Source organism: Acomys minous (assembly GCF_964271855.1).
Source record: "Acomys minous genome assembly, chromosome: 4".
NCBI lineage: Eukaryota > Metazoa > Chordata > Mammalia > Rodentia > Muridae > Acomys > Acomys minous.
In genome coordinates, this window is record NC_140486.1 from 63,877,627 (window position 1) to 63,949,715 (window position 72,089).

Consider the following 72,089-nt stretch of genomic DNA (forward strand, 5'->3'; position numbering starts at 1 on the left):
GACTCACTTTGTAGGCCAGGCTGGCCGCGAACTCACAGCAATACACCTGCCTCTGTCTCCCAAATTCTGGGATTAAAGACATGCACCACCATGCCTGGCCTGTTTTGCTTATTAAAATTGTTTTGCATTTATTTGTTCAGTGTGTGTGTGTGTGTGTGTGTGTGTGTGTGTGTGTGTGTGTGGTGCATGTGTCAAGACACAGATCTGGAGGTCAGAGGGCATGTGTGTGGAAGTCAGAGGATACCATGTGAACTCCTGGGAGCTCACTGGGGTCACCAGGCTCAGAAGCCAGTGCCTTTGCTCTCTGAGCCATCTTGCCAGCTCTTTGTTAGCCCTTCCCCTGCCTGCTTATACAATGATGCGTCTATTGAGGTATATTTTTAAAAATAATTTTCTTCTTCTTTGACATCAGACATAGCTCTTCAGCTGTTTCTACTGTGCATCCCTGTCACACAGCCTGGCTATAGCATGGGCACCTCAGATGACCGTGATGATGCTATAGCGCTGTCCCCCACCCAGCAGACTGATGGACAAGGATTTCTCTGTCTTGTTTCCACCTCTCCAGAGCAAGTCTGCTCACTTATCACATGCTTGTCACAGTGAATGGTGGCCTTGTCACTTGGCTACCCAAGCCACATCAGAGGTATCACCCTCAATTTCCCATTTTCTAGATTTCCCATATTCTCTGTGGTTGTAGTCACAATTAGTAGTATTTCCCATGTGACTCATGGTAATTTCACCCAGCTCAACTGCCCTACCCATTGCTCTGTCTCAAGACTGTAAGGGCTGGAGAGATGGCTCAGAGGTTAAGAGCACTAGCTGCTCTTCCAAAGGTCCTGAGTTCAATTCTCAGCAACCACTTGATGGCTCACAACCATCTATAATAAGATCTGGTGCCCTCTTCTGGCCTGCAGGGGTTACATGCAGGCAGAACCATGAACACATTTAAAAAAAAAAAAGACTGTAAGAGCAATTTGATACTCATAGTGGGCTCAGCCATAGTCCCAGGTTCATACAGGGTGTTCAATAAACATGTTTTGGACCAAACCTACATACTGGAAGGAATTAATTATAAATGAAAAACCAGTATTATGGACGAACATATTTTGACTATTCATTGTAAATGAATTCATAGGTCTAGTCAGAAAATGCTAGTCTGTGATATGTGTTTCTTTGTGTGCGCATGTGTGTGTGAATGTACTCACACGCATATACATGTGATTTGTGTATGTGTGTTCCCTTAGCAACCCTGCAGCCAAACAAAGATAGCAGGTATGAGTCAGGCTGTGGAGCATCCTGGCTGATGGTTGAGAGATTTATGTATCCAGTATATATATGGGGCTGAGTGTGACTGGGAGGGGACGGATAGTCCAGGAGCCAACTGAGACCAGAGTTCATCACCCTGAAGGTAGAGAAATTAGACAGAACTGCCCTTCCCCTCAATCCTGGTGAAGGAGCCAGCTCCAGTGCCCTGACGGCCCAGGCATGAGTCTCAGACATTGATAGCTGGATCTCTAGTTTGTTGGGCCAGCAACCAAACCCTGCTCAGGGAGTGAGAGGAAAACACTGATAGGCTGTGGGAGGAGCCTCTAGTGGCGGGCTGGGCCTTTCTGAATTAGAGTCACGGTGGTAATAAATAGTCCTGGCACCCTGGAGGCAGACACAGCCCTGAGCACAGCTGAAGACACCACTGTTTGAGAAGAGTGATACAGCCTACCCCAGTGAGTCATTGTCTATACGCCACAGGCCCATGCAAGTTCTTCTGTGTGAGTCAGGGCACTAACTATGACCTGTGACTGCTGGTACAGAGTCCCTGAGCCTAACTATGTAAGGAAATCAGTAACATTGGTCATGAGGCAGAGACGAGCTAGCAAAAGATGCAAAAGTAGCAAAGAGGGCCTTGAGCAGTGTGTGGGGGTGGAGTGGGGTGGGGGTGGGGGGGGGGGAAGAGTTTACCCTTGGGGAAAAGTGGAGTTTCCAAAGCGATCCAAATGTGGCCATGCTGTTTTGAGGTGAATACCTAACAGGCCCGGGAGAGCCCGGCAAGGTGTTGGCGCCCTCCCAGTCTGGCACGCCCTCCCACTGAGTCACGCTTGGAAGCATTTGGCTGAAGGCTTCCTTGACGCCCAGTGAGTGCTATGGGGAGGTGGCTTGTTGATCCATCGTCCGAGATCTGCATAAGACTCTGCCACCTCAACTTACCTCTGTGCTCCACCTCAGAGCTTTTGTCCTCAGTGTCTCCCCCCACCCCCTGCGCTTTGTCCTCAGTGTCATTCCCCGCCTCCCGGCCCCCCTGCCCCCCATGCTCACCGCCCCTTGCAAAAACAAAAACAAAACAAAACAAAACAAAACAAAACAAAACAGTGCAGAGTTAGTTTATTTCTTTACTCTTTACTTTCTTTGTTCTCATATCTTTCCAATACAGTCCTTCTCTGACCCATGGCTTTAAAGTTGCCCCTGCCCCCGCCCCCCCCCCCCCCCACTTCCCCATGTCATGTCTCTCTTTGGTACATTACATCCCAATAGACTGTGTTTCTCTTACTACATTGTCCAGAAGGCAAATTCTCTATGGGCTGGGGTGTTTCTCTGTGAAACGCTATGTGTCCAGTTTTTCTTGGAAAAGCACAAGGCCGAAAAACCCTGTGAGTATGGACAAGGGATGTGAGGAGAGGAGAGGAGGTTTCTAGGAGAGTGGGGGGGGGGGTAGGGGGTGGGGGTGGGGGAGGGGTGAGAGTGTGGGGGGGGCGAGTGAAGGGGAGGCATCGAGAGTAATGAGAACCATTGTACACACACATGGAAATGTCAAATAAATTTAATAAAACATTAAACAGGCCAGCCATTCAGTAAATATTAGTTATATGTGCGAATGAAGAAGTGAAGAAGCTTTCAAAATTAAAATTATTTTTCGAAGGTGCTTGCATGTGCGTGCGTGCGTGTGTTGTATGTGTGTTTGTAAAATAAGGACAAAATGGGAAAGAGAGGGAGGGCATCAGTTTCCTGGAGCTTATGGAGTAACTCTCCAAATGAGGGAAGGGTTGTGCTTGAACCTAGTTCACTTTGCATTAAATTCTCTGACTTTTCATTATTTTTCCAAGGGTGCCACAGTGCTGGGAAGCTTAGAGGCCACCAGAGAGCATCTCTCTGTCCACCTGAGTGTCACAGTTAATCATCATCTTCCACTTGGTATAGGCATGGAAACACACCTCTGAGTATGTATTTGAGTGTTCCCAGAAAGATCTAACTGAGGAGGGAAGCCTCACTCCAAGTGTGGGCAGCCCCTTTCCACAGGCTGAGTCCCGGACTGACTGATAAATAGGAAGGGAGCCGACCACCAACCTTGTTTCTCTGCTTCCTGACCAGGGACACAGTCTGCCTAGCTGTCTCACTCCCACTCCTGGCTCAGGACCCTCCCACCAGGATAGACCATGTTCTTATACTATGAGCCAAAGTAAATGCACCTTTGGGTGCTTTTATCAGGTATTTCCTCAGAGCAAAGAGAAAAGTGACTGATAGCCAGGAGGACTGAATGAGAAAACAGGAACAATCTGGAAACAGCCCCTTCCCTCCGGGGCTAAGCAGAATAGACTTTCATTACAGGAATTCAATACTAGGATGGTTGATTTTATCCAGTCATGGGGAATCTGGGGCTTTCATTTTGCCCTGGGATTGTTTATGGGAATTGTTAGAAAGATAAAGGCACCAGCCGTGGTCAGGAACGAGAGGAGGGCGTCCTTGGCTGCTGACAGAAGCCTGGAATCTGTCTTCAATGTGACAGGGAGTACAGGGTTTCATGGGAAGCTAACTGCAGTGTTTACAGAACGTATCAATCAGAAACCACTACTGACCGAAGGTGACTAATGGGCCTGTAGAAACACAGAAAGAAACCAGCAGGGGACAGAAAGGAAACTTCTTGGCTATTTCATTCACTTGCACACAGACAAGTAGCATTCTTCAATAGAACAAAAACCAAAGCAATCAGTCACCAACTATACAAATGCTAAGAAATGAGAACAGTAGCACAGACATGCAGAATCTCAAAAGCACTCCACCAAAGGACTTGAAAAAGAATACTTATTTTAATCCACATTAAAGGCAGTTTAGATATATGACTATGATCATTTTAGCATTTTAATGCCATCTGAGTTGATACAACTCAGATGTTTGTGAGTGATTGACTTGGCTAAGATGTCCGGAGTGCAGCTAAGTTTGTGTAATGCTTTTTCTGGGAGCCTGACAAAACTAGAGTGTGTGGCTCATGTGGCCAGGTTTGAGTCTAGATGCTGAAAACAAAGATGTCACTGGCTTGCATTCCTTGGTGGAGGGAGGAAGTGGATTCCACTAGGAAGTGAGCGAGGAGTCTCCGTGTGAGCCTGTCCTTGGGAGGGCAAGAGCTTCTGCAGGGAAGATGGTAGAAACCATTGCTATGGAGGTCAGATATGCATGAGCTGTCCTGACAGAAATGATGTTCTTGAATTCCAGTGAGATACTGTGGATGGCAAACTATCTCAGTGCAGCAAGCCTATGCTTGTGGAAAAGTAGCTGAGAACCGCAGAGGAGGGCAATGGTAGTTTAGTCAGTCCACTTCTATAGTAAACGCACAGGGAATGGAGGACATCAGGACTTGTTTAGCATCTCAGGAGACTGTGTAGAAACGTGCTTTATTTGCACTGTTACAGTTTTTATTTTGGTGAACTAGTTTGGTTTTCATCACCTCTAGTTTTCTTTTTCTCAAGGTAGAGATTTTATTAAAAAGAAAATATATTCAAATATAAAGCAATCAGTGGGGAAAAAACTGATACAGGTCCTGGTGATGTAAGTCAGTTGGTTAGACTGTTTGCCTAATACGCATAGAGGCCCCAGAACCACACAAGCTCTGGGTCTTGGTGCATGACTATAATCTCAGCGCTTCTGAGGCGGAGTCAGGAGGACCAGATGCTCAAGGGCATCAAACCAGATCCTCACAATAATCCTTACTAGTTTGTGTGAGGTGAGGGTATTGTGGTTGTTTTTCAATACAAACCATAATGTTTATTACAGACACGAGCGTATGCCTTGAAAGGGGACCTGTCATTTAGCTGGGTAATGGTCAGCTCATTTTCTGCATACTTTTCAACTTCACCCCCTACCACACTGTCTCTCCTAAGTTCTGCTGAAGCCGTTTGGAGTGAGTCACACCAGTCTTACACAAAATTAGTTACAGTAGAGCTAAGCCTGTCAACAAAAACCTCTTGTGAAGAATTTTTCCAATGGTTACATAGAAGGAAGAAAGGCCGCCATTGTTTTCTTCTTCTTAACATTGGATTAGAACCTGTCATCTAAATTAGTTGCTTAATTGGATGTCAAGTGAATAGGTTAAGCAGAGCGGTATTCCAGGGAAGCATCGGAGTTGAACAGACTCAAATCCACCTGAAACTGTGTGGGAAGGACTTCTGCAGTTGCCAAGAGCAACAAGGCGAGTTTCCATTGGCTAGTGTTGTGAAACAGTCACCCGGCTCAGAGTTTTCGGTAGATGCCATCTGGAGAAAAACAAAACAAAATAGACTGTGGATCAAATGGTATCAAAGGTTTGAAATTCTGTAGGCAGTCATATGCCTAACTTAGAGCTCATTTTAAGTACTGAAAATCCAGACGTAACATTTTCTAAGTGCTTGCTATGCTCCAAATCTATTTTGCAACTACAAGGACCGGATGAGGCAGAGGTGGTTACCAGCCCCATAGCAATAGTCCAGGAGGTTAAGCAGCTTGTGAGGCTGTGAGTTCTACTAGTTGTCTCCAGAGCCTCAACTGGTGTTAATGAGAAACTCAGAACACACGTGGACAGAAACAGAATGAAACTTAAAAAAAAAGTTTAACTCTTGTTAATCATTAAAACATAGTTATTTCTGATTGATTAGTAGATGGAATAAGACTTCAAGCTTTTATTTCTTCCCATAGCAATTTGACGTTCTGAAAAATCGAGTGGGTTTTCTCTGCATAGCAGCTCCTTATTTCCTATCTGTAATAACGTCTCCGGGCTTGCTTTTACGGTGGAGAGATCTTTGGCTAGCCAAAATTGGCAAAGGTGGTCCCTGCAGGCATTGGCATGTTGGAGAAGCCCTGGGTGAGCTCTGCCTGGCAGCGTAGGTCTGCGGTTGCCTTGATAACACATCCATTGTTAGTTTGCTTCACTGAGAGACTACTCGAAGGCCAGCATAAAAGAGCGCACTTCCAGGGAACTAAGATTGTCTGCCTACAAAAGACAGCAAGGATTCTTGTTGGTTTGTTTGATTTTGCTTTTGAAGACAACTTAGGGGCTGAAAAAAAAACCACCCTGTCCTTAGAAGCACTTGCTGCTCTTATGGAAGACCCCAGGTCAGTTCCCAGCATCCACACTGGGAGCTCATGATTACCTGCAACCCTGGCTCCAAGGAATTGGCCATCCTCTCTGGGTTTCTGGAGGTATAGCACTCATGTGCATATATGCACACACAGACATGTAATTAAAATAAAAATAAAATCCTAAAAATCACTTAGATGTCAGCCTGTAGCCATGAAGTAGCTTCTGGGGATAAATCTGGAAGAGTTTATGGAAGTGAAGAAGAGAAGAGATGCAGGAAGGAATGTATTTCAGAACCTAATAGATTGAAGTTGATTACAATTTTGAAGGCACTCGGGGATGTCTTCCTTGTTAAGAATAAAGTCTTGCCAAACACAGACTCTTGATTATAACTATCTAAATGAAGTTCTGTGGAAAATATAGTTTATTCTTATTTTTCATTAGCAAAACTAGAAAGCATACACCTTGAATGCAGTTGGTGGGGGCGCACACTGAATAATACTGTCTGGCCCATGGATTTGACGGTGAAAAGACTTGTTTCATCTTTTCCAAGATATCAGGTTATCTGTGGCAGAGGGGTGCGTGTGCACTCACGCGTGCATGTATGTGTGTGTGTTATAAGCCTGTGTTGTGCCATGGAGGTTGGATCACGTGAATCATCCTTCAGTTCAAGTCAGTTAAACATGAAACAATAAGACAAAAGTTGATCTTGTGCTTTGCATTTTTATGATTTTTATTTTTTTACCCATTTCTTGTTTTTTTGTGTGTGTGTCTGTTCAGTTTTAGCTTAGGAATAAGAGTGGAAACCATAGGATCATGCCATTTAAGTAAATTTAATATTATTTAGTTTAAAAATACTTTATAGTTAAGAAAGGGTTTTGAAGTCCCCTTTGATAAATGCTTGAGACTTCTGTAGACTCATTCCACGTTGATGTTTTGTTTATGTTATTCTGTATTTGGTCAGTTACTTTTCTCACTGCTGTGACCAAATACAACAGGTATATAACCCCCCTCCAGTTTGAAAGTACAGTTCATCACTGTGGCAAGTCACGGCAGCAGGAGCTGGAGGCAGATGGCATGTCACATCTTTAATGAGCACTGCTCTTAGCTCTCTCTTTTTCACTTTTTTCAGTGTGGGGTCCCAGCCTATTCAAGGTGTGTTTTTCTTCCTTAGTTCAGACTTTGTGGAAATACCCTCAGATATGTTTCCATGGTGATTCTCAGTCCAATCAGGTTGGCAAGGAGAATGAGCTGTGTATTCACAGTGTATTTACCTAGAGCTCATTTTTACTGAGTTGAGAAAGATGAATTCAGTGCACTGTAAAATCATAAATATTGTGAGGTGTGAGACTGAGCATATGATGATCTCATGTATTTGGTCAGAATAAAAGTAAAATGGAGGTGACTTCAAGGAGTAAGGCAAATATAGCTGTTAAAATGTGCTATTTCTCAGGGGTCAGGGAAGGACTCTTTTTTAATATAACATTTTTTGTTAATTCTTTGAAAATGTCATATAATGGATTTTGATGGAAAGGGCTCTTTTGTTTGTTTGTTTGTTTGTTTGTTTTTGAAACAGGGTTTCTCTGTGTAGTCTTGGTTGTCCTGGACTCACTTTGTAGACCAGGCTGGCCTCGAACTCACAGCGATCTGCCTGCCTCTGCCTCCTGAGTGCTGGGATTAAAGGTGTGCGCCACCACGTCCAGCTTTTTTTTTTTTTTTTAAAGATTTGTTTATTACACTTACAATGTTCTGCCTGCATGTGTGCCTGCAAACCAGAAGAGGGCACCAGATCTCATTATAGATGGTTGTGAGCCACCATGTAGTTGCTGAGAATTGAACTCAGGACCTTTGGAAGAGCAGCAAGTGCTCTTAACCACTGAGCCATCTTTCCAGCCGCTGAAAGGGCTCTTTTGAGGATATCATCTTTGCACAGAGCACATTTTATGGAACCTCTGCATGTACTTTGTCACTTGCTCTCTACCTGATTCTTTTTTATTTTTTCCCGAGACAGGGTCCCTCTGTGTAGCCTTGGCTGTCCTGGACTTGCTTTGTAGACCAGGCTGGCCTCGAACTCACAGCGATCCGCCTGCCTCTGCCTCCCGAGGGCTGGGATTAAAGGCATGTGCCACCACGCCTGGCCCTAGATGATTCTTATAGGCTTACTGGAAAAGACTCCGTAACTTCCAAGTACCTTGTTTCGGTACTTATGACATCTGTCCTCAGAAACTGTAATAAGTTGAGCTTAAAGACTTGGTTCCACTATTAAAATGCCCCATGTGCCCTACCTGACTGCCTATCTGTCTAGTTTCTATTAATTTATCTATTTATCCATCATTTATTTATCTATTATCTATCAATCATCTCCTATCATTTTTCTGTTCTATCTATCTATCTATCTATCTATCTATCTATCTATGTATCTGTGCTTATATTATATTATGCATGTGTGTGTGTTTGGTATAGAGTCTTGCTATGTAGCCCAGACTGGCTTCAAAATCATGCTATTCCCTGGCCTCAGTCTTCCGAGTGCTGAGATTCTGATGTAAGCCATTATGCCCCATACTTTAAAACACTTTTTTTTTTCAGTATTGGCAACTGACCCTAGGGTCTCTTCCAGGCTAAGCCTCTCTGGGGCAGGATATTTGATCCCATTGTGAACCCTGAGATTGCCAAGTATAAAACCTTGTTTTTTTGTTTGGTGTGGTTCAGCCCTAATACACTATTAGTCCAAGAACTTTCTGTTTATTGTAAAAAGGTGATTATGGTATGGTTCAGTCAGCCCTAGCACACAGCTTTGATCCAAGAACTTTCTGTCCAAAGGACTTAATAAAGTTAAGAGGCAGAGCAAGTACCCAGCTGATGAGAATTAAAGAGCAGGAAGGACTTTGAACAGAAGGGGTTTAAGACAGTGTGGATAAGAAGGCTTGTGAGATTTTGAGCTTTGAGCTAGTAAGATCTTTGGCTTTTAGTTTTTTGGTGTTTCCTCCTGGACTGTCAGCTCTGCTAGCAAGCTTTTGGCTTTTGGCTTTTGGCTTTCTGTTTTTTTTTTTCTGGGATGTAAGCTGAGTAGGAAGGTCAGCTTGATACTTTCTCTGCCTCTTTGAGCTAGCAGATTTTCACCTCAGCATCTGGCTCATGAGTATTTACTGGTAAAACCAAATGTTTGGGATTTTTTTTCTTTTTCTTTTTCTTGTTATTATTACTTAAATAAAAAAAAATTATTCACCTTACATCCATTGTAGCCTCCTCCCTTGTCTCTTCCCAGTCCCACTCTCCCTCCCCTTTTCCCCCTCCCACCTTCATCTAGTCCTCAGAAAGGGGGAGCCCTTCTCCCCTAATATCTGACCCCAGTCTATCAAGTCTCACCAGGACTGCCTGCAACTTCTTCCTCTGAGGATTGGCATGGCTGCCTCACCAGGCAGAAGTGATTAATGAGTGAGCAACAGGGTCCATGTCAGAGGCAACCCTTGCTCCCCATATCATGGGGCTCACATGGAGACGGTGCCGCGCATCAACTACATCTGAGCAGAGGAGCTAGGTTCTTTCCGTGCATGGTCCTTGGTTGTTGCAACAGTCTCTGCAGGTTTCCCTGGGATCAGATTTGTTGGCTCTGTTGTTATCCTTGTGGAACTCCTGTCCCCTTCAGTCCTTCTATCCCTCAGCTCTTCCCTAAGTCACCCTGCAGTCTGCCCCAAAGTTTGGTTGTGAGTCTCAGCATCTGCATCGATCCTCTGCGGAGTGGAGTCTTTCAGAGGACCTCTACGGTAGGCGCCCGTCCTGTTCCCTCTCTTCAAGCACTTCCGGTGTCTATTCTATTTGTCTTTCTAAACGAGCGTTAAGCATCCTCCCTAGGGTCCTCCTTGTTATTTAGCTTTTTTGGGTCTGTGGATTGTAGCATGGTTATCCTGTGTTATACGGCTAATATCCGCTTGTAAATGAATATATACCATGCATATCTTTCTGGAGTAGCTATGATTACAGCACTGTGTCAGCCGACCCTGATGCTTTTATCTCTATGTCTATGTTTCCAGTAATTTTTTTTTTTTACTATTGTCATGATTTTCTCTACAATGTTTGTAAATTTTCAGGTGTTGCTCAAGTCTTAGGGTGGACAGTGCACTGCATATTCTGTGCAGTGGTTGCTAAACGAAGGCAACTAGAGATACACTCTTACATGCGTCCTAGTTTGTTGGGTAACCTGGGAGAGATTGCTCTTCCAAGTCTCTGTACCTAGGACTATATATAGTTCAAGGGTCCCTGCAAGACTTTAATTAGAGTATGGGGCTCCTAGTCACACTGCAACACTGAGCAGTGTCAGCTCCTGTTCTGGAAACTGCAACCACCGGCGTTTCTACCAGTGATGTTGTCTTGATTTTTAACCATATCACCATTATATCTATATTTCTTTGTCTTATATTTGTAGCAAGATGTTTTTAAGAGGAAGAATGTAAAGACACATACAAGCCTGGGCATGGCTGACATATTGGCTGTGGACAAACCCCGCCCACTGTGAGCCAGGCAGAGCAGCAGGAGCCTCGGATGTAGGCCCCGCCCACTGTGAGCAGCAGGAGCCTCGGAAATAGGCCCCGCCCACTGTGAGCCAGGGAGAGCAGCAGGAGCCTCGGATGTAGGGAGGGAAATCTGTGACTCTGGCACCTGGAGTTTAATGATTGCTAGTTTTCTTTATTTATCAGTTGCCCCTCTTCTATAAAACCATCGCAGACTGTGTTTCTTAATAAATGTTAAGCCATGTAAGTCCTGATTCAGAATTCCTCTTTGTAGACTGGGCAGAGACAGTGAAAACAAAACAAAACAAAACAAAATAAAAACCCCAGACTGACCACCAGTAAGGAGTTTACTCGTATTTATTTCCTAATTGTTGACTTCAGTGAAGGTAGACAGTTGCACATGCGCCTTTCACACTCTGACTTTGTCTTTAGGCCCCCAAATTAAAACTAACTAATTTTGCCTTTTGCATGTGTGTATGTATGTGTGTTGTATGTTTTCTGTCTCTCTGTGTGTATATATGGTATGTTCTCTCTCTCTCTCTTTCTCTCTCTCTCTCTCTCTCTCTCTCTCTCTCTCTCTCTCTCTCTCTCTCTCTCTCTTTCTCTCTCTGTATTTATGTGCAGTGATGTCAGGGGTTACATGCGCAGGTGTGTGTGTGTGTGTGTGTGTTGTATGTTTTCTGTTTCTCTGTGTGTATATGTGGTATGTTTTCTCTCTCTCTCTCTCTCTCTCTCTCTCTCTCTCTCTCTCTGTATGTATGTGCAGTGATGTCAGGAGTTACATGCGCAGGTGTGTGTGTGTGTGTGTGTGTGTGTGTGGACTAGAAGTCAAATGCAGATATGGTTTCTCAGGTCCGTCCACACTGTTTAAGACAGGGTCTGAGTTTAAGACCTCTGCGCTCACTGATATGGGTAGGCTACCTGGCCATTGAGCCCAGGGACCTGCTTGGACCAGCTTCTCCACTGGCTGGGGTTATTATGTGGGCTTCGGAGACGGAAGGTTTTGGGGATCAAGTATGGCCAACACTTTATCAACTGAACCATCTCCCCATCTCCAGTTTTGCTGTTTTTATTGTTTTGAACTTCCTATGAATTGAATGTAGTAATAGCTGTGTAATGTACCTAGATGACTTTCACTTTTCTGGCACTGAGTCTGAATGCTCAGGGCAGGTCATCCGTCTTCTTCAGGAGACTTCATCTAGTACTCATCTTTGTCCAGTGTTTTCCTCTCCATCATCTTTATCTAAGCCTCATTGTCCTGATTTACAGGGGAGGAAGGGTGGCAAGACCAGCCAGAAGCAAGATCAATGTCTTGAGACCTCTTAGAAGAGGACACAATCGGATGGCATTTATATGGTGACAAAGCTACCATGAGGACAGATGGCTCTTAGCAGTGTCACGGTACAGATTGCTGTCACAAGACATGAACACTGTCACCTCTTTACTCCAGCTTCTCCTTCCAAACCATGGTAGAATGCTGGGCTGTTGCCTGTGGGGTTACACTTATCGTCCAGACATACTGGGCATGATTGAAAGCACCCAGTTTCTAGAATATGTCTGCTTTGCTTTGTACCACATCCACCCAAAGCAATCCTGAACCCTCATACACTTCCTCGTTGCCTGGGAGAATGAGGAAGAGGTTCTTTCAAGAAACAAAGGTAAAATACTGTTAGAAGTTTCCTATACACTTTTACAGGACATTTATTGTTTGTTTTCCTTTTTTGAGACAGGGTTTCTCTGTGTAGTCTTGGTTGTCTTGAACTTGCTTTGTAGTCCAGGCTGGCCTTGAACTCATAGAGATCTACCTGCTTCTGCCTCTTGAGTGCTGGAATTACAGGTATGTGCCATGGCTCCCAGCTTACAGGATATTTCTTAATAACCATTAGGTAAAGTCTCACTTTCACAGAGTGATTAAGGCCTATTGTAACAATTGTTACACTATTTGGTCTCCCCCCTTTCTTTCTGGGGGGGGGCAAGCACGCACCATAGTGTGTGAGTGGAGAGCAGAGGAAAACTTTGAGGAGTTGGTTCTCTCCTTCCACCATGTAGGTCCCTCCTGCCAATCTCAGGTCGTGAGGATTGGCAGCCAGCACTTTCACTCAGCCATGCCACCAGCTCTGCTACGTGCTTTAGTATGTACTCTGTAAAATGTGTAATATGTGAAGACAAAGGACACTTATGTTTTCTGCTTAAAACAATTTTTATTTTTAATAAAAAAAAATACAGACACATTGCTACAAACAAAGAGGACTTCTAGGCCATTCCGTAGAGCAATACATTTTCAAACTTAAAAACACATTTAGTTTTTTTTTTTATCTATATAAGCTTTACCACTGTGACCTGGTTTCCCCTGCATTTTAATAATGCCGCCAAAACATCCAATTTTTGAGATAATCTTTCTAAACTCTTGTTTGAGACAAGGTCTCACGTAGGAACTCTCAGTGTGTGGCTGAGGGTCCATTTGAACTTCTGATCTTTTCGCTTCTATCTCCCAAGTGCTGTGGTTATATTAGGCTGTGCCACCTGCCTGGGTTCACATTCGCATTTCTTAAGTTGGATTTTAAGGGCTAAAGTTAAAGTGCTTTGGGAAACTTGAGTCTTCTACCTTTGCACATCAAATAAGGGTTGTTTTTATTGTTCATCTGACACTCACAAAAAAACAGAAGCTTGGACCAGTGTCTGAACTCTGGGTCAGAGCACGTTGCTGGGCAGAAGTCAGGGGCGGGCTGCTCCACAGGCCCGTCTCACTCTAGCACAGGCCTACTGAAAGCCTTGTGTTGGAAACATGGCTGCTGAAGCTTCCTAGCATATCTGTCCTAATACCTACCTCTCTGGTACTTGCCAAGGCTGGCAAAGGGACAGCACTAGGGACAGTGGCTTTGGGTGCTTGCTTCCATCTCTGTATCTTTAGGCTGTGTTTACTGTTACGAAATTGGGAAACAATTTTAAGCTTTTATTATTAAAAAAAATCTGTTGTATGTGGTGGCTCATGGCTATAATCTCAGCACTCAGGAGGCTATAAGGAGAAACACAAGTTCAAGGCTAGCATAGTCATACATAGCAGGTTCCAGGACAGCATCAGCTGCAGCGAGACCCTGCCTCCAAAAACCAAACCCAAACTAGCAAACCAATAAACAAAAAGCCAATATCAACAATAAACAAACAAACAAAAAACAGAAAGGAAAATTAAAAGAGTTACTTTTCATACAACTAGGAACAATTGACCTAGACAACAGCCTTGGAGAGATTGGGCTAGGACAATAATGTCAAGAAGCAGGTGAGGTAGGGTGCTCTTTGTGGGTTGGGGTGTGTGTATCATGAGTAATCAGAAGTGGCTAGGACAACTACATTACTGCTAGGGCAACTCTCATAAACTATGGTCTAAACCATTGGATCTCAACCAAGGGGTTGTGACCCCTTTGTGGAGGGGGGGGGATCCAATGACTCTCTCACAGGGGGTCCAGATCAGGTGTCATGCATATCAGATATTTACATTATAATGCGTAAAAGGAGCAAAATTACAGCTATGAAGGTGACAACAAAAATAACTTTACGGTTGGGGTCATCACAACACAAGGAACTGCATTAAAGGGTGGTGGCATTAGGAAGGCTGAGAACCACTGTTCTAAACGTTTGCTACAGCTGGTCAGTTCCTCTTTTTACTTGAAAATTATTTCTCTGTTTTCCTAACATGATCCACATCCACCCATTTTGCTGCGTGTTATTTTAGCTTACGGCCCTTTTTGCTTAGAAGCAGAGCCATGCTTTCTACTCCCACAAGCCGTGCTAGACATTGTCCATGAACCTCACCGCACATCCTCTGTGGGTCATTTCTACTCACTGGCACTTACAAAATAAAGACTGACACAGGATTAGTTTCCAGGGAGTGTCTACGAGGAAGTTCACTGTATTTTTCTTGGGCTAGATCAAAATATACACAAAATATTATTTACACTGTACTAAGCTTTCTTCCATGTGCTATGATATTTGTGTCTCAAAACTATCTTATTGTGAATATACACAGAGCATAGAGACAGCAAGTTAAGCCTGCTCACTCACAGCCCTGTGCTTCAGCCAAAGATGTGATTTGAGTTCCCTCACTAAGAAGACAGAACCCTGGCTGCAGCTGGTACCTTTGTTCCAAGCTGCCCTGAAAGTTTCATCAAGCACCTCGACGTTCCCATCGTTATTAATAATACTCTCATATCCTTAATGACATCAGAATAGGTGACCGAAGCAGGAACTTGAACTCCAAGAAAGAAGCCAGTCAACCAACCCATACCGAATTTTAAGGCGACAGCGTCTTCCCTTGGCATTGATAATACAATAAAAAAATGTAAAGATGCTTAGGAAATCTTCCTGTCTAATATCTTAGATCAGGTTTTTGGAAACCCACAGGGTTTATTCCCGCTTGAAAAAAGTCAGAGAGTTAGAAATGACAACATACCCAGCTTTGGTATATGAATCAGAATATTTGAACTATAATCATGATCAGAGATTATCCACTAGGAGCCAATTTGTCCAACACCTCAAGCTTTGCTAGATTTAAAAAAAGATATTTAGGTACAAATATGCAAATCTGCCTGGCATGTTTTTCCAGTTTGCTTCCGTCATAGATGGGAACAGGATTCTTTTGTATAGAGCATACTGTATGAGCCTCGCAGCTCTGTGGGAGCCACTATGCTGCCGGAGGCACTTGGAAGGGGGCAAATGACCCTTTCTGTTACAGTGACGTTCTGGGTGAGACGTGGGTCAAAGGTCACAGTGGTGGGCTGCACTAAAGAACCTGAACCAGAGTAAGTTTCTGTAAGCAAGTAGTTACCAAGCTGTAGAGGGTCAGGGATAGCAATAGCAGGGTGGACAGAGCCAGAGGTAGACAAAACAGAAGTATCTTGACTGCCAGGCAAAGTCTGGAACCTGACAGAACCTGCCTGAGGGGCTTCCGTGGAGCGAGCACAGGTGTCAGCCCCTGGACCACTGTCTTTAGGGCCCGGTTTTGCTGGCGTGGCTTCCTCATCAGTACCGAGACATATCTGTGCAAGCTTTTTAAATTTGGGGCCAAGGGAGTCCAAGAAGCTGTCATCTAGGTCGTCAGCAATAAAGCTGCAGGAGCTGAGGGCGGGTGAGCAGGGGGCAGCATCCTCGTCTTCGTCATCATAGATCAGTAAACAATCATTGATCTCCCGCTCATCGTCTTCCTCGGCATAGGCGAGTGCTTTCTAAAGACGGAGAAGGAGAAGAAATGGACCTTATAAGTACCACCGGATCCTAGTCATAAAAATCCAAGGCTGGAATAAGAGCGCTCACGCGAGGTAGTCCACACGAGTGGTGCAAATGGTCTTCATCTTATTTGGTTGTTTTCCCCTCTGGATAGCTAAACTGTTTTCATTTATTTATTTTTATTGATAGTATGTTTTTAGTTAGTGTTCTGTATTATGACGTTTTCATACATATATAACCTTGATCTTTGCTCATATTTAGACCCGCCTTACTCTTTCCTGCTCTCCCGTTTTCCTCCGGCTAGCTCTTTCCCTTTCGCCAAATAGTCTTTCCTCAGCTTTCATGTCCTATATATGAATATATAGTTAAATATGGATTTTTACAAATGAGAGAAAACATGAGATTTTTTTTCTATTTTTGTCCCATGTTCCCCTTCCATTCTCCTATCTCCCCCTCCCCTCCTCCTTCCAAGTAGGCCCCTCCTACCTTCATGTCACAGATAAAATTAAATCTAGATCCACATATTAAAGAAAGCAGGATATGGCTTCAGGAAATACTCTTTAATAAACATTTTTGGGGATTTGCCAATATGGCTGACATTCCATCAGAGAATCTAGCCTAGGCTTATGTTTTTGTGCTTGGTTTTATCTGGATTTTAGTCCTTATAGCAACTCTATATGATGCCTGGAGTTTATCACTGGGCTGTTTTGTCTTTGTGTTGGAATAGGGGAAGTTTTCTCAACGTGCACCGAGTCAGTTTCAACCCCACGGGAACTTTGTGTTAACTCAGTCCTCATCTGCTTATCTTGTGAATTTCAACTAGGGACTTGGTTTTGACAGCCACCAAAATTGCCTAATTTATTTTGACACGAGGAAGCTTTCCTTTCCCTACATTGAAAAAAGCCTAGGAAAATGAATCTCAAAACTAATGTAAATAACCGAGTAAACGAGATAACAACGGCGCCTGACAGTTTGCTACCCAGTTACCTGAGAAAAGTAGGACCCAAGGAAAGCCATGTTCACCGGAGCAGCAACATAGTCCTTCAAGGTCCCTCCGGTTGAGTGCCTGGTTCTCATCGTTCCTGAGTGACCCAGGGGACAGGGGCCCAGTGCCACCGCGGCTCCGGATGCAGCAGCTGCTCCCATCTTGGCTGTCATCTCCATTCCCGAAGCACCTTCCACCACTGTCCCTCCAGCATATGTGTTTGTACAGACTTCTAAAGACAGGAGAAAGAGAGAGAGAGAGAGAGAGAGAGAGAGAGAGAGAGAGAGAGAGAGAGAGAGAGAGCGAGAGAGAGCGCTTTAATATTCCATGCCATGGCTTTTCCCCCCTAAAGCTTCTGTGTGTGCATATTTGTATGTACATGGGTGTGCATGTTCCCAGGTGTGTTCATGTCCATGTGGCTATGTGGATGTGTGCACTTAGGGAAGTAAGAAGTCAATTTTGAGTGTTGATCCTTAGAGGACTGTCCATCTCTGTTGAGTCAAGGTCTCTCACTGGTCTGGAACTCGCTGAGTCAGCTAAGCTCACTGACCCACGAACCCTAGGGATCCTCTCCTTGAGTTCCCAGTGCTGTGACTATGGCCATGTGCCACCATGCTTAGCTTTTTCATGAGCTCAGGACCTTGTGCTTGCACCGTGAGCACTTGGCTGACTGAGCTCACTTTTCAGTCCCTAAAGTTCTTTCATTTTTGATGTCCATGCACAGTTATGGTGTAAAGCAGCAATGTGAGGAAAAGTGCAACGATGTGACTGGGGAAATAACGTTCTGGTAGGCTTATGTGAGAGTAACAGTGCGGGTGGGTGAACAGGTGAAAAAGCCCTAAAAACATGTCAGTTACAAAAAGAGTGCAGGGGAAATGGATTGTCAGGGGCCATAGCCAAAAACGGCAAGAGTCAGTGAACAGCCATGGACAGCTTCTAAACTCCTGCATTCTCAGGTGCAATAACGTTGCAGTCAAACTGCCATGGGATTTCAGTGTGGAAAATGAAGAGAGGGCCTCCATGATGTCACCAAGTCGGAGGGCCTCCATGACGTCACCGTGCTAGAGGGTATTCATGATGTCACCATGCCAGAGGGCCTCCATGATGTCACCATGCCAGAGGGCCTCCATGATGTCACTGTGCCAAGTAACAAATGGTGTCCAAGGAAAATTTAAAGAACTTATGGCTGTTTTTTCCTATTTCTTTCATAATATGCTTTCCTAGATTATTTGCATTATCTTTTTTTACTCTTTATTTACCATATTTTTCAGACCATAAGACTCACTTTTTCCCCCCTAAAGTGTGTGTGGGGGGAATTAGGGTGCCCCTTATGGTCCGTTTCTTGTTTTACTGCTCTAAGAACTGGGTGCCTCTATGGCCCAAAAAATATGGTATGTGCATATGTGTGTGTCTATGTGTGAATATGGGCACATCTGTATGGTATCCACAGAAGTAAGAACAGGATGTCAGATCCCTTGGAACTGGAGTTTACAAGTGTCTGTTAACCATTCAGGGCGCTATCAGGAATTAAACTCCAGTCCTTTGGAGGATGAGCAAACACTCCCAACCACGCCCCAACCCTCCAGCTCATCATGGGTTAGTTTTTCCACAGACAATTCTGAGTTGAGTTTTTGCTCTACGGTGGGAGAAGCCAGTGAGTATTAGAGAAGCTGCTAAGGGCTGTCATATAACTGGAGATAACTTGTGCCAATCTTTGGTAACAATAAGATTAGGAATAAAATTCCCGCCAGTGCCAAGTCTTGTTGCTTGCTAGTCTGTAGTACATTTTTGCAATGAGATAACGTAGTAAAACATTGTTGCCACTTGGTAAGTACAAAGAAATAACAAAATTACTTAAATGCAAGCTTCAGACTTCATACCCCATAGTGACTGCCTTGGAGCTGCTAACTGAATTCAAGCAGGACATAGTACATGCTGTTACACTAGGAAGGACAGAATTTAGCACATGTGTGTGCACATGCACACACCCACACGCACCCACACACCCACACCCACACACGCCCACACAAGGTGGGGATACACATATGTGAAGCCCGTATGTGCTCATGTGAGACTTAATGTACAAACATGACCCGAACTGAGCCAGCAGTAGACAGAGTTAGTGGAGGGGACAGCTACTGTTCATATTTTTATTTACAGCTTTCTAATGCCGTAAAATATTTCCTGATTCAAAATTATCAACTAGGGGTTGGAGAGATGACTCAGAGATTAAGGGCATTGGCTGCTCTTCCAAAAGACCCGAGTTCAGTTCCCAGTACCCATATAGTAGCTCACAGCTGTCTGGAACACCTGTTCCAGTTCCAAGGGATCCTAGGCCCTCTTCCGGCTTCTGTGGACAGCGGGCATGCACACAGTGCCCAGACCTACACGAAGGCAAAATACCTCTAAACAAAATAAAATAATAACTTCAAAATATTTTAAAGTTCGTAATTAGTTGCCTGAGAGCTATACTTACTTCAATTCATTACAGTTTCAGATTCTCAAAACAGTGATATCAGTGAGTGAATTAACTAAGCAGGACAGACTAGTGTCTCAGAATTGGCTAAAACACAAAGAAATACTAATCCAGCTTCTAACTTCAGTGGTGATATTTCTTGTTATGTACACACATGTGCAATTATTGATCACTTCTTAATTTTGACCAGTTTTCCTTTAATCTACCCTTGCTTTCAAAGATAAATTTTAAAAATAAATTTCAGCTATGTGGGAGGCTGAGGCAGGAGGATTTCAAGTTTAAAGCCTGTCTGGGCAAGTTAGTGAGACTCTGTCTCAAAAACAGAAAGTGTAAGAAAACAGGGTCTGTGTAGCTCAGTCAGTGGGGGAACACTTGCTCAGCATTTCTGAAGCCCAGAGTGCAAATCCCAGGACAAATAGGTAAACAAACAAATTTGACGTTCACTCACCAGAACTTTCCATAAAATCTGCTCCATTGGTTGTGACAGGAGGAACACAAATACTTGATATTTCCTGCAAATTATGTTAAAGGATAAACACATATATTTTAGAGAAATGTAGGTGAAGTGTGGCCCCTTGTAAGTGATCACATTACAATTCTTCTTGGAGTGGCCATTTATAGGATATGACTTTGTAAAGCTGAAATCCTAAAAGTTCCCATCCAAGACAGTCTCCACGTGCCACCAAGGATCGAGACACCTGTGATAACCCTTATTCCTCCTCTGCCCCATGGGTACAGTAACTGTTTTACAAACCCGATCTTCACCTTGTCTTCAGGCTGGGCTCCTTCGATTCCCCACTGATGAATGGTTCCTTCTGAGCCATCGGGCACTGGGACAAAGCCACCTGTCGCTGCTCCTCCAAGGGGACCTGCCCCACAGTCACAGGTCAGCAGCAGCAGAGGGGACACTAGGTAGGAACAGGGAAATAAGAGAAGGTTTGAATCCATTGGAAACTATTGACACGCCAATTGTCAGAAATGTTATAAAGGCAATACAATACTTTAAACATTTAAGGGACATATTTAATGAAAGCAAAATTGGTATCTACAAAATACAATTTAGTAAATGAAACACAGTCCTGAAGGATGAAGCCAGGCCATTCTTGGAGGATTTGTTCAGTTTTTCAACCCTTTCCATAATACATTTTAAGATGGTGATGATGATGATGATGATGATTATCATCATCATTGTTGCTGCACTTTTGTACATATTGAGTGTATCTATTGTGTCTAGTAAATATGCACAAAACCATGATATCTCAAAAGCCAATATTTGAGGTGATTATGATAATACTTTAGCAATCTAGTCCTTAGTAATATCTTAGTAAATAGCAATTGACCAGCAAGGCTCAGCAGCAACTAGAGATGGTTTCATGTGTGTGTGTGTGTGTGTGTGTGTGTGTGTGTGTGTGTGTGTGTGTATGCGCACGCGTGCGTGTGATGCATATGAGGATCGGAGGTGTGAGATGCTGGGAATTGGAGCTCAGGTGTTTGCAGTCTGTGCTCTTAGCCTCACAGGCCCTTTCAACTGCACTTTCAGTGGTTAACTGAGAGTCCCTAGCTTGGAAAAATCTTCCAGACATTGTATTGTTCTTTCTGCTAATGGGCTAAGACATATTCATTTGAAAATATTTATTTCCTATGTATGGGTGTTTTGCCTGCATCTATCTCTGTGCGTCATTGTGCATGCCTGGTGCATGCAGAGACCAGAGGAAGCATCAGGTTCCCCAGAACTGGAGTTACGGGCAGTTGTTAACTACTATGTTGGTGTAGCCATTTGAATCCAGGTCCTCTGGAAGAGCAGCCAAGGCTCTTAGCTGTTAGTTCATCTCTCCAGCTCCAGGAAAGTACTTATTCTTGAAAGCAGGCATTTATTCCACTCTGTTGTCAAAGACTCACCCCATCTCTGCCCTGTCAAGGCCACATAGACCCTACTGCTTGACCTGTCCTCTTAGAAGCAGCTCACCAAAGGGTTTAGGGGAACACCGTCTCAGAATCAGACTTCGAGGGTTTGAATTTTGGACTCATTGCTTTCGAGCTCTGGGACTGGAGTGTGTTGTGTGATCTTTCTCAGCTCAGCTAACTCATGCACTCAAGGGGGAAGTAAGTGGGGCTTCCATCATAGTTGCCTGACAGAGGGACAGGAAGTAATGGGTGCTTTCAAGACCTTGGTAATATTGCTGGCATGAACTACATAGCTATGCAAACTGAATCAGTCCTGCGTTACTATAAAATGAGGTCAAGTTACAAAGTAGATGGGACATAAGTCATCCAGTATCTTGAACACTTATATAAATTGTATTTCGTTTTTATCTTTAAAGTATTCTATTTTCAATTATGTGTGTGTGTGTGTGTGTGTGTGTGTGTGTGTGTGTGTACGTAGGTATGTACATCTGAGTGCACATGTCCCTGAAGGCAGGAAGAGCTTCTTTTATCCCCTGGGCTGGATTTATAGGCAGTTGTGAGCCATCCAAAATATGTGCTGGGAACCAAACTCAGGTTTTCTTCGAGAGCTATGTGCTCATAACCACTGAGCCATCTCTCCGCCCCCTAAATGGTATTTCTAAAGGCAGCTGAATATATCATCACGGAAATTTGTTCTTACCATTAATATATTATTCAGTAATAAACTAGAGGATCACTGTGAATTATTAAGGATCTCTTGTTTATCCAACTCTGTTTAAGTTCCTTTACGTAGAGGACTCTCACATTCAGAGCACCATTTGATTAATGAGATTGTGATTAAAGTGATAGATTTCCTGAAATCTATCTAGTGAAGAAAATAAAATGCATACTTATTAAAAGACAATAAGGCATGCAATTTCCCTAAATGTCTTCACTGTTACGTGTGACTATTATGGAGTTTTTAACAGGGGTTTTTATATGTATGAATGTGTACTACACAAGTGTCTGGGAGTCGTGGGTGGTTTTGAGCCACCATGTGGGTGCTGGGAGTTGAACAAGTGCTCCTAACTACTGTGCTGTCTCTGCAGCTCAGGTGTGAACATTTTAAAGGGATGCCCATGAGGAGAGAAGCTGTGTTTTGAGGTGTTGCTGATTAAATAAAACATTCCTAGAGGCCAAGTTCTGTGAACTTGGATACTACATGGATATCTTCTCTAAAGTTATTTGAGCAGGATTTTTTTTTTTTTAAATTTTGGGAACTCACAAGACTTGCATATGGATCTGAGATATTTATGTACATCTTCGAAAGCCTGTGGTTATGAATCAAAGCATGGCTTTAAATGTGAACATTATGCTTGTGGGATATCTTTGTAATCTCTCTGTCTCTGTCTCTGACTGTTTCTGTCTGTCTGTCTGTCTCTTGTCCCCCTCCCCCATATGTGTGGGATGTGCTTATGAGTGCACACTGCATGAATGTGCCTATGGAGGACAGAGGGCAACCTTGAATATCATCCCTTAGGTGTCTTCCACTTTTTGTTTGGGCAGTCTCTCAATGGCCCAGAGCTTCGCTAAGCAAACTATAGGCTAGGTGGCCAATAGGCTTTAGCAATTAGCTCGTCTCTGCCTTCCGTTTTGCTAGGGCTGGGATGACAAATATCCTCCACTGCACCTGGCTCTTTAGGTGGGTGCTGGGGGGTTGGGGCCTCATGCATGTGAGGCCAACACTTTATTGACTGAGCCATCTCTCTGGCCTTGGGTGTTTTTTTTCTTAATGTTTGCATATATGACTTGCTTTGCTATATTTAAGTTGTTGCTAAATGACAAGCTAAATACATTTCAGGACCTTCCCGCAATTTTCTTCAGCTTTACTTGTCAAGTGACTAAGAGAATGAATGACACTTTTCACACTGCCCAGATGAGCTCAATGGCTCTTGCAAACGATGCCAGTGCCATGGACTCTGGCTCACTCACATAGCAGCATCAGGAGTCCTAGCAGGATCAAGCCAACGACAGCAGGCCCGAGCGTCCAGGATGACTCCCCATACGTGATAGGCCCCTTGCTTGGGGTTGGGGCTCTGCACATGCTCCTCTCATCACACTGACACACTGTCAGGATCAAGTTCTCTGGCGTATCACACTGCCTGCCCTGACTGTCCTTCACGATGACTGGGACACTGTGCGGTCCTAGAGACACCTGCTGCTGGGCTTGTAGAAGTGCTGAGGTAGCTATAAGAAAACACAGATCAACAGTGAGACGTTTAAAGCATCTTGTTTGTGATAATGGTGCTAGAATTGTCTTGGAATCCTGGTGACACATAGCAGAGCTGATGAGGTTGGAGAAATGACAGAAGAGGTTTGGTTGGGTCAGTCTGTCTATCAGGAGCGTCCAATCCATGCCATGTGGACCACATGCGGCTCAGAACAGCCATAGATACTGCCCAACACAAAATTGTAAAAGGTTATTAAAACACGAAGAGATTTGCTGTTGCTGTTTTAGCTCGGTTGCTCAGTTCTTGAAGTCCATAGACGGCAACTTTAGAGTGTTGAATCATGAAACACTGTTGTGAAAAATAATCATATATATGCTCTTACAGCCCCCAGGCTTTCGCAGTTCCAACGCTGTGGGTTGTATCCCTATGTGGCTCAAGATCATTCTTCATCCAATGGGTCCCAGAGAAGGCAAGAAGTGGGGCCCCTCGGGTACCCCTTCTTGTCATTCTTTCCTACAGTCTGATGGGCCCATTATTCTCCTCCACAAGGACTCAGCCCTCTATTGCTTTTCCCACTAAAGAGGATGGGTGATGGGGCATCACAGCAGTGTCAGGTCCCTGTCCCAGACTTACCTGCTCTTGTGTATGTTTGCACCAGTACTCACAGGCGCATGGCCTCATGTATGCCTTCAAACTACATCTGACTCACTGAAATTCACTTCTGAATCACGTTCCAGCTGTTTGGCCCTACCATGTGGGTTCAGAACTAAATCTTTCCAGATCGGTATACTAAAGGAGTGATGTGCAATTAAAAAAGAAAAAGAAAAAGAAAAAGAAAAAAAAAAAGAAATTCACTTTCAACTTTGGAGATACTCGCTCATCTGCTCTTCTGGTTTTTTTCATCCCCAGAGCTGAGGGCCTGGGTGGTACGGTTCCTAGTTTTCCTAGTTCCTAGTGTTGGGGCCCATTGTCTATTAGACAAGAGACCATCGTTTGTCTGTGGCTCTCCATCTTTATATAACCTCTTTCTAAGTAGGAAGCCTGGCAGTGTTGTACTATTTGAGAGGCTCTGGAGCCTACAGTGCCCAGTTTGCATTGCCCAACCTAACTCAATTCAGTCACCCCTCCCCGCATTCCGCCACCCCCAGGAATTGACCCTGGGACCTTGTAAAGGCTAGGCATGTGCAGTACCACTGAGCTATATTCCTAGCTGTCTATTGACCACGTATCTATGTGGTAAACACATTTGGAGACCAATGGCACACGTAAATTTTGGAACTACTCCTTTTAATAGGAACAGAAGTGCTAAGGGTAGAAGGTCACGCAGAGTAAAATCTTTGGTGTCTCTGGCCATGGCTGACATATGACAGGACACCATGGAGCACATCCACAAGGGAAAGCAATATTTGTACAAAAAAAACAAAAAACAAAAAACAAACAAAAAAAAAAACCAACAACAGAGGAAAGTGAGTTTACTGAGGGTTAGAAGTGTCTTGACGATCACCGCAGAGCCCAGAAAGGGAGAAGATTTTTATTAAGCCTATGAGACTTTTGAAAAACACAGACAATATATAATAAACATGGTACACTTTAGAAGGAAATGATTCACTCCTTTTCATTGGCTAGTGGGTGTGTAGATATCGTCTACCGTGCCATCAAGGCTACCTCTTACATGGCAAGAGTTATGTGCAACCCCAAGGTGGCTTGCCTGGAGAGACCCTGTCTCAACAATGATTCTAACAAATCTGCAAAACACTAAATGGCGCTAGAATTCTTATAATTCCTCTTCTCTTCAGAACAGAACAGAACGATTTCCAGGAAATGTTTCTCAGCTGCTCTTAAACTTTTTTTTTAACCTTTATTTTATGTGCGTTGGTGTTTTGCCTGCATGTACGTCTATGCGAGAGGGTCAGAGCCATCTCGCCAGCCTCTCAGCTTTTCCCAGAAAGGGCCTCTGCTAACGGGTTCATACTCCTCTGCGAACACAGAGCAGCGGCAGCCACTGGCGTCTGTGGAAGGAGCTACTCTGACTCACCGTTCACTGTTCTGATGTTCCACACGACTGGCAGCTTCATCGGCTGCTCCTCCAGCGACACTGTATAGGGACCAGTGTATCTAGCCCGGTCCATGGTTTTCACCGAAAGGGTCACAGATGGTGAGGAACTGCAGAGCTCTGACTTCTCGAGGACAACGGACGGACAGTTTTCATTAAAACTGGGCACTTCAACGAACACTGTGCCCGTAGAGGTCTTACCAGTGTTTTCTGTAAAAGTAGTAATTGGATGTTAAGGAAATACAGCGAGTAAAGCACAAAAATGTCCTTCTGTTTCTTTTCCTCCTTTCTCTCTAGTCTAGCTCTCTCTGACTCCTCCCCTTCCCCCGCTTCCTTACTAAGCCACTCCCTTCCATTTCCTTTCTGTGTCTTTTAATCTTCCTTTCTTATTCTGTTTTCCTCTCTCCCTCCTCCCTTACACTTTCTTTTTTCTTTTTCTTTTCCTTCCTTCCTTTTCCTCTCTCTCTTACATTTTTCTTCTTTTTCTCTCTCTCTCTTTTAAAAAAGATTTTATTTACTTATTTTATGTATATGAATGCTCTGTCTGCATGTAAGGGAACATTAGATCCCAGTGTAGATGGTTGTGAGCCACCATGTGGTTGCTGGGAATTGAACTCAGGACCTCTGGAAGAGCAGTCAGTGCACTTAACTGCTGAGCCATCTCTCCAGCCCCTCTTTCTTTCTTTCTTTCTTTCTTTCTTTCTTTCTTTCTTTCTAAAGTTGTTGTAGGTTGCTCAGCCTCCTGAGTAGCTGAAATAGCATCCGTCTTAAAACAAAAGGAATATTCTGTATTTCTTTCTTGCCACGAAGTTAGGATTGCTTCTCATGAAAAAGTATTTGGAATAAGTAATTATACTTATTACTTAAGACTTAAGTTTTTTACTGAATCCAGGTGTATGACTTTTTAATCCCAACACTCAGGAGGCAGAGGCAGGTGGATCTCTATGAGTTTGAGACCAGCCTGGCTGCAGGGCCAGGTCTACCTAGTGAGGTCCTACTTCAAAAAACAAATAATTTACTGAAGAAAATTCCCAAACTTTGACAATAAAGCAACAAAATAAACTCTCTCTGTTGTGAGACAATGCTTGAGTTTTTCGTGTTAGGGCTAGTTTACCCAAATGTTAGTATTTTTATGTTTATTTTTTGGTGTTTATTACACTGTGCCTAAACTAATTTTATAGATGGGGAATCACATACATTCTATGACTACCATTTTAAACCACCTCAGGACAGAAAAAAATTTACTGTTTAATGATGTACGTACACAGGTTATATCGGGAACTCACAAAGTGAGCTTACTTTTGGAGTGGGGTTTGCTGAAGGGCTGTCTATAGGAATTTGTGCTGGTCCTCTAGAACTCAGATATTTTTGGGAGTAAAAGATATCTCCTGGGGCTATAGATATGGCTCAGTGGATGAGAATGCTTGATGTCCAAGCTTAAATCCTTAGCACTATGTGAAAAGCTGGGGTGGCTGTGTGTGCACCTGGAACTCCATTTCTGGGGCCCTCTGGCTGCCAACATTGCTCCAGATTAGGTAAGATAACTAGTCTCAAGCAACTAAAGCCCATGCTGATTAAAATGGACACTCAGCATCTTCCTCTGATCTCCAAAAATGTATGGGCACATGCACCCCCCCAATATATAGATAAATGTATAACACACAAAACACACACACACACACACACACACACACACACACACACACACACACACACACTTTCTCCCTCACCCACAGTAAACCAAATGGACCAGAGTGATGGGTGCTACCAACTAAGTGGGAGAAGTGAAAATTCTTAGTTTCTCTTAGGTTCAAGTACGGTGTCTCAGATTAAAGACCCAAAGTCCCTAGGTAATCTGTAGTGATAAAGGAAATATATAAAACATTCATGACCATCTACTATGAAAGACATACTATTTGAAGTAATATTTCATTAAAAACTATGGAAATATCTTTCTTACCATCTATGGCCAGAACCTCAGCTGAGATTGTCTTGTTAACTATGAAAGTAGAATCTCGTTCAATGTTTTTGACAAATTTGATCTGAGCAGTTTTTGAATCAATAACAAGCAAACCACCATCATTACGACCCAGGACATATCTGTTTTATAATAGAAAAGTATAAAATGTTATTCATTTAATAAATATTATTTATTGCGAATGATCTCAAATTTACGTATATACTTATAAAAACTATCAAGGTGCTGGGGAGGCTCAGTCTCAAGAGAACTTGTTAGTCTCATAAGGGCTCTGGGTTTGCTTCCCATTACCCACGCGACAGCTCAGCCCCAGAGTATCTGATGCCCTCTTCTGGCACCTTGAGTAACTGCACACACACAGTGCACAGACACACATGCAGGCAAAAAACTCATACACATAAAATAAACACAAATAAATTCTATGTAAAAGTAAAATCAGAAAATTAACATGCTATAGATGGGTCATTCTTCATAATCCTTATTTATGTATTAGTCTGGTTACTCAATTTTTAAAAATATATTTTATTAATTTATTCACATTACATCTTAATTGCTATCCCATCTCTTGTATCCTCCCATTGCTCCCAAGATCTGGACCCGGGGGTTCTGTTCAAACTATGGCACTAGCCACAGACAATATGTACAGTAAACTTTGAACCCCTACCCAGATCTAGCCAATGGACAGGACATTCTCCACAGTTGAGTGGAGAGTGGGGTCTGACTTTCACATGAACTTTGATGCCCCATATTTGACCATGTCCCCTGGATGGGGAGGCCTAGTGGCACTCAGAGGAAGGATAGCAGGTTACCAAGAAGAGACTTGATACCATATGAGCATCTACTGGGGAAGGAGGTCCCTCTCAGTCCCCAGATATAGGAGAAGGGAGTAGGGGAAAAGTGGTTACTCAGTTTTTGTCTGTGAAAAATACAATAGAACAAAGTAAACAAAGCCGCGTGCCATTGCTCTTTATACACTAGCTGCTACTCTCTATGGTGCTTTATGCTACAGCTGTTATCGACTTTGTCTGTCCCCTTGGTTGAGCTGTAGTGTCTTACCTCACTGCAACTCACTCCTGTTATGAGCTTCTACTCTTTTGCAAGACTCAAATGCGAACTTCTTTCCTGACTTCCAGATAGCCTGAGGCATCCTTTTTTAAGTTTCCACAATTTTACATGCATACTATTTTTGCTCATGGCACAGTATATTCTAATAAATTATCTGTGTATCTGTTCTTGAATTATCCAGTTCCTTAACTTCACCCAGTTCATCCCTCTATTTTTGGCACCTCATTGACTAAACATTATGTTGTAATCACATATAGATGAAAACCACACCAAGAATTCACAGGATATAAAACTTGTCTCACCTGACAGATGAGGCAGCTTTACCAGTGTCCTCGTTGGTAGCTTGATATGTTCCCAGGATATAGCCAGCCAGTTTGTTAGTGCTTACTCCCTTTTGCACAGTAAACGTCTTGGAAGGAGGGCGGAACGAAATTCCTTCTGGGACGTTGATGATTTGAATAACGACTGGAGTTGGCTGCACTCGGTACTGAGCGATCACCGACTGGTGGAACGCAGCTTTGTTCCGGACCGCAATACTAAATTGCATGTTTTGCACTTGTTCGTAATCCAGGGCCTGGAGTAAAAACCAAATTAGACAGAAGGACATGTCACAAAAGACAAAACAATACAGACACAGTCTGGAAGACCAAGAGATGGACAGAAGCATCTGTGCAGGAAGTGGTGATTAGGACCGACTATTTCTATAGAGCAAAAGTGGCTTCAGAAGTCACTGTAATGCCAACTAGAGAATGTCTTAACTCACAAGACTTCATTTCTAAATGTTAAGTGCATTTTAGTAATCTGTATAAAAAGTTCATTCTTTTCAGCGCTTGGAATTGGACCCAGGAAGCTATATATGGTAGGAAAGTGCTCTACCAGTAGTACGCCGCTTCCCACTTAAATTCTCACATCTAAGACCAAACTTTACCTAACCGGGTTGTTGTGAGACTGAACAAAAGTTCTTTGATACATTTGTATAAAGAGCAACTGTGGCTGTTAGTAACATAGCCATTCGATTCATGGATAGTAGTGCCTTTTCTGACTTAAAGGCCAACCAAGCCTTTTTTGGAGCAGTGAGCAATTGACCCCACTCTTCTTAGAATCAGTTTTAAGTGATTGTACTTATAGCTGCTTGATTTTCTAATTAAGGCAGCCTAAATCAAATACCAAGGAATTCCAAGTTAGCACTTTTCATTCATTACACAATGAGGTCTTCTTCTTCTTCTTCTTCTTCTTCTTCTTCTTCTTCTTCTTCTTCTTCTTCTTCTTCTTCCTCCTCCTCCTCCTCCTCCTCCTCCTCCTCCTCCCCTTCCTCCTCCTCCTCCTGCTCTTCCTTAACCCTCTTATTCCTTTTCTTCATCTCAGGTTGACAGATAAGGAAATGTTATTTTCTGTTTTAACTACTAACCAGTATAATACTTTTCAAGGTAAGAGATCTGGATTTGATCTGCTGAAATGACTGCTTCTGAGGTTCAGAGTTTCTGAGTGGAAGGGGAAGCATAAGGAGAGAGAAAGAGATTACAGGGTTGTCTGTGTGGAAGCAGGGGTGACTTCCATCTGAGAGAGTAGGCAAAGGCATCTGAGAGGTTTGGATCCGAGCTGAGCATTGGAGGATGCTGTGAAGTTATTCAGGGAAAGGTGGAGGTACTTTGGGATACTCCATGTTGCAGAAGGTGATCTGATCGAGCTGGTAATGCTGTGGTGCCTTTGTGCACCATTGTGAGGAAGTCCTACTAGTTCATTTAGAAACCAACCATTAGGTGGCTACCCACCTGGGTGGCATGTTAGAACCACGTTGGTTAATTTAATACTCAATAGTATGAGGTTTTCCCCCACGGATCCATCACACAAATCCTTTCTGTATTCCAGCTAGAAAAGTTGAGGGTGACTTGAAACTATGGCCAGCATTGAGGGCCACCGCTCTAATGAGAGCCAGGGGAGGCTAAAGAGTAAGTCATCTAACTTGTTTCTTAAAAAAGATGTGGTGGTAGACTGGTGGCAACAATGACAAGTGGGGCCAGGCAGGAGGGACACCTGCTAGCCAGTATTGCAATTGTAAGAGGGCAGGGACAAGGGCAGCAGAGGATAGGTGGTAGAAGGCAGAGGTAGGCCATCCTCGAAAGGCAGCTCTAGGCAGAACTTGATGGCTGGCCAGTGCTGTGAGGAGACGCAGGGTCCAAAGATTACAGGCAGGTGTAGAGCTTGGGGGAGCTGAATGACCCCAGGACACGAAATACAGAGCCACGATGTTGTTGGAAGTTTATGAGTCTTTGTGGGTTCAGAAGCTGTAACACTCTCCATGAAATGTGGAGTAATAAGGAAATGTTTACAAATCTTCCAGAAGTCTCTTTGTTAAGCAAATGCTATGACTCCATTATTACACCGGACCCAAGGTGTTAAAGAAGCTCCAGAGTGTTCCAACACTGGATGCCAAAGAGTATCAAGAGAGCAGGCATCTGTTCAGGTCTGTGCTCTTTCCAGGCACAGCTGTCCTGACACAATTCCAAATGGGGAGTCTGTCATGTTGAACCAAAAGCTTTACTCAGATTTTGCTTTTTGCTTAGTGGAATTTGTTGTCAGTTCCCATTTTCCAGACAAACTGTGACTTCTTTCTCTGATGATAATAGTTAATGCATTTAAAACACATTGACAAGTTACCATGCGTTATTATATCTTCTGAACTCTAACCCAATAGCACATAGTGAATTTGATGAATATATGAAATAGCTTTGTTTTCCTGTCCTGAGAGCATGCATCTTCACACTGTGTGTGTGTGTGTGTGTGTGTGTGTGTGTGTGTGTGTGTGTGTGTGTATATGTGTATGCATGCGTGCGGTTTGTGGTGTGCATGTGTACACATGTGTGTATGCCTATGCATGTGTGTCTAGGTGTGCCTCTGTGTGATTGTGTCCATGTGCATGTGTGTGCACATGTATGTGTGTGTGTGAACATTTGTGTGTGTGGTGTGCATATGTTCATGCATGTGCATGTGCTTGTGTGTGCATGTGTAGTGTGAGTGTGCATGTGTGTGTGTGAGTGTGTGTGCATGCTCTATGAAAAGTACAGTAGCTTGGAAGGAGAAAATAGTTTATCAAGAGACAGTGACTTTAGCCAATAAAGCTACGATGACAGTAAAATAAATAGTATCTAACTTAATATGTTTTATACTTTTTAAAATAAGAGAGAGGGAACATTACTAATGTAATTTGTTTGTAGAGCTAATTGTTTGAGTTACTACAGAATATTGTTTTAAGGATTTATTTATTATTTATTAAGTATACATGTTTTGCCTGAATGTAAGCCTGCATGCCAGAAAAGGGGACTAGATCTCATTATAGATGGTTGTGAGCCATCATGTGATTGCTGGGAATTGAACTCAGGACCTTTGGAAGATCAGGCAGTGCTCTTAACCTTGGAGCTATCTCTCCAGCCTTACAGAATATTCTTATCCACCAAGGGAACTCAGACCTTACCTTAACCACCTTCAGGATGCCTTCATTGGTTCTGGGATCTGTTTCAATTTCAAACCAATTCCCCTCATTTCCAGACGTAAAATAATACACAGCCAACCAATTATCTGTGTATTCTTCATCCCAGTCTACCACTTGAAATCGGAGTAGCTCAGCATTTAAAGTATTTTCCTCAATACGTGCTGAATACTGCAATGCAGAGACACAGGATTTACAATTCAGTGCTAGGAGCTGTGAGGGCGACCTGGTTGAGGCACTGCTTGTCACCCTGCCCACAGCCCTGATTGTGTGGCTGATCTGACTAGCTAGGCAAGTGTGACCTCCCTCCCTCCCTGTGTCAACCTCCCTTCAACAGAGGGGGATGGTCTTCAGTCAGGATGGATGGTAACTTTGTTCCCTGCTAGAACCCCCAGACAAGTGCTTGAGTTTCGGCTCTAGGGTTTGTCTAACAAAATTATATTTATTTTAAATAGTATTAATTTTTGCTTCTCAAATTATGTGTTAATCCACACTTATTCATTAACTCTCACATTTAAGCTTTTTTTTTTTTAAATGGAAAAGCACAGAAAATTAAAAAGTCAACAAGAAGGCAGTTAATAAATTTGGATGCTAAACTATTAAGCACATATAAAAATGCTTCTTCAAGGACAAGTGGGTGTACCTGAGACTCTTTGAGCATTGGGAAGTTGTCATTGACATCTTTCACTTTAATACTACATTCACATTGAGTCGCCAGTCCCGTTCCATCATTGTCTGTACCACTCACAACCAGGTGGTAGCTACTAATTTGCTAAATTTGGAGAAAAAGAGAGCAAAGGTTAATTGTCAAAGATTGTGTACGGCCAGTAGTTGCTTTCTATGGATAAGGTAGTGAAAACATTTGGGTTCGTGAATCATGGCTCACACACATTGTTAATTGTCCATGGCAGAGAGAGACTGGTGGGCCTCCAGGTGACTGGGTGGAAGTGGTAGGTGGCTACAAGAGGTGTCCTCTTTAGTAAATTTATGAAGGCAGTGTTGTTGTGGACTCAGAGCAAAGCAACAACAACAACAACAACAACAACAACAACAACGAAACAAAAATGGGCTACAGTAACGTGGGGGAGATGTGGTTGTCCAGGAGACGCTCACTTGTGGAGTTTCCTTGCCAGTCTATTGGAAAAGTGACTTGTGTGAAAATACCACGCATCTCAGTAGCCTGTTCTGCTGGAGATACAAAGTGGTGGTGGGAGACGATGAGAAAAGAAAGGAAGGAATTGTTTGGGATTTTGTGCGCAGAGGTAAACTTAAGTGGAGACATCTAGAGAAAAGATAGGCTACCAAGATTTTGTGACACATAGAAATCTCTTCATCTTAGAATTTTCTCCCATTCTTAGGGATTAATCACAGTGCAGTCATTGCTTCTGTCCACTGGTGTCTACCTTAACCATCCCCTTTGAGCTGTTGTGTGAAAGGCTGTGCTCACAGGCACACATGCCACTACAGCAGAATCACAGCCCTGGAGGCAAACTTCCCTGGATTGGCTCAGGCAAAGGCTGGTAGTCTTTCCCCTACTTTTCTTTGTATTGTCAGACAAAATGGAGGCACCGTTCTTGGGTTGCCTGCCATGAAACCCTTTAGGTTTTTTTGTTTTGTTTTGTTAATGTTTTCAAGCAACTCGTTTTACCTCTCGATCAAGAGAACTGGTCAAAGTGCGGACTTCTCCAGTGTTTCTGCTGATGAGGAACATGGCCATGCCTGCGGGCTCCTGGGAAACAATTTTGAAGGCAATTTTGGAGTTCATATGGTTTGGCTCATCTGCATCCGTGGCATTTAGGATCATAACCAGTGAATCTAGTGATACAGGAAAATTGTCAAACACTACATAGCATCTGGCATTATATTCACATTAAATAGTCAAAGTAGTCTAGCACTTACTTAAAAAGAGATTAAAACTACCTGTGTGCTAAACACAAAACTGTGTCACTGTTGCTGTCTCTTTCTAGGATCTGTTGGTCTTCAGTAAAATCCTCCAATGCTCCCTCAGCCTTGCCTTTCCTGAGGTTGGGGCTATCTGCTTTTTGGAGTTCTTCCCCACATCGATGTACTTGTATGCATGTTTCCTTTTCCAAATGATCCAAATATGTGGATATACCTCTTTCCCTTGTGATCTAAAACCATTGAGCTTGTACATCTAGGCTGCCTAACAGGCCTCTTGAGCTTTGTGGCCCATACAGAGGCTGTACAACTGGGCACTAACTTCAGGACAATTCTGATGGCTAATTGCTAAGAGTTCGCTACACATTTTGGAAAGGAAGTCTCAGACTATCTAATGAAATTTTGTTGTCAAACTATTGCAAAAACTAACAGAATAGTTAGTAAGAACTGATGTAATGATACATGAAATTGAAAGATAAATGAATTGGAGGTGGGCAGCTCTGTGGAAGACTTACTTGAAGCACTGTTTTCTTCAATTTCACCTTTAAATATAGTTTGTGAAAATATCGGAGCGTTGTCATTGACATCTAAAATTTTCACTGTCAATATAAGTGGTCTCTCTACATCTTGTCCCAGGGCATTTAGAGCTCGGCATGTGATCTAGAAACACAGGGGGAATTTTCATTATTGCTCCATGTAGTTAGTTTGCATATTCTTAAAACTCACAGAAATTAGGCCAATGTTGGCATATACAGAATGTAACGAACAAGGAAGACAAGCACATCTCCAACGTGTGGGCAAAGGCAAAGGTACCCACTCTTGCCATTGGTGCAGTTGCCCTGTCCTTCAAGCTTCTGTATTTTGGCAGGATGAAGTTATGAAAATCTGTGTGCTACATCCCAGCCCTCCCTGGGCACTCTCTGAGTGAATTATGCCAGGGACATGAACCATAGCAGAATGTTGTTGGTAGAGAAATTCATAATTTTGGCAGACTAATCCTTGTATTTCCTTCTTTTGTAAACCTACCAGTAGAAAAGCTACCTTCTAACTTCACAAACTACACCAAGGAGGACAGCCTGATTGAGGACTTACCAGGAAGCTCGGGGTTTCCTCACGATCAACTATGGCCGTTATGTTGATATCACCACTGTTGGGGTCAACAACAAAGATTCCGAAAGGAGGCTGATCAATTCCCACTCCAGAAATGCGATAAGTGATTTTCTGGTTTTTTTGGAAATCTGAAGTGATCTGTAAGAAAAATCGGCTTAAAGGTCAAGCTGACCATCCATTGATGAGGCTTCTCCTGGCTCCTCCATGTTCCTGGTCGAAAGCCGTTGTTCAGTTGGTCCACACTTTCCATCACGGTGTGTTTACTTCTTGCTGTACTCATTCATCGGAGAGTAGGAACAAGAAATAAAGTATTGTTCTGCTCACCAGTATGGACCACGAGTGATTGACTAGTCATTTTGGTGTTAGGATGCTTGTTTGGCGGGGGGTGGTACCATGGTGGCCATGTTAAAATGTTATAAGGGAACAAAGGGGCCTTAGTCTTGAGAAGACTTCTGCATGCAAAATTCTTACTTAACATTTCGAAAAGGATGCTTCCTAGGTGGGAAGATGTGACAATTAAGATGGAAAGGGAAAGAATAAGGTACCAGACGTTCAAAGTATGGATGGGTGTGAACTTGGTTTTATCATTATAGTTTTACAGTTATTTAGTAGAGAAACTAGTACAATGTTCATGAAACAGTTAATCATGCAGCCCCAGTAGTTACCCAACCATGGCGTATCCAGTCATCTGTCACCTTCCTCTCTTTCCATTCTTGCCTATTAGAGTTGCCATATATACCCACTTATACATTAAAACTAGTTAGTATATTTCTTAGTCACATTTTATAACCTTAGGGGCTATCGTTTCTCTATCTTTTAATTTTTTATTATTACTATTATTGTAGTTTTTTGATGGAGACAATAAGTTGTTGTTCCGTGGACTTTCCAGGCTGCACATTTCTAAGTGGAATTGCTATATTGCCTTTAAGTTGCATGTAGCACATTTAGTCTAAGGCTCACACTGCTTCTGTCACTATAACTCACCTTGGCAATTGGGTTTCTTCTTGAGTTGTCTTCTCTTTCTCTGCAGGGCTTTGCAAATTTCACCCATTCACGCTTGTATCTTCTTTTGATCTGCTGCAGTGCTGTTCCGTCTTCTCTGTGCTGTCCTCCCAGCTGTGTTGAAAGAGACCCCACTTTACCAAGCACATGACCAGCAGTCTTTGCTTTGAATATTGGTCATAGATAGGTACCTGGGCTGGGGAACTTTCATTTCTACTTTGGAACCATTTGTTCACCTGATGCTTTGTCAAGAAGGAGCATTAAATAGGTCATTACAAAGCTGTGTGATTTTTAGTATTAGCACTTAATCATATTGGATTTTCTCCCGATGCATTCCACAAACCGAATTTGACTTGTTATTTGTAAGAAGAAAGGAGCCAGATATAGTAGTGCATGTCTGCAATCAGGAACTAGTGAGGCTAAGGCAGGAAGATTGCCAGGAGTTCAAAGCTAGCCTGGCCTATATAGTGAGTGCCAGGCTAGGCAGGACTACACAGAAGACCCACTCTCAGAAGAACAGACCCAACCAACCAACCACAATCCAATAGAAAAAAAAATGAAATTAAGACCATATGAGATAATATTTATAGATAACCTTAAAATATTTGGGGCTACTTGCTAGGATTTTAGTTTTATATGTTTGCACAGCTGAAATAGCAAATGATTTGATTAAATGCTTTTCTCAATATGACTTTGTTTTAAAATTAAGTTCTGATTTTAATGATAAAGACAGCATACTTTACCTGTATTTGCAGTTCCCCGTGCACCAGCAACACCACCTGTAGACATCAAATAGAACCAAATTCCATGTAAGTTTTTCAAACAAGTGACTATGTAAAGCTAATAATCTTTATTATTATATTCTGTTCCTCCGGTCTAGTTTTTAAAAAGTTGGTTTGTAGAAGCACCCCAAAGTGTAAAATCCTACCAGGAAAAGGAATAGCCTTCTCCAAACAAAGAAGTTCCTCTAACTTTTCAATCCGACTTCAGACTTTTAAAAGATTATTTGCTTTACATTATGTATGTGAATACTTTGCCTGCATGCATGTGTGTGCACTAGGTGTGCATCTGTCAGATCCCCTGCAACTGGGGTTAAGGATGGTTGTGAGCTGCCATGTTGGTGTGCTGCTGGGAATCCTGGTGTGGGCCTGGGTCCTCTGCAAGAGCACCGAGTGCTGTAGCTCCTGCAATGTATCTTCAGACTTCAGATTTTCAGGTTGTGAAAGAGAAACCTACCAGCAGTTAGAGGCTGATAGTGGAGGATTGTTGCTACTTTGAGACAAACCTGAGCTACCCAGTGAATTTAGATTAGCTTGAGCTACAGAGTGAAACTCTGTCTTAAAAAACAGAAATAACAAAAGAAAACAAAAACAAGGAAGAAGATTCATAGCCGCCGTTATTACCATCCCCGTCAGCATCACCGTCTCCTTGATTGTAAAATTATGCCCTCAGCCGGTTGAGAAAAGCTGCTGGATCTTTCTTACATGGTTACCATATAAACAGCTCCCAGAAGTCGTTGCTTTAGGAACCGTTGTGATAAACTTCCAAAAGTGTCATGGGATTATTCAAAACTAGATGCTAGGTGTATATGGTGGTACATGCCTAAAATCCTGGCTGTGGGAAAGCAAAGGCAGGACAGTTGCAGAGAGTTTGAGGACAGCCAGGATGGCATAGCAAGGGCTTGTCTCAAAAAACAAAAACAAAACAAAACAAAAGAAAAAACCTAGGGGAAAAAAAGCAACAACAAAATCAAACCCCAAACCCTTATTATCTATAGTATGTGCTTATACAAAAGGACTTCATTGTATAGAATTTGTATAAAAATTAACTGAGGATAAAGTAAGTTGGGCAGCACCTTTGCTTCCTCAGGAGCCCACAGGCCTGGCAGCTGTATTGTTTTTTTACCCGCAATGCATTCCTCTCCCCTTACTGTCTACCTGCATGTGATCTACGCAGTCAAGTACCAACAAGCTCCATGAAGCTGTCTTGTCTGGTGCCTCCCTCTCGGAGTTTGTACAGCTCATGCTTTCTAATGCCAGTGTTCCCTGTATTGTACTGTTGTGCATATACTAAGGAGTTTTTCCATAAACTTTCCAAATCCTCGGCCTTGTACTAACATTCCTTCCCATTCAAGTGTTTAGCAACTATTGGCTGATTCACTGAATGTGAGAGCTGGAAATAAAAGGTCATAGAAGACAAATAACAGGAGCAAGTTACAAGTGTGGCAGCTGTAGGTGGCTTCATTAGATTTTATTCACAAAACATCATTCATGATAATATCACCTGGAGAAGATTCTACCATGTAACCCTGTTTCTATACCTATAGAGATACAAGAACAGAAATACTTTGTCCCTGCTAATAATCCCCGACAAGCCAGGGTTTGAAACACAGCAACTTTATCTCCAGGGTGAGTGCATTGCCGTGACACTAGATCCTAACCCCCAAGCTAACATAAATTCACCAAAGAAAGTTACATGGCAGTCACTTTAGATTTCTATTTGGCCAAACGCTGTGGTTGATCCTGAAACAATAGAGATTCATCACATCATTTAGTAACCAACAGGCAGGACCAAGTCTGAACCAAAGGAGCCACTACACCAGACACGGGATGATCAACCCAACCCCTCCATTGTAAACATTTCAACTGAAAATTTCATTTTAAGTAGCGTCTCAGGATGATGCTCCAACATCATGTGGTCTACTAGGGAAGAAAGGACCAGTGTGATGTGGTCACGGGCCATTCTTTCTCATCTGATTCAGAGGGGGAAGGATGGGCTGGGCATGCTCCTCTTTGCAGGAAACATGAGTCATGTCTGTACTAGCCCCGGGGAGAATGAGTCTTCTAATAGACGTTAAAGCCCTGCTCCTACCTTCCCAGGAAGGCAAAGTGTTCCCTTTGCTCTCACAGAGTTAGAGCACGCATTTTTTCTTTTTCTTCACCCCCCCTCCCCCCAGACAGACTTTTTCTGTGTAGCCTTGGCTGTCCTGGAACTCATTATGTAGACCAGGCTGGCTTCCAACTCAGAGATCCGCCTGCCTCTGCTCCCCCCCCCCGACACCCCCCCCTCCCCCCGTGGGCTGGGACTAAAGGCGTGCTCAGCCACACCTTGCTCAGAGCCCTCATTCTACATTTTAAACTCTTTTCTTTTATGACTGATCTCAAAGGATGTCCCCGTCCTTTAGTGCTGCGGAAACATGTTTCCAGAAATGAGGAACTTGATAGGAAACATTTCTGAATGCTGAAATGGCTGGCTAGAACTGAGATTGCATTATTAATTCCGAGGGCCCTGGAGCCTCAGGAGCGGATGGATCCTGACTGGAGAACTCAGCCTCCGAGGGTGGGGCTCAAAAAGCTGCACTCTTCTCTAGCCTCAGCAAGTCTTTTTTTTGCCTCCGGTGTGAGCAGCTGCTGACTCTCTTGGCCTTTGCCATAATGCTTTTCTGTGACAGGCTGGGGCCAGGAGCGCCAGGAGCCAAAAATACCCGCCCCCCACCCCCCGCCTAGGGATTCTGCCAGGTGCATTGTAGCTGTGAGCAAAGCAGCTTACAGGGTCCCACTGCCCATTTCTAATGTATCAAAGGCTGTGCCACACTCCCCTCTGGGGAATTGAGAGAGCAACTTGGTCATTCAAAGGAATCATTACGTATTTGAAGTATGATTTTTATATGTATACATTTAGGGCAAAAAAGAAAAAGCAATGAGATGTACATGGTTTGGTGCTTCGCTGCTGTAATTAATCGGTCAACTAGTCAGGAGCAGTGACTGTAAAGACACCAGGTCCCAGCAGTCCTTCAAGATACATTGATGAGCGAGATACACATGAATGTGTGACTTATCCTGAGGTCTGTGTGGAAGTTCCTTCACTTGTGATGCGTAATGCCCTGAGAATCCCACTGCAAGCTGACAAAACTAATCCGAACACACAGTTGACACCAATAACCCTCTGAACAGCGTGGTTTAGCCTGCAGTCCTCAGAACACATGTTTTAACCTATGGTTGGGGCATCATCTAACACAAAGGCTGCTCTACAATGACGCATTGAATGCCTCACGTAATTTATTGGATTTTACACTGAAAACAAAACCCCAACAGTTCTATAAAGTAGAAAAATTTTATGTAAGTCTAAGTCAGGATTGTATAGAATTTTTGAAATTTAAAGCCAAAAAAACAATTCTAGTGAACTTTGTATTCATCAAAGAAAATTATCCAGTTGAATAATATATGTTACTTAGAAACTTGTATTTAATTTCAGACAATTCTGTTTTCAAGAACTCAATTAAGTTAGTAAGTGGTCTTTTTTTTTTTTTTCAGCTAAGATATGCTCAGTAAAAGTGATGCCCTTGGCTGTTTGTGAATATTCTATTTGGATGCATTGGAGGATGTGTCAAGTGTGCTGGTGCAAATCTGGACCCTGGGTCCTGGCTTTCTTTGTGTGTGTGTGTGTGTGTGTGTGTGTGTGTGTGTGTGTGTGTGGGCAAATACAGGTGTGTGAGTTTCAGGCCATGCGTGAGGAGGTTAGAAGATGACCTCGGTGTCTCTGTGTCTGTTTGAGGTAGGCCTCTCGCTTGCTGCTGTGGTTTCCAGGCTTCTGGGCCAAAAGCTTCCAGGGATTGATTCTCCTGTCTCTTCCTCCCATCTTCCCATAGGAGAATTCTGATTACATACGTATATCACATGTGCTGTAGGGATCTGAATTCAGCCCCTCACACTTGCTTGGCAGCCCTTTGAGCCATCTTCCTAGCCTCCAGACGGACTTAAATCCCAGTCTTAGGCATGTGCCACTATGTGACTTGGGAGCACGACCCAATCCTTCCTTTTCCTCATCTGCCATAGGAGGATAGCACTTTGTATTCATGTGTAGGTTTGTTGTGAGGGTTGATCTATTAACAGATGTAAATAAGGCACATAGGTGACCCCAAGTACATGGTAGGTGTTTAGTAAATACTAATCTCAGAATAACAAGAAAAGGAAAGGGGTGTCAAAAAGCTCTTTGACTAGTCTGCAGAGACTCCTTGGCACTGGTGTGTGTGTGTGTGTGTGTGTGTGTGTGTGTGTGTGTGTGTGTGTGTGTTCGTTCTCCACTGATCAAAGGCACAGTGTTCCACTGTATCCCTGCGTAGGCTGCTCCTTGCAAACCTCAGGGGTGCTGCTCCCCCTGCAGTTCCCATGAATGCACCTACTGAAGTTGTGCAACGCACAGCCCGGCCAGCTGCACCACATTAAGGAAAAGCTGTGCATAAGGCAGATTCAGTTATTCGTCATGTAATTATGGCTGGCCCATCATCTATGCAATTTCCTCGTGAGCCATTTCCCCGAGCAAGCCCTCACCTTGGGCTATCAGATTGACTTTTTACTGGAAAGGAAGCACCAAGGGCTAAGATGTTTACGAGAAACTTCTGAACACGGACTTCTAGTGTTAAGCAAGGGGGAGGGGATGCTAATTGATAGAAATAATTGCATCCCCTGACCAATGCCAACATCGGTCGGAGTTAAGCAGTATTCCTGGCATGGCTCCTCTGCCTTTAGAGTCCTGAATTCTGAAGCTGTTTCATGGGACACTCATCTTCATATATTTATTAACCGTGGAAACAACCACTTCAGTAATCAATAATGTAAAAGACACCATGGAGACTTTCCATTTGTTAAAATGGGACATTAACTTAAAGCCATTTAAAAAAAAAAAACAAATGTACTTTGTTATTGTATAGAAAAGATGGCTGAAGTGATTCTTGCTGTTTTTAGGATATATTCTACTCCTGACTTGACATTTTAATGACTTCAACATTTTCTCCTTTTACCAAAAACAACTTGAAAAAAAACTGTATTCAACTTTTGAGTTTTAAACATCTCTGTTAATTTCCTAAGTAAAGTTTTAGACAGCGTTATAACATGAAATTGACTAGCTCATTCTTCAGTTAAGGAAAGTCATGACTCAAAATGTGTTTTAAATTTTGTTAGCTATAAGATACTGAATAATAGTTTTCTTTGCAGACAAGTTTTATTTTCATAAATAAGTCTCTGAAGGTAAGCATCTTTAGCCATAAATTATTTTCAAATGTTGATTCTCTGTTATATGAAATAAATAAGATAAATACAGAGAACTGATAAATCTGACAACCTTAAAAGAATATTCAGGTGCATCCTGTACCTCCATCTTCCAAATGATTAATTTTTTTTTGTTTTTTTGAGACAAGGTTTCTCTGTGTAGCCTTGGCCATCCTGGACTCACTTTGTAGACCAGGCTGGGTTCGAACTCACAGCAATCCACCTGTCTCTGCCTCCCGAGTGCTGGGATTAAAGGCGTGCACCACCACGCCTGGCTCCAAATGATTAATCTTGAAGTCCAAATAGCTGTGATTTTTTGAGGAAAATGTCTAACCTGAATAATATGTATTTTCCCACACTCACAGTTATTTACTTAAGGTTGGACTTTTTCTTGCCATTTCTAAAACATTAGTTTTGTAAATACTGTTTCAAAAAATTTTTTACTTGTGTATATGCATGTATAGGTGAGTGGTGTGTGTGTGTGTAATTATTTACATACATATATACATGGAGGTCAGAGAAGGCAGCTGCATGTCCTTCTTTGCCATTCTTTACCTTATTCCCATAGGACACTGTCTCTCACCGAACGTGGAATTGGTGGCCAGCACGCCTCAGCCATCCTCATGTCCCCGTTTCCCATGGTGCTGGGGCTTCAGATCACGTCACCATACCTGACTTTTTATGTGGGTCCTGGGGATTCACACCCGTGTTTTTATATTTGTGCAACAAGCTCTCTTAACCTGCTGGGCCATCTTCCCAGCCCCACACAACTATTCTTAATATACTCTAACCGAAGAAACAGGTAGGACCTTCCTTAACTTATTAAGAATGAGGCTGGTGGTTATTCAAATTTGAAACACTACACTGAGGCGCATGCCATCAAGAACTATCCTAGAATTGAAATACTACAACTGGATGGTATCAAGGTCTTTCAAACACTTCCATTTTCTTCAAGTACACAAGGATGTTCCCAAGTACACTGTGGACATTTTAGGGAAGCAGGGACAGGGCTAAGATGATATTCGTTTCCTCCCTCCCTCCCTCCCCTCCTCTCTTCCTCCCTCCTTTCCTCTCCCTCCCCTCCCCTCCTCTTCTCTTCTTCTTCTTTTCTCTCTCTCTCTCTCTCTGCTTTCTCTTTGTTTTTTTTTGAGACAAAGTTTCTCTACAGAGCTGTCCTGGAACTCACTGTGTAGACCAGACTGGCTTTGAACTCACAGATCTGGCTGCCTCTTCCACCTCAGTGGTGAGTGGTAGCATTAAGGTGTGTGCCACCATGCCCCACCTAAGATGATTTTTATTTCACAGTGGAGAACATAAGACTGGAGTGAGTCAACGAAACAGCAACACACTTAAGTCTAGGCCTTTCTGTTACATCTCACATTGCGATGCTGTCCAATGACCTTGTATGGTGTGTGAGTGATGGGATGGGTACTTAGAACCTCCAGACACGTCTGTCTTTCAACTTTCAGGCCCCGCCCTTCAACAACAAATGATGCCCAGGCTCTGAGAACATGGCTTTTTACCGGTAACCACATTATGTCAAGACTTTGGGTGGCTCCTTGTTTCTGAAAGGATTCCATTTACTGTCACAGAATTAACATTTCAACGTCACACTCATCCACCTTTCTAAAAGGAACCCTGATTCTCTAACATGTCAAACCGGTGGCTCCACAGCCCCTGGCCAAGGGCACAATAGCCCTGTCTTTGCTTGCCTGGGTCTGACAATGGAACACTTCGGTCCGTCTCTACCTATGGAATGTCAACTCCCACCGAATCCGCTGGGTCTTACCTGCCTAACACTGCCCTTGCCCTCTGAAAGAAGGATTAAGGATACAGCTTAGCTTAAGCACTAATGTCATCACATGAGTGGTTTTAAATTTCTTATAGTCACATTAAAAGGCTTGCTTAAAAAGTTTCCTAATTAGTGGTGTATTAATTTAACCTATGGAAACTACTATCCTTTCAATACGCAAGCTAAAAGCTAAGAATATCTTTTACACTCTTTTGTTATGACTAACTATTTTATGGTATATTTTGACATTTAACAGCATATCTCATCTCAGAACAATTGTATTCAAAGTGATCAACATCCACGTATGGATAGTGGCTATGATGTTGCACAGGTCAGATCTGGACTCTTCGTTTCGTATTTCTCTGACTCTGTCTCCCTCCCTCTATCTGCCTCTCTCCTCCCCCCTGCTCTTCTCCTCTTCCTCTATTTCCTTCTCTTTGCCTTCCTCCTCTCCTCCTGCAAGGGCAAAACTTTGCTGTGTGTCAGAAGAAAGCATGCACTAACTTTCTCATCACCAGCATGCCATGAGAACCGCAGGCTGCTTTACAGTTAAAAGAGAATCATTGGTTCCTTTTGTGAAAACTTGTGTGGCGCCTATTTTCTGTTTGAGCGATGCCATACACTGGAGAGCCGAGACATTCTTTCACACAAGGCATCTGTTGTGTGGCAGACAACTCTGATTTTTAGACAGCTCTTGAGATCTGTTTCCCCGTAACTTTTAGACATTGCTGTTGTCTGTGTTTTGAAATGAAGCAATGGTGACGGATGGACGCTGAGGTCAAGTTTACCATCCACAATGTGGCAATTGGCTCTGGAAATTTTTCCTGTGTTTATTTATATTCAAGTGTTGGTGATCTTCATGTATGCTATGCATACGACATGCTTTTTTCCTCAGTCACACAATGATTAAGGCATAAATTAGCTTATGGTATCTAAGCTAAGGCTTTCAGTTTAGATTCTTCTTGACTTTTCTGAAACATAAAGCTTTCCTGTCCACAGGAGAGTCCCTCTCCTAATACCATCCTCCCCCCAAGTTCATGTCAGCCATCCCTCGAAGCGTCATCTATTTTGCACATAGTGGATAAATGTAAAACCGGTTCTCTTAATAACCCTCCCAACCTGTCTAGAGTTAAAATTACTTTGATTTTTAGTTCAACGGTTGGTGACTACTCTAAAAACAAGTCAGGTATCAAGATCAGGCATGCAGAGGTCTTAGCCATACGCTTAACAAGAGGCATGTTATCCTAGAAAACTGAAACGGCGGTGTCATGCATGCTCTCATTTGTATGTTAGAAAACATGCATTGCCTTGAAGAAAATGAAAATTGTGGGAAATAAAATCTGGGATTGGGATGAGTTCACTCGATCACTGAAGAAACAGATAATAACTACATTAAAATAAACTTTTTTCCTGTTTCACATTTCTTTTTAAAATTAAGAAAAAAAAAGGAAGGAGTTAAAGAAGTTCACAATTATATGTTTAGTCTGGCTGTCCCCTTTTTAAAATGTACAACAGGGATTCAGCAACCAAACCCAGTCTTCTGTAGTAAGCAAAGAAGCGGGGGAAGTGTACTAGTTTTAGAAAAAGGTGGGACTTACCATCAGGAGGGCCAGAGGCCCCAGGGCTCTGGGAAGTAGGCAGGTCATTGCCGCTGGTGTCTCTGGTGACTGAATCCAAGCCCCTTGCTGAAGCTCCTCACCTGGGTGTCTGTATCCGAAGTCTGAAGTTCCCTTCTGGCAGTGGTGGCTCTGCTGTCTGCCCCAGGACTCTCTTGGTGGCCTGTTAGTCTGATCCTCCCCACCCCAAGCCAAGGATTGGTCTCTCCAGAAACGCTTGCATCACTGCCTCCCAGGTAAAAAAGTGAGACACACCTCAGTTCCTACAGCAATGGAATCCTTTGTTGGAAGCTAAACGAGAAGCTCACAGGCTAAAGGCAAAAGTTGAATAGGAAGGTACCAGATGAATAACACATTAATCATGCCATGGAAGTGCTAGAGCTGGGCCTGGCCACACTGAAAAAAGAAAAAAATCTAGTTGGCTTCTTATGGTTACAGCTGAAAACAGGAAAGTGGTGAGAAGAAACAGAAAATTTCCCCAAATGTTCTTGTGGTAAAGCACTAGTTTTCAGGCTGCTTGTGTATGGGTCAGGGGTATGTCTTAATTAAATGCATGTTACTTGAAAGTTCCACAAACAAAAAAGAAAAGAAAACGACATAGCTAACTAGAAATACAGAGTGTGAATAAAATAAATCAATTAGAAATAAATAGAAACAGACAGCTGCCTGGGTGTGCTGGGGTTTGAGGTATATGACTAATGCATTGCAGAACTGGGTTATGTTGATGCTGGTGACATCCAATTGTGTCTTTGTTCACTTATAACTTAGAGAAAGTAGATTGACTATAAGATAGGTTATCACGGTGCTCTTTTAATTACACCTTTAGTCCCCCAAGGCAGTTACCCTGAACTTGCTGCATGCTGGGAAACACCTAAAATCTTGGAGTGAACCCTGTGTTTGGGGGTGGGAGCTAGAAGAGGACGGTTGTTGGTTTCACAAAATCCAAAAAAGGAGGTTCAGAAGAACACTTTTACCTTTAGAAGGATTGGTATATCATTTTAGAAGCATTTTATTTCAAGAGAGTTCATTTAATTCTTGAGTATTTAGCAGAAAAGGTTGTGTAGGTAGGCCAGGAGTTAAAAAGGAAAATCTAGTAGGACATGTTTTGTCTCTGTTTCTTTATAAATTATGGTGGAATGTTACCACAAAAAATTTTTAAAATTACATTTTACTTATTTATTTATGTGTGTGTGTGTGTGTGTGTGTGTGTGTGTGTGTGTGTGTGTGTGTGTGTAAAAGTCAGAAGACAACTTACAGAAGTCTGTTCTCTCCTTCTACCATCTGGGTCATGGTGATAGATCTCAAGTCATCAACCTTGGCCATTTGTGCCTCCACAGCTGAACCATCTTTCCAGCCCTCATGGCAGCCACGTTTAAGGGTATCTCGCAGAGTCATTAAGTGCATTCATAGAGTTGTGTGGCTGTGATCATTACTACCTATCTCCAGAAAACTATTTTTTTTTTTGCCATAAAGGTTTTTGAGAATCAAAAGCTAATGTACATAGACCCGACCACTTATTTTGTTGTGAATGGCTGCCTTGATCCTAGCATGGGACAGCTGAGCCATGTTCAACAGGTATACAAGACACTGAATGACTGCAAAGCAAACAGATTAACTTTCTGTCTTGTTCACTTGCTGATCCCTGGGTAAAACTGTAAATGTGTGTGTGTGTGTGTGTGTGTGTGTGTGTGTCTGTATCTGTGTTCATGTTTGGTAGGCAGAGGACAATTTCAGGTGTTATTACTGAAGTGTTATCTTCATATGACCTTTTTATTTATGTATGCACTCATTTATTTTGGATAAGTTCTCATTGTGTAACTCTTGCCTGGCCTAGAGCTCACTGTGTAGACCAGGCTGGTCTTGAACTCACAGAGCTCATGTTTGACTCTGGAGTAATGGAATTAAAAGTGTGTGCCACCAGACCTGACCTTCCTTTTACAAATTTTCTTCCTGGCTTGACTGGATGGCCATTGAGCCCCAGGGAGCTATCTGTGTCTGCTTCCCGAGCATTGAGATTGCAACCACGCTACCATATCTAGATTTGGGGTTCTGGTGATTGGCTTCTGGGCCTGGGGCTCACAAGGCAATCATTTTACTAATGGAGCCATCTCCCCAGCCCCATTATACTCTTTAAAGAAATCTGTTTATATTTCAATCTGTTTAAAAAAAACAGATTTTGACAAATCTGTTGGGGATTTGAGTCTGTATCAGGAAAATAATTACTGAATCTTTTAAAAATCTACTCCTATTTGGAAAGAAAACTTCAAGAGGTCAGGTTTGACATGCCTTGTAGAGTTTCCTCTACTGTGATTCCAGCAAACATACTTTATGCGCTGTTGGACTAGAATTAGAAAGTAGGTGACTACTGAGCCCTTGTCAGCACTGAAGGACTGAGGTACAGGGCGAAGTCTTTGGACAATGAGGTGATCGATCTGGGACTGGACTTGTGAGCAAATGTGAGTGCATAGACCATGAGAGGAGATTTATTGCATTTGCCAGTGTTTTGCGCAATTTTGATGTAAGTGGTCAGAATGTTAGGGTAGGGGCCTTCTGAATTTAGTGTTTGCCCATAGCTAAGGGTGCAGAGAGCTTTGGGGTATATGAATATACACTGTTCATTCACTCAAAGAGAAACACAGAAGAACGACAAAGTGATAGAAAGGATCATCATAAGCCTCAAGCTTATTTTCGGGGTTGTATTTTATTCATTTTGATTACATGCTGACTTATTTTATGATTTTGTTTTTGTAATGAGGACTTTTTTTTTTTTTTGGTTTTATTTGAGACAGGGTCTTACTAAGTAGCCTAGACTGGCCTTGAACTCAAGATCCTCCTGCCTCAGCCTCCTGTGTGCTGGGTTACAGATGTGCACCACCATTGAAAACGTATTAATTTTGCAATTAAAAAGTAAGTTATTTGAGAAGTAATGTGAAGGAGTAGTATTCTAAATGTGGGGGAAACAAGAAAAGACAAATCAGATGCTTTCATTTTTCTCCCATCATTTGATATCCTGCATTTCCTTAGATTATTCTTGAGTTAATGGCAAAGGGATTCACACGCAGAAGGGGTTCTCTAATTTTTTTTGGTCTTTGTGCCCTTAGCAGTTTATGTTTTATTTTACCATTCTAGGTCACGTAAGGCAAATATCACACTAGTATGCTGGTGTATAGAATACTTGGGACATGTACCCTCATGCCTTGCCCTTTTCATGCTCGTTTCTCCATAACTTCTCCAGAAAGTTCCACTTCTACGTTGATGTCATCTATGCATATATGATTTTATCCATGTCTATCAAATCTAGGTCCCCCAAAAGAAGAGAAGAACATATGATCTCTGTCTTTCTGAGATTGATGTGATTGCATTAATGAATCAATATTTTGGCAAATGACATACCTTTATTTTTGTTTATGACTAAAAACACTCCACTGTGTATGTAGGCCATATTTTCCTTCTCTATGCCTCAGTTGAGACATAGTTTGGTTCTATAGCTAAGCTTTTGTGAAAAGTGCTTCAGTAAATGTATTTATGCAAGAGTGGTGTAGCTAGGTTATATGGAAGGTATATTGTCAGTCTTTGAGTACATACTAACTTCCATAGTGGCTGTAAGCCAACATGTCATTTTCTTTGAAAGATGGGCTTCTTAGTAAGGCAAGGAAGTACCCTGATATAGCCCTGTGTATGTGGCTGTAAGAAAGTCGTCTAGAGGGTGATGTTATGTAGTGTCTTCCACACTTAGTGGTGGCTTCTCTTGCTATTTCATTTGTGTTTGGAGTTAAAGAGGTTGTGAGCTGCTGTACGGTGCTGGGAATTGAACCTAGATCCTCTGGAAGAATAGCCAGTGCTCTTAATCATTGAGAAGTTTCTAGTGCTTTCTGGTTGGGTAACTATGTTATTCCTCTAGGGATAATGGCTTAAAAACCCAAGCCTAGATTGAACTGGCTCTTGATCAAGAGACTGAAGGCAAAATGAGAATCATAATAATACCAATTAAAGGGGAGCTTCATTGTGTGTGTTGGTTGTGCCCCAACTAATGTACCACGTGAAGATAAGAGTTTGAAAACAGATCCAATATAAGCTGAAAGAGTTCATCTTCTCTTTGCTGAAAATTGAACTATGTTAAGTTGTGCCTCAGAAGCCAAGCAATAAAACTCAATATTTATTCTAATGAGCAGAGACGCCAGAAGTTTCCATGCTGTTTTTGAAGCTCGTTATCTACAGGAGCTCCCGCCATGCCCATCAATTTCAGGACGCTAATTAGACGTTGACTTTCCTGACAAGCCTCTGCTGGCTTTCCCTGCTTCCACTGGCAACAGGTGTGTAATCTATGCCACACTGACTACTTTGGGATGTTTCATTGTTCTTGAATGCTCACAATTCATGAACTGAGATTGCTGCGACCAATCAGAAATGTGCCTGTACTTTTAAATGGTTTGCAAAAATATGGATTTGTCATCTTTTGTTATTGATGGTAGCGGGAATTGTATACTTCTCTGGCTCTGATCATCTACATGTGCCTGGACTCTATTGTGCTGCAGAGAACAGCTTGCATTTTAATTACAGGGAACCAAGCTGTTGACCCCACAATGCTTCTGCGATTCTAAGGAATATATATATATTTTCATTTTGTTTTTTTGAAATATGGTTTTTCTGTGTAGCTCTAGCTGTCCTGGAGCTCACTCTGTAGACCAGGCTGGCCTTAAACTCAGAGATTTGCCTGCCTTTGCCTCTCAAGTGCTGGGATTAGTCATATGCCTCCACTACCTAGCTTTCTTAGGAGTATTTTGAAAGAAAGCATTATATGATATTTGTGTGTGTGCTTGTGGTATCACAGGACACTGCATGTAGCAGCTACCACTGAACTACATTCTTATTTTTTTTTATGTTGACTCCAACTCAGACTTCAGAGGGATAATCTACATTTTAAAAATTAATGTATGTGCTGGGGACCAGGGTCAATTTCTCTTTGTTCTGAATTAATCTGATTTGGTAACTAGTTACTTGTGGAAAATGTTTTTATAAGATAATAAAATATGTGAGGAGTTTTCCAGTTGAACCTTAAACATGCCTTAGAATAAAAATTTCCTTGGTTCCTATGATGTGCTGGAGGTAAAATTAATAGGTGTGAATCTTTTTAGCCAAATGTATATTGAAGTCATTAGTTCTTTCTTCTCCTAGACACCCTGGCCAAGTTCTTAACATCTCTCTCATGGCAGAGGCAAGGACATACAACTTTGTTCTTGCTCAGATGGCCACTGACACTAACATCCTACTGTTTAAAACAAGATAATGCCTCCCATCCTGTGTGGTGGTGCCTCCCAGTAATCTGGGAGCCAGAGGCAGGCAAATTTCTGAGTTCAAGATCAACCTGCCCCAGGATGGCTAGGGCTACTCAGAGAAACTCTATCTCAAAACTCAAACAAACAAACCAATGAATGGATGAATGAATGAACAAATGAAAACAACAACCAAACCAAACCAAATCCCCAAGTCCCCATACAACTTCCTGAACAGAACACCAATACAGCAGGCGCTAAGATCAACAATTAGTAAATCTGAACCTCAAAAGCTTCTGAAAGGTAAGACACCATTAATTGGCCAAAGAGGACGCCTACAGAATGGGATTTTTTTTCCCAACTCCACATCTGATAGAGGCCTAAGATTCAAAATATAGAAAGAACTCAAGAAGATAAATATAAATAAACTAAACAAACTAATTAAAAATGGAGTACAAATCTAAAAAGAGAGTTCTCAATAGAAGAATCTCAAATGTCTGAGAAAACTTAAAGAAATGTTCAACATCCATAGCTAGCAGAGGAATGCAAAATAAAACTATTTTGAGATTCCATCTTATACCTGTTAGAATTGCTCAGATCAGTAACAGAAGTGGTAGCTCATACTGGTGAGGATGTGGAGCAAGGAGAATATTCCTCTACTGCTGGTGGGAGTACAAACTTTACAACCACTGTGGAAATCAATATCCCTCAGAATATTGGGAATTGATGTAGCTCAAGGCTCAGCTATATTATTTTTGATCATATACCCAAAGGACACTTACCACAAGGACACTTGCCCAACAATGTTCATTATGGATTTATTCATAACAGTCAGAAACTGGAAATAATCTATATGTTTCCTAATTGAAAAATGAATAAAGAAAATGTATTATATTTATGCAAATCATGAAATTTGCAGATAAATGGATGTTACTAAAAAAAAAATGGGGCTGGAGAGATGACTCAGCCGTTTAGAGGACTGACTGCTCTTCCAGAGGTCCTGAGTTCAGTTCCTAGTACCCACATGGTAGCTCACAATCATCTATAATGTGATCTGATACCATTTTCTGGCCTGCAGGCATAATGCAGGCAGAATATTGTATACATAATAATAAATAAATAAATCTTCAAAAAAATTATCTTGAGTGAGGTAACTCAGACCCAGAAAGACAAATATGGTATGTATTCAATTATAAGAAGTTATTAGCTGTTAAGTAAATGATAATTAAGCTACAATCCATAGACCCAGAGAAGTTAGGTCAAGAGTAGAGCTCTAATAGGGACACATGGACACATGGGAAGAGGAAATGGAATAGATTTTGAGGGTAGATTGGAGGCAGGTGGGGATGGGAGCAGGATGGATCAGATGTGGGAGGGAAGGGATGGAGGGAGAGAATGCAAGGAGAGATGGCTGGAAAGATGGGGGCATCAGGCTTGATGCCATGTTCCAGGTAGTAGAGCACCCAGCAGGCATTGCTGATTTGCACACTAGCCTGGCCAACATGGATGGATGAACTCATGCATATTTAACCCTTGAAGTGGTCTGTGAAAACTGAGGAAATGAAGATAGGGTGAGAAGGACCTCCCACTAAGAGACTACCAAGGAGTCCAGGGGAGAAGCAGTGTGTTTTGAGAAGAATCTATTTTCATTTAAAACAACAAAAAGATACTGTCTCCCAGTATATTTAGGACACAATATAATCTGTTGCAGCTTTAAATACCACAAGATACTTGACTTCTCTTTTCTATTGGTTGAATTTACCAGTATAATTGCTAGCAATTCACACACACACACACACACACACACACACACACACACACACACACAATTTATTTATTTATTTTTTCCTGAATTAAATTGCAACCCAATTCTTCTTCCAAGGGAAGAAATTACAAATGGAATATTCTACTGGCTTCTCAACCCCATGCCAGAAGAGCTAGTGACCACTGGTCAGCATCAGGGTTCTCTGCCATGTCCCAGATGGCAGAGATCTATGGAAGAGTGGTGCCTGGAAGCAGCATGGAGCTTTGAGAAGAAGCAATCTAAAGAGATCAGCTCTCTGTGTAGTTGAGAAGCATCAGCTCTGGCATGGCAAGTTAAGGGCATATATCTAACTGCAAGTAACGTGTCATGCTTAGTTCTTCAAGGCCTGTGCACTTTTATACTCAAGACTCATGTACTCCCATCTTTTCACCTAGTGAAGTATTAGGTATCAATGCTTGTGTGATTAGTAAGTTTCTAGAGAATTTGCAAAACCTGTAAAACTTGTACAACTCACTGTGCTCTGTGGCTTTTCTATTGTAGCCTAACCAGAAGTTATGAGACACTTCCTGGGGGAGATTAACTGATGAGAATACAAACTTCAAGTGTGTTCTGTCACTTCTGCTTTTCAGAGGACAGAATAATACTACCTCATGAGAACCTGCTTTGTATTCATCTTGCGGTTGGGAAAATGCTGTCCTACAGTTTGGGATGGGTCTAGCTGGCCTCTCTTTGCATCATCTAGATTGTTCTGTCCATCAGGATTAAGAGTGTCGTTGTCTGCTTAAATTGTTCATGAGTCCATCTTAGCGAGCTATGTTGGTTAGTCTATAGAAATTTTCTATCTTACCTCTCATTGCTTTGTTTTGGTCTATGATTACAGTGTACTTTGTTTTTTAAAACTTCTCTAGGATCCCCAAAGGCTATTTAATCTGAACATTAAATGGGTCTCTCAAAGAACAATCCTTATAGCAGGGGTTTATATTCTTTGAACCAAGACTGGTGCAGATGCAGCATGTGTGGCCCCCTTTCTGGAAACTGGATGAAAAGGATGAAAGTAGAGAAAGCTCCAGCTCTGTCCTCCCTCACCATGACAGCCGTGCCATGAGTCATGCCAGGCTTCGTTCCTGACGCGTTAGACAAAAGACACATTTGATGGATGTTTGCTCTCATGCCTCCTCTTGTGCAATGTAGTGGCTTAGTGTTAATCTTCTGCTCTCTGGTGCAGAGTAAAGCTGACACATTCTCAGGACACCCTTCTGTTTCCTTAGAAATAGAAGAGGTATGGTGCAGGCCAGTCAGGTATCACTTGGAGGAACTGTTGGGCCGAGGCTATTTAAACTCTAGGTCAGAGTTTCTCTGTTCTAAATCTCAACGTTCAATCAGTCTATTAATGTTTTCTTATTTTTTTCTTGGGAAGGGACTACTAAGTGTTTTTTCTTTATTAGTGGGCTTAGATAGTGACTTGAAAAAATAGTCTATTTGGAATTTTAGCTAAAAATGATAAAATATTTGGAAGTTATTTTCTTAAGGATGGACAGAAGACCATTAAATAAAAATACAAAATGAAAGAAAATAATAGTGAGATAGAATACTCCCGGGTAAAATAAATTGCTGCTGTAAAGCATGAATCCTTAAAAAAAAAAATCTACCTGCCATCTTCAGGATTGACTTGGAGTTTAAGCAGCATGTGAGGCCGGGGTACTAGAAGATCATATGGAAGAAAGAAGAGCCACTAAGCACTCATAAAGGCATAGCTGAGGCTGACATATATGAGAGGTAGAGCGTGTGGTTACCATGTGCAATGTCCTGCGTTCAACCCTCAGCACATTCTACCTAATGAAATCTAATAAGCACAAAAACCGAACACTTGAGAAGAGTATTGAAGAGTCTAGTGCTTTTATCATCTAGACTTCCAGGGCCCTCAAAGGATGGCACATCAGCAGAGTAGCATTGAGTTTGGTTTCCAGCACCTATGCTGGGCAGCTCAGGGTTGCCTCTAACTCCAGCCCCAGGAGGATGCTCCACCTCCACAGGCACCTGTGTTCATGAGCACATGCCCCTCCTACACGCACATGATTAGGAATAAAAATAAATCTTAAAAAAGAACCATTTCTTCTGGACTCAGGGCTCTCCAGGAAGGCTTTGGCTACAGCAAGGCCGACTTTGCTTCTTACTCTTTGTTCCTGTTATGGATAGAAGAAGAAATTGTCTGGTTGTGATCTTGGGAGATGCTATCAAATCTGCTTGGTTCAGGTTTGTCTCCACAGTTCCCCATTAGGGCTTTCTTTGTGGAGTTATACCGATGAGTGGACACATTTTAAGTTTATTCTAGCTGTAAGTTCAGCAGGGCACACTCTATACGTTGGTAGTGCTAGTGAAGGCTATCGATGACTTGGTAAGTCATACTCTGGATTGGAAATTAGCGTGCACCGTGTGGTTGCCTATCTCACCCATATCAGTCACCACTTAGGTTACATATAATGTTATCTTTATCTTTTTTTTGTCAGTTCATTTGCTTGTTTCTAAATTGTTTTCAGTATGTAAAGGTGAAAAATATTAGTGTGCCAAACCCTGATGAGGATGGCATTGCTCCATAAATAGTTAAATGAATATACAGAATGTAAAAAGTAGAGTTCTCTGAAAACAATAAAACAATAAAATTAATTAATTCAAGATATCCTAGTTAATTTCCTGGGATGTTTTGAGTCCTGTTGCATAAGAAGACCAAGATATAAAATAGTACACATAATATATGGCTATATGTGTATATGTTTTATATGGCTGCAAATGATTGTCTGAATACAGAGAAAATATAAAGACTAAGATATTAGGATGAGTTTTCACATGAACTACTGTTACTACTAAATATTCCACAGAGGGGAAGGGTCTTTCAACTAAATGGGACAAGCAAAGAAAGTCTCTGGAATCTCTTATTACTATTTTATTTTCATGTTACTTTTAAAATTTATATATTAATACATCACATTTACTCACCTACGGCAGATGTAATATATGCATCTGAAAATAAAATATCTTGATTAAGATTTATTTTTATTTTTTCAAAGCATTTTATATTTAAAGCCATCTAGAAAATAAATGAACTTGGCCCTAACATGAGAAGTTATATATAATTGTTACTTTAGTGCTTTATCTACTAATAAAAAAAATACCATACAAACATTGAACTCTTTCTTTTTTTTTTTTTTAGACAGAGTTTCTCTGGGTAGCCTTGGTTATCCTGCATTCACTTTGTAGACCAGGCTGGCCTCGAACTCACAGAGATTAGCCTGCCTCTGCTTCCCATAGTGCTGGGATTACAGGCATGCGTCACCACACTCGGCCAGACATTTAACTCTTAAATTTCTTTGAAGCATGTATTTTTCTCTCAGTGAGAAAACTGTGACCTGAAGACAGGCATCAGCTGTGCACACTGTGTTGGAGGTGTTGTCAGTGACCAACTGCATGCATTTCCTTCTATTATGGCTGATAGAGATGGACCTTTAAAGAGAGAAAACCAGGAGTGGGTCTGAGGAAGCACACCCTTTTCACTTGTGGTCTGAAATGAAGAACCCAACTAGCATCTTTTATTATTTGGAAATGACATTCTTATTGTGGAGGATAAGAGTGCTGTAGTTCTGGCAATGGGTGTTTATAACAAATAATATTGGTAACCGTTCTGAAACTCACTAGCATTTCTAGGGGCACAGAGATTTCAAAAAGGGATTCCAGGGCTGAGATGTTTGCTCTGTGGCAGAGCGCTTGCTTTATCATGCCAAGATCCTGGGTTCCTGTCATGGAACCACCAAAAACAAAGACAGGAGGAGGAGGAGGAAGAAGCTCCGATGTCTTGGAAAGTCTACTGAGGTATGTGGCAGCATCGGAATCCATTGGGTCAAATTAAAGAGGGTAACAGGGATTCTAGGTGGTGGCTTGAGCCGTGTCACTGCTTCTTAAATCAAGGCAGCCTTGAACGGTGTGAAACAGCATACAGTTCAAGTGGGTAGGTCTCTTCCAAAGGCTAGCCCCAGCTCTGAGAGGGGAGGGTCTGGACCTGTCATTTGCCATGTCTCACCTGCTTTCACTATGTATGTATATGGACAAATCATTGGGTGAGAGGGAAGAGATAAAGGGAATTGAATGTGGTTCCTAGCTAGGCTTAGATAAGCCAGAGACAGCAAAGGATCTCCTACTGGCTGCCCTAAACTCCCTTCAGGCTACAAACTAAAGATGGTGAGAACCTATGCAAAGTTGACTTCAGCCAGGCCTGGGAGCTGAGATTCAATGAATAAGTGAGTGTCCCACTCAGCACTTAGTTAAATAATTATTTTACCTCAAATGTCCACCATTGGAGATGTTATTAACCTTGTTTAATATACAAGACAGTCAAGACTATGGAGCAATGAATACTGGACTTTATCCAAAGCGCAGTGCTGGCATGCTGCAGATTTTGGCCAGATGTCTGTCTCTAAAAAAGAAGGTATCATGACATAATGGAGTATTATGTAATTTAGCAGGAAGTAGGATTGTCACCTGCAAGTCCCTTACTGGTGGACTGGACACACAGTGGACTTATGTAGCATGACCCCGCTTTTCTAAAATCATAGTAATTTTTTGGATGTCAAATATCATTAGATTTGTATGTTTCTCATAGTGGGATTTTTATTTGGTCTTTGTCCCCATTTCTTGGCTCATAAACTAGGTTTGCCTTTTTGCATTGGACCTTCCTTTAAGGAAATTCCCTGACCTATTCTTGTCCTGTGGAAGACTGAAAGATGCTCTCCTCACCCCAAAGGGGTTCTGCCCATGCCCAGAAGGGAGGATGGTGCTCAGAGAAGCCAAGAAAAATGCAGGAGTGGACACACCTTGGTTCTTCCACCCAGTCTGTTTGCACACAATAAAGTCTATGTAAAACCCCAAAGTTAGGGCTCAGAGGACTTCTGGATCCTTAGTAGTGGAAAGACAGAGGCCTCAGAGAGGACATGGGGCTTCTTGTTCCTTCTCCCTCTTCCTCTCTCTACCTGTGTCCTTTATAGCAAACCATGGTAAAGGTTTCTCAGAGCTCTGGGAGCTTCTGGAGCAAGTTAATGGAACCTGAAGGAGGAAGTTGACTAGTGGGTGGGTCAGAAAGAAGGTGACATAATCTAGGGTTTGTGACTGACCTTCAAAACAGCCTGGACCCAGCCTGGGGCAGCCTGGACCCAGCCCTCAACTTCTGAGACTGACACTGGCTGCAGGTGGGTGGTATTGGGACTGAATTGGTTTAGAGGGTCCCTCAAGTTCGCTGCAGATTTGCGGATGGCTTGCTTGCTGCTGGCTAGCATTGCCTTGACTCCCAGTCACAGAGGTGTTCAGTCAGTGTTCATACTTGTGGCATGACAGGAGAGAGAAAAACAGGGCATTCATTTGTCTAACACTCACAGCTTGACTCCCTATTTTGGGTTCAGTTTCTTCTTTTCCTTTTTCTGTTTCTTCTCCACTCCTCACCTCTCTGACACAAGGTCTTTCCGTATGGCCAAGGCTAGGTAACATTCATTTTAGGGGCTGTAATTCTCTGTGTCTTAGAAACCTGATGATAAATCATCATAGTGGGTATTTTTACTGCCCTAAACATTTCTGTCCTCTGCCAACTTATCCTTCTCTCCCCTCCACCTTTAAGAGCCATTGGTCATTACTATTTCCATAGTTTGATCTTTTCTGAAGTATCAGATAGTTGGAACCACACATTATGTAGCTGTGTGCAGGTATCTGCAGAGGCCAAGAGAGGGGGTCAGATGCTCTGAAACTGGGGTCACAGGCTGTTTCTAGCTGGTGTAGAGATAGTGAGGATGTAGCCTGTGTCCTTTCCTAAAACAACAAATGCTCTTAACCAAAGAGCCATTGCTACAGCCCCTTCTCATTGATTTGCTAGGGCTAAGGATGCTAGGATACTTAATCTACACACAGTGGTACAGCATCTTATTTACATCCGGTAACATGGGGTGGAGGAGTGTCTCTTCACTAGGAGAAAACAGTACTTAATTATCCTATGTGTGTGAGGGCATGACTTCTAGGTAAAATTAAAGGTCATTTGCTGGAGGCTAGGGTCTAAGCATAAGGTGGGGTACTTCCGAGAATTCCCTGTGCTTGATGATCAAGTTCCTATTGGGAAAGGGTTGGGGCCTACATTTTTCTTTTAGGACTATGTCACGCTCCTTACAAAATCTGGGGTTACCAGATCAGGTGGAGTGAGAACCTCGCTAAAGAAAGGGAGTCCACCTTCAAAGACCCAGTGCAGAACAGCTACCTGGAGAAGTCAGACTTCAACCTTATCCAGCAGAATCACACAGGACTTGCTTTGGAGACCAGGCTGGCCTTGGAACTCCTGGTGATCTGCTTGCCTCTGCCTTCAGTTCTTATGTAAATCTAAAGTCCACAAAAACGAACAAACAAACAAAAAGGCGTGGCATGTCACAGATGGTCACAGGGCCAAAGAGGCTAAGAGACGCAGAACTGAAAGCTGGGCAGTCTGGTTTCGTGTCCACACCTAATTTACTCTCCACTGAAAGGACAGGTGGCAAACTCTCAGCTCTTTAGAGATAACAGGCTGTTCTCCATGCTTTGGTCCAGTGAAGATTCTCAGCCTCCTTTCCTGCCATTCCCAGCATGCACTGTGCTCTTTATTGTCAGCTGCAGACAGAATTTCCCACCCCTTTGCTGCCTGCTACCCAGAAACTAAGCTCAGGATGTGTCTTCTCCAGGTACCTTACTGGGGAGGTCCATATGGGTGGAGCTCTGTGATTTCATGCCCAGAGTTCCTGGGAGAACTTTCTTTAATGCTACACTAAATGTTTGCATAAGAGTTGATTTCTTAAGCTCAGCACTTGGGAGACAGAGGCGGGGCAAGGTGTGTATGGCTTTGAGGTCAACCCAGTACTAGGCAGCCGGGACTACATAGTGAAATTCAATCTTAAACCACAAAAATGTCGCTTTCTCTTACCTCTCCATGGTATTCCCCAGCGGTAGGGACCATGCTTTGTTTCTCTCTGTACCCTCAGTGCCTGTCTGATTGGCTGTCAATCAGTACTTGTTGGACCACAGTGCAACTTGCACAAAACCTGAGCTAGGGTTCATAGCTCTGAATATGACTTCAACTTATGCGCTGGAGCAAATCTAAAATCAGGGTGAGAGACACCAGGTCAGACTGAAGGATGGCCCCAGTTTCAGGCTGTGAAATCTTCTGTTAGGTCAGCTTTTGGAAACAGAAATAAAATCAAGCATTTCAAGTTAAGATTAGCCAGAAAAAAAAAATAAATGCACCAAACAAAAATAGTAATTGTGGAGTATAAATTAGGAACCATCCACCAGGAGTCAGAGCAGGTAACCCTTTAGTCCTTCCACCAGGAAGCCACTTTATTTCTTAGAACAGGGACTTCACCTATGCTGAGAACTGGGTGTGGCTTGCTTCCTGGTGACCTTGGAGAAGGCTGGGAAGACTTGGGCGGGGTTGGATCCTCAGCAGGCGGGTGAGCACAGTTGGCACACCTCACGGCACGCCCTTCCGCCCTTCTCTGAGGCAGGTGAGTCTCTTCTTGATCATTCTCCCTCCTTTCTTCCCCTTTGGTGCCTCATTCTCCCCGTTTCTGCCGATCCTTTCTCTCTTTCTGTTTTTATTATGTCTCTGTTTTCTTTTTCTTCATTTTTTTTTTCTCCAACTGGGAACGTGGTAGTTCTGAAGTCTGTATTGTCTATTGGTCAGAGGAAATTTTCCCTTTCATACTTTCACTTGAAAAGATAATCACCCACAGGTACCCCCCCTTTTTTTTTAACCATTTTTGAGAGCCAGGTTAGTTACAGTCCTTGATTCTCATTTAGAAAACATTAGAAAACATTACTCATTGGTAAAGAGCAAGCTGCTGAGGATAGGAGTGGGCGTGGTTTGGGGTGCTCTGAGCCTGATCTCAGTAAAAGCTGAAGCTCTAGAGCCCAGGTTCCAAGAGTGGCAGACAGACAGACAAAGCGATAGAGCCCCCAGCCACCAAGGAATCCCACAGCCCTCCAGAAAGGTGACCCTTCACGGTCGGCTTTTCCTTGCCTTTCAAGAGTGTCATTGCCTACTTTCTCTGATGGCACGTATCTTGGGGGCTATGTTATGCACAAAGAACATCCTTCAGAATTGATTTCTTTTTTGAACAAAATGTCTGGCATGCCTCAAGTCATTGTGGATCAGAAAGCATCTAATATCTGCCCAAGCAGAACAGAAGCGGGGAGGGGCCTAGGAAGATAGCTCAGTGTGTAAAATCCTTGTGACAGAACCATGAGGACCTAAGTTCAACCTTCAGAAAGCCAGTGGTGTGTGTGTGTGTGTATGTGTGTGTGTGTGTGTGTGTGTGTGTGTGTTGGGTGGGCAGGGGGAACTGACAAAAATGATGATGTATGTGTGCTTGCCATCCCGTCGCTGGGGAGGCAGAGACAGCTGATGGCCAACTAGCCTAGACAGACTGGTGAGTGTGAGAGCCAAAGTTATGTTTTAAGTTTTTATTACTTTGCCTAAAGAGATCAGTGAAACAAAAATGCCTCTAATTTGTAAGCCCCTTGCCCAAGGACAGATGCTTGCTGGCGTGCTGCAGGCTATTGTTTATGAGAGACAACGAGCCAGATATTTTTAAAGGCCCTAAACAAGTTTGTTTGGCTCAACTGCACTAGATGTGCTTGGTCACATGTGGGCGGGAGGTAGTCGGGGTGTACCTTTGCCCCTGATTAAACGTAGGCAGGAGGTACCCAGGGAGGAGGCACGTCGGGATATAGCCGTGCCCCTGATTGGTCCTGATGGGAAATACGATGGCCTTATGGGTTTGCCCTTTAAGCCTCTGAAAAATGTGATTTGTTGCTATTTTCTGGGAACCAAGGAATGGGCTTGGCAAGAGTCCATCCTGGACAGTATGTAATTAAAGCTTGATTCAGATTTGTCTTATTTTCGACTGGTGGGATTAACATGAGCTTCAAGCCAGCTGGAGACTGTGTCTCCAAAAGTAATAAGTGGCTGGTAGCCATGGAAGACACTGTCAAGGTTAATCATTGGTTTGTACATGCAAATGCACAAGTGTGCACCTACCCACAACTTTGTACCCACAAACATGCACACACACAGACACACACACACACACATACACACACACAACTGAGCATTGAACAGTTTCACACCTAGAGACCCTGTTGTTGGAGAAACTCACATTTTTGCAGGGGCTGAATATGAAGCCAGATCACGGTCTCCTCTGCCATTGAACTGGGGCCAGAATCCAACACCTAGTTTTGAGGTTAGGATGACCGAGTGCCATTGAGTAATGAGATCAAGCACCCACCTTTACAAAATGCAGTGTGTGTTTTATGCCCAGGAAGTCGCAGATGAAAGAGAGAATGAAAGCGAATTTGTTTTCATTTATGTCAGTAATCTTAGCACTGTGGAGGCTAAATCGGGGAAACCCTGAGTTCCAGGCCAACCAAAGTTATATAATGAGACCCTGTCTAAAAACATATGCTTGTGGTGTGTCTGTGCATGTGAGTGTGTGTGTGTGTGTGTGTGTGTGTGTGTGTGTGTGTGTGTGTGTGTGTGCATGTGTGTGTGTGTTTTAATATAAATTAGTGAAGGTATGTGTACCTTCAGCTCATGGCCTCATCTCTATGTAGATAAATGGTCTCCTGGGGGACCAATTACTGGAGGCCCCTGGTGGATGCAGGTCCCAGAGGACTCATTGTTTTAAATTCTTTCCTTTGCATCTCAAGGTTTCATATATCTATATTTCTCCAGTGCTTCCTGGGAAGAGGGATTCTCTGTGATGCTCTTATCTGTCTGAAAAACAGCGGTTAAATGCAATTCTTTAATTTCCTAAAGAAACAGGAGAACACTGGCGACTTCCTGGAGAACTGAATTCTCCATCCAGTCTCACAGAGCTTCAACGTGTATAGGTAGAACTTGGATCTCGGAGTCTCTTCCACCACCCCTGATTGGTTGATTATATATATATATATATATATATATATATATATATATATATATATATTTTTTTTTTTTTTTAAATCTCTTATCTTTTAGAGAAGATTCTAATGATACTAAGAATTGATTACAGAAATTCAGTTCAACCATCAAACATTCACTCCATAAGAACTTTCTAAATATCTAAAAGTGTGGACACAGCTTGTGCCTCAAGCTACACGGGCAGAGGCAGGGCTACAATCAATCTTGCACCGGGGTGTGTTGGACGCATGAGGACAGAGGGGAACTAATTATGTATCCTGCCTCAAAATCACCAGCTCAACCACATTTTGGGCTTACTACAATGCATTTTCATATTTTCACTAGACAAAGCGAAGGCTGTTTTCTCTTCAGCTTTCTCTGTGCATCAGAGGATTAGCGCGTCTGTTATGAAGCCCCGTGGTGTCCACCTCCAGATCTCCTTTCCCGCCTCCTTCCTGTTGTACCACACATGTCTCTTTTGTAGGCGAGAGTGCTTCACAAACATTTTGCTGAGACTCGCAGTGAACTGAACACATCCCAGCCTTCAGAAAGAGGACGGTGCTTTTTACCCACAGAAACCACAGTTCCTAAACTAGCAGGATTTTCTGGTTGTAATTTCCTACCTTTCCTCTCCCTCCCCCCCTCCCCCCGGAGGAAGGCGGAAGAGCCTAAAAGCTGGTTCCTTCTTCGCTCCTGGCCCTTAGTTTTGGAGGTAGCCTGCTGGAGCCATTATCTTGGAGAGAGATAAGGAGAGGAAGGGTGAAGGAGCATAGGCGTTGCTTCCCGCTTGCTCTGCGGGCTGACTGAAGACCACTAATGAAGCCAAACAGGAAGCTTTAATTAAATACTGGCCAGGTGGATGGGTTCTTTGGCCAGGTCCGTCTTTGCGTTTCCAGAAATTGGCCATGAGTCATGCCTTGCAGAGGCTTAAAAAAAGACAACCTCCAAGCCACCGTATTTCCCGTCAGGTGCAGTCAGGGGCGAGCGTGTATCCTGATATGCTTCCTGCTTAGGTAACCACCCCTGCCCCCAACACACACACATCAAATCAGGGGCGAGCACACATTCTGCCTTATTCCCTGTCCACATACCTTCCATCCACATGTCATAAAGCACACCTGGTACATTCGAGCCAAACAAACTTGTTCAGGAGATTTGAAAACCTGTGGCTTTTATCTCCCATAAACAATAGCCTCCAGCATCCCAGAGACATCTTTGTTTCATGGAGCTCTTAGGCACAGTAATTAACACTTAACTCTTAACTTTGGCTCCCAACTTTCCCACCTACCCAGCTTGCTACTTCCCTGCAGAACGCAGCCTCCTGACACTCATCACAAGTGATGAAGGCCCAGGCCAGTGGTTCTCAACCTTTGGGTCTCGACCCCTTTCGGTAACATTTCTTAGCTTCAAATGTGATCTTTATGGGTGAAGTGCATTCTTAGCAAAGATGGATGTGCTGTGCTGTGACCATGTGACTGGCATCCTATGTTAGCACTTACTGCTCATCCTCATCCTTAATCTAAAACACTTGCAGATCTCTCCGTGGTCTGCAGCACGTCACACTGAGACCAGACTTTCACAGCTTGTGGATATCAGGCTCTAACTTACCCTTTGTCATTTCCGTTTTCCCCCTTAGGTAATAAACTCTCTGTTTCATCTGCCCTGAGATGTCAGCAGGACAAAAGCAACTGTGACAAGGAAACTGAAGAACAGCCCATGCCTTCCATGGGAGGGAAACTTCCATGAACATAAAGCTCTCAGCAGCGTCAGGGGCCATCTTGTTATGTGAAATACATGTGTGGTAGATGGTGTCTGCACATCTGTGAATAATCTTTGGAAATTCAGCTCTGACAGAAATAATGTAAAGTGCTGAGGGCCTTTGGGGAGGCGGGGCTTCCCCAGCATGGAGAGTTGGAGGGTCTTTGCTGACTGGGCAGCTGGCCTGCAGAGAAGATAAGGAGTCAGCAAGGGGAAGGGAGTGAGTCAGGCTATACGGTCAGGAGAATTTAGCAGCTCTGACTTTCTAGCAATCAGGCCATTTCTGTGGCTCTGACTCACTAGCAACCAGGTGCTTCTTTATTTATGCAAGTTTCATGGAACAAAGACAGACCAATGATTATCCTAGTGGTACAGAATGTGTTTGATTTTTCATTGCATGTCCAGGGTTACAAGTTTAGTTACAATAAGAAAACACAAGCAGAACAGATTTTATTTTTGTTATTAGCCCTGTAAGTCCAATTAAAAAAAAATCTAAAGAATATCGCCTCCAAAGCAGACACATTGTATATACGATAGCCTGCTTTCAGGCTGGCAGTGTTGACTATTTGAAAGCACCCCAGAGAAACAGACACTATCTGAAGCAATCTTTCTATGAACAGTAAATACTAATACCAAACTTCTTTTCCTTTATGTTTCATCATCTATGACATAAAGTAGGAAAAGTTTATTTAGTCAATCTATCTTATTTACTCAATTTTGTTCCTTCAGGAGTATACCCTGTATGACCCCCTATCTCTAAACTACATGTTCAGAGAGCTTTAGTTCTCTGAGACCTTGAGTCTGTAACCTATTCTCCTGGCCAGTCGGGGTTTGTCAATTGTTTTTGTTTACCTTGCACCAATTATGCTGTTTGAGTTGGCTCACCGGCAGATACCCTAAGAAGATTCTTCGAATAAGGACCTCATTGAACTATGTGCTTGTCTGTGCTTAATGATCTCCAGGGCATAAGGAAAGCTTCTAAATAGTGACCAGATAAAGTTAATTTAGGGTTTTCCTTAAAAGACTCAGACATATTTTTTTTTTTTAGGGAAAGACATATATTGAATCATAATGCAGAAAGTCCCCATAATGCAACCTGCAGAGACTGTTACTCCCAGATCGTGTGGACCCTAAAGACCACCAAGAATACGAAGTCTGTGTGTAAAAGCAAAGAGCCTTTATTCCAACATGCTGGGATTGACCACTCAAACAAAATGGCAGTGACCCCGAGGAGAATGTGCAGGCCTCTTTTAAAGGCCAGAAAGGGGGGACTTCCAAGGTGGGTTAGGTAATCTTTACTTCTATTGGCACAGATCAGGAGCAAGAGTACAAGTACACCTGGGATTGGTTAGGGCTCTGGTCTGGGGCTAGGGGTTCTCTGAAATGGTTCAAACTGGCCCAAACTGGTAGGTGTTCTTGAGGCTACATGACTCTGGTCAGGAGTTAGAGGTTCTTCAAACTAAGCAACCCTGGCTGCCCCCGATTGACTGTCTGCTGCTGGGGGTAATGGTCAAACATTATCAGAGGTGAGTTGATCGAAGCACATTCTTGTGGCTGGCTGAAACTGGAGTTCATGGCCAGGCCACTTTCCCTTAAAAATTGAGTTTCCTTTTCAGAAATGAGGCTCCACAAGATCAAACCCAAAAGTTACAGAAAGAAAAACATTGATTGTAGCAATCTGCTCAGCTTTGCTGGACTGTGTCAAGCAGCTGTGCTGGCTTTGTGACTCTCCTGTTCCAGTGGATATGGCTGTGCCAGCAAAGCACATAGAAACTCTGTGTATGAAAGCATAATCATCATTATTATAATATGGAAGAGTTGGAGAAACCTCATTGCCCACTCCCAGGAGGAAAGAGCTCTTAAGATGCTTTTTACAAAGAAGGCTTAATGTAAGATGTAAGTGAAAGCTTGTATACATAATAATTCCAATTTAAAAGACGCAATGAGGCAGATACTAAATGCAGTGACAAAGTTGCATTCTATAGGGACTGTCTGTCTTCTGAAGGGTGGGGGTGTGCCAGCATTGTGTCTCTTGGAAATTTCTAGTTGTTGGAGTCTGATGTCCACTTTCTGCTCATGTGTCTTGGCTTTCTAGGATAAGCGTCTGTTATACAAATACAATGATCAGCAATTATGAGAGAGAAAAATAGCCCAAAGTCTCAACAGTGTTTTCCTTTAACTTTTGTGGTGGTTTGAATGAGAATGGCTCCCTAGGCTCATATATTTGCATACTTGCTCCCCAAAATTGTGCAGGAAGGATTTAGAATGTCAGGTCCAAAAGAAAGTAGGGACAAATAGCTAACTGTGGTGCCTATTAGCATACCAAAACCCAAGATGGCCTCCAGATTCTCTCAGCATCTCAATATCTGTTACAGAGTCCATGCTGGCACAGTGGTTCTTCTTACCCTGCCCTGTCAGGAGCCATTTGTGCAGGAATGGACTTGAGGCAAGCAAGTGAACTTCCTGCAGGTGGTCCACCATTGCAATATCTGTGATGGGTTTGCCGTAGTAGGTAAAATCCATAGGGACCTCATCTCTAGGTTGCTTCTTGCTGAGGATTGCCTTTCCATGTGTGTGTGTGTGTGTGTATGTGTGTGTGTGTGTGTGTGTGTGTGTATACACATGTACATAAAAATGGCATGGCATTATATATATGCAAATGAAGAATACATACACACACACACACACACACACACACACACACACACACACACACACATATATATATTCTGATGCTCTGATGTAACTACTTTTCTTTCCCAGGCAGATTCTTGCAGAATCATTAGGAGGATGATTTTATACTTCTTGATAATGACTCCCAAACGCATTCAAGTGGCTTTTTCAGCCGTTTCTGCAGAATAACTATATCTGCTAGGAATTCTATGATTTTTCACTTGTCAATGACACATAAACTTCACTAGGATAGAAACAGGTCTGAGACAGATTTGTGGCTTTCACTCTATAGATGGCACCATGAATTCTGGTACTCATCATAAATATAGACAAGTTGGCTTAAACGTTCCATAAACCCAAAATATAATGGGACCACCAAGTAATATCTAATTAAGTACAAAACCTTAAGGTAAAAAAACCACAAACTGTTTCATTGTAATTCCTTATACTTTGTCATCTTATGGCATAAAATACTGTCATTCTAAATTTACTTTGTATTTTAGAATGAATGACAGAAAAAAATTATTGTCTGAAACTTACTATAAACACTAAGAGATAGCTGGAAAATGTGTTACTAGGTCAGTCCTAATTGAAAAGACAATTCTTGTAACCTCTTGGGTCCTGTTAACATTTATGCCTTGTCAATCTTTGTCATTCTGAACTCACTATGAACTTATGTAATAGACATATTTTTAAGAAATTTAGTTTTATATGAAAAACCATGTAACCTGTTGTATTTTTTGGATTCATCTGTTTTTTGTCATTTATTGCCTTTTTGACTATGAGATAATTCTTTTTCTGGGGTAGAGAGCTTTGTCTCAGAGTTATAAAAATTGTGACCAGACAATAAACAGTGTTGAAGTTTTTAACTTCATCCATCTTTTCCTCTTGAAGGCTTGTGTGTGTAAGTGGTTTACTTTCTATCTTTCTCTTATTTATTATTTCCCTGTAGATTCACAAATAACTTACAGATCCAGGGCCTTTCCATAAGCCTTTTAAGGTGAGCAGGCTGAAGAGTTCTCCGCAGCAGCCTGCTCCTGTGCAGGGGCTGATCTCAGATCAAAAAGCCTTTTTTATTTATTTTATTTTACTTATTGTTGTACAGCCCCTTATAGTTTTTGGCCAGAAGCAGTGCAGTCCTGGCTGGAAGAGAAAAGTAGTCAGTTTAAGTCTCCTCCTCAATGGCAGCAGAGTCAGGTTGAGTCATAAGAGAAAGAACTCTTGCTTCCTTTCGCTCTTTTTTTCTCTATCAGTTGTCTGTCATGATCAGCTGTCTGAGCTATTACCTTGGTGACCTAAGAGAAAAAGCAAAAACTAGATTCTACATCTCATCCCAGTTTCTCCCCTGGACTTTGGCACCGCCCCCTACCCTAAGTTTCTTCATCTCATAGGCTTCCCTTCCCCTACTTTCTCACACCTATATAACCTGTTATTTTGTTCATGTGCTCTTTTGGCCCCTCTCTCTTGGCCCCTCTCTCTTTCTTTCTCCTCCTCTCTTGCCTTCCCTCTGCCCCCTCTCCTCTCAGTGTTCAGTCTACTACTCTCTCTTCTTGTTCTGGACTCTTCCAGATGTCTCTGGTTGTTCTCTTCCTCATATCTACAATTAAAACTTCCCCTTAACCATAACTTGGAGCATCATCTTCTCAATTTACACAGGGAGGTGTGGCCTTGTTGAAGGAGGTGTGTCACTGGGGGCCAGGCTTTAAGGTTTCAAATGACTGGACCTATTCTCATCGCTCTCTTTTTCTGCCCACTGCTCAGAACAAGGCATGAGCTTGTGGCAGTTCCTTGCTCCACCATGTGGACTCTAACCCTTTGAAACCATAAGGTCAATTAAACATTTTTCTTTTATGAGTTGCCATTGTCATGGTGTTTTGTCACAGCAGTGGAAAAGTAACTAATAGGGAAGTTTGTTAGTGTGCAGGTGATTCTGCTGGCCTGACCCCAGGGACCTAGCAACATCTTAAGTTATCACTTGCCACCACCAGGTATAGGCTGACTTATCAAAGTACCCCTACCTCAACTCTTTGTTAAAGCTTCTTTCTCTGTTCCTGCATATTCTCTCTCTCTCTCTCTCTCTCTCTCTCTCTCTCTCTCTCTCTCTCTCTCCTCAGCACTCCTTTTCTTTCTCTTTCTTCATGGCTCACTTTCTGCTTCTATCCCTTATCCAAATATACTTCCTTATACCATATCTGTTACATGGTGTAATTCCTCATGGGCATCCTTGGCATGGGCTCACCATGGTACCATCTCACTTCATCATTACATCTCGTAAGAAAGTTCATGCCAGGAAGTGGACTTTGGCTTTGATAGGCTTGATAGTACTGTTTTTATTGTTTGTTTGTTTGTTTGTTTGTTTTTGGAGGGATATAGAAGATTTTGGGAATTTGGACAAGAAAATGGTTGAACACGGTAAGCAGAGCTTAATGGTCAGTACAAGAGGACCTTGGAAGACAGCAATGCTGAGAGCTGTGCAGATCGCAAGGGATTTCACAGGGAGACAACGCTGGCAACTAAGCTGGGGTCAGTTCTTGTGATATTTGGCCTCTTGGCCTGGCCCTAACAATTTAGTCTGGGGCTGAGTTAAAAAATAATGGTCTAATTTCTTTGCCAGAGATGATTTTAAAGACAGCCTGTCATCGACTCTGTTGCATGGTTATTAGTGATCACACCTATGCAGGTCAACAATGGAAAAGAACAAGTGGAGCAAAGAGAAATACAAAATGTGTGCTTTGAAGAGGAAAAGAGAACCAGGAAATTTAATGGTGGAATCCAGACTTGTTCTGAAACTGATATGGAGATTAAGGAGATGCCTGATCCACATTGGTGCAAAGGGAGGGGCACCCTCAGGACAAGATTTCACCCAATGAACCTTGCAATTTGTTAAAAACAAAACAAAACAAAACAACCTAAGAAACTTTCTACTCCCCCAAAGCATCAACAAACCAAGGCTGTTGCAGATGTGATTCAGGAGAAGCAGGGTCTGCCTCAAGTTGGTAGCCAAACTTGGCAGTGTCATTCACGTGACTCTGGCTTTAGAGGTATGAAGGATACAGGAATAAAGGGGTCATGGGATCTCCCTCCCGATTCAGGGGAGCCACTGAAGCTAGGTGTGTGGCAGGGGAGTCCACTATGTGACACTGTAAAAGTGTTATAGAGGCCAGGATGTTAGAGGTGCTGGAGCTGAGTGTATAAGCCAAGGAGAGCTAGACAGAAACACTGGGACCAACCCAAAGGCGAGGAGTGTATTCCATGGGAGCTGTCTAATCCCGCAGACACCAGACCTGGGCCTCCAGGCACTGGGGTTCTCCCTGCTGGGTTTCAGTGTCTCTTTGGTACAGTATTTCCTCACTATCCCAGGTTCCTACCTTTTTCATGGTCATGTGTACTCTGAACCATTGTATGTTGGAAGTATGTAATTTGCATTTGATTTTTATAAGAGGTTGTCAAGGTAATTAAGAGATTGTCTTGAGGGAACACTTCTCCACTGCTGGTAGGAGTGCAAAATTGCACAGCCACTTTGGATATCAATATGGCAATTTCTTAGAAAACCGGGAATAAATCCTACTTCAAGACCAAGCTATATGACTCCTGAGTATATACCCAGAGGATGCTCCACATTATCACAAGGACACTTGCTCAATTATGTTCATATAAGCTTTATTCATAATAGCTAGAAACTGGAAACAACCTAGATGTCCCTCAACCAGAGAACGGGTAAAGAAAATGTGATATATTCATACAATAGAGTATTATTCAGCAGTTAAAAACAATGGTATCTTTAGTGTTTTGCCTATTTGTATTTGACAGTCTTGAAGAAAACATCTTTCCTATCTTGGTGTGTCTAAAATTCTGAATGTAAATCAATATCCATCACATACTGTCATTATCAACTTAAAACATCTATCTTGACCTAAAAACATCTTCATCCCGAAACAACTAAGCTACCTGGTCTTCAACTCCATAAGAGACTTGAAAAGGAATAAAACTGATTACTTGAGTATGTTGGGAGTGTAGGTTAGTAGCCTAAGAATGTAACATTTATATGATTCTTGATTGTGTCATGGTTCTTCTTGTTATAGGTAGTCTATTGTATATATGTGTAATAATATAAATGTATATGCAAAAATAAAAATGTTTAATTAATACAAAATAAATAAAAAATAAAAAATTAAAAACAACAACAACAACACAATGATATCATGAAGAAGCCCTGTTGGAGGAAGTATGCCATTGGGGGTTGGCTTTGAAGTTTCAAAAGACTTGCCCCATTTTCAATGTCTCTGTCTCTGCCTCCTACGTGTGGATCAATATGTGAGCTCTCAGCTCTTCCTGCCGCCAAGCCTTTGCTCCACCATCACAGACTCTAACCTTGTGGAACTGTAATCCCAATTACACGAGTTCTTTTAGAAGTTGCCTTGGCCATGGTGTTTTGTCACAGCAGTAGAAAAGCAAGACAACTTCTTTCCATTATCATTCATTCATTGCATTATTTTTGAGATAAAATTCTGAACCTTGGTTTCTCTATTCTTCTCATTCAGCCCACAGACCTGCAGCCAAGAGGCTTATAGTGTGTGGGACTCGCTGGGCTCTGGATTTGAGGCTACACTGCCATCTTTGGGCCACAGCTGTCCTAACTTGACGTGCAGCTGTGATATGGTGCTGGGAATGCCAGTCAGTTAGGCAGCTAGTGATCCTGAGGATTGAGCTATGGTGGAGCTCCAACCATTCCCTTACCCCTCTGGCTTTGAACCACCTCCTTGCTGGCCTCTTCTGCCTCTTATTTGTGCTGTAGCAGACATCATAAAGTGACTTCAAATGCACTGTTCTCTATCACGTATTTCAACAATTATTTTCATTTTCAAATTTTTATTACCACGTATTAATTGTACAAACTAATGGGCTTCATTTTGATGTTTTCATAAAAGTATAATATGTTTTGATTGTATTCACCTCCCCG

At 42.6% G+C, this 72,089-nt stretch overlaps 1 protein-coding gene and 1 long non-coding RNA gene across 3 annotated transcripts in view; one reads left to right on the forward strand and one right to left on the reverse strand.

Annotated features, from left to right (window-relative positions):
* Positions 1–13,000: 13,000 nt before the first annotated feature.
* Positions 13,001–45,910, reverse strand: DSG3 (desmoglein 3). Its single transcript, XM_084780636.1, has 16 exons — positions 45,652–45,910; positions 36,958–36,993; positions 36,197–36,328; positions 35,195–35,350; positions 34,618–34,762; positions 33,852–34,018; positions 32,847–32,975; positions 32,189–32,374; positions 29,019–29,290; positions 27,634–27,773; positions 25,656–25,883; positions 23,382–23,636; positions 20,271–20,413; positions 19,954–20,017; positions 17,032–17,261; positions 13,001–16,043 (listed from the first exon to the last, which is right to left on the reverse strand). Exons 1-16 carry the CDS (start codon positions 45,697–45,699, stop codon positions 15,435–15,437), a joined length of 2,940 nt encoding a protein of 979 aa, XP_084636762.1. The 5' UTR covers positions 45,700–45,910; the 3' UTR covers positions 13,001–15,434.
* Positions 45,911–63,841: 17,931 nt separating this feature from the next.
* LOC311596806 overlaps positions 63,842–72,089 on the forward strand; it is a 12,173-nt gene continuing 3,925 nt past the window's right edge. The window contains exons 1-3 of one of the 2 annotated variants that reach the window (XR_014778986.1): positions 63,842–64,088; positions 64,335–64,559; positions 65,505–65,735. This is a non-coding gene — a long non-coding RNA (uncharacterized lncRNA). Of the gene's footprint in view, positions 64,089–64,334; positions 64,560–65,504; positions 67,048–72,089 lie in introns of those variants that run through there. The other variant, XR_014778987.1, reaches the window with a different exon arrangement.

Bases quoted from the DNA above. Each gene is read 5' to 3' on its own strand.
- DSG3 (XM_084780636.1), bottom strand. From the start codon at position 45,699: ATGACCTGCCTACTTCCCAGAGCCCTGGGGCCTCTGGCCCTCCTGATG. The intron at 20,018-20,270 runs GTGAAGATCGGG...CATAATTTGCAG, and splicing joins GAGCCCAGCCTGAAGACAAG to GAAATATCAAGTATTTGTGT. The intron at 17,262-19,953 runs GTGAGTGAACGT...TCCTGTCTTTAG, and splicing joins AGATTTTATGGAAAGTTCTG to AAGTCTGTACAAACACATAT.